A 72,089-nucleotide genomic window follows, 5' to 3' on the forward strand; every position below is an offset into this window, starting at 1 on the left:
CATAATACAAACACAAAGAATACATACTTTTCTATATGCAAGATTTGCAAAAATGAACAAGAAGTAGATCCTACCTCAAACCACCTATTAAAACTCTGGATTAAGTTGATATTTCTGAGGCAAGAGAGAAAGTAAGATAGAAGAGAGAAGTTGAATCCATGAAGAAAGATAACCAGAATTCAGTTACATACTCCAAGCAAATTTCAATGGCCTAACAATCCTAGTAGCATAAGACTCCAAGTAAAAACTCAATAGCATAACCCTTTCAAAATTATCACTCAAACTTGTCCATAATTTCTCTCCAAAATTTGCTTCCAAAATCTTCCTCCCAAAATCTTCCTTCCCTAATGACCGAAAATGGTTTTGCTTTTAGGAAAATACCTATAAAATGAAATTTCCCTTTCATTAAAATATTGACTCCACTTCAAATTAAATACTAATATTCCTAAAGTACTGATGAAATAATAATACCACTTTGCATAAAATATTATTAAAATAGAACCACTTACATTAAAATAATAATATGTACATAATAGATAAATAAAATAATAATTCTTTTTATAATGCACAATTTAATATCAATTTACTTTTCAAGGTGGAAAATTAAATATTAATTTCCTCATAATGGAGAATTAAATATTAATTCTTTCAAAGTGGAGAATTAAATATGATTTCTTTATCTAATGGCTAATAAAATATTAATTCTAATATATGAAGAATAATTTAATTAAACTTTAATTAAAATTCAACATTTATGAATAACTTATTTTCTATACAATTAACATTTCACTTTTCTCAATTTGACTTTTAATTAAATCAAATATTTGAATTCATCTTAAATTTTAATAGAACATATTTGATTTAATTTTCTACTAATAAATTTAATATTTTTCTTTAAAATAATTGACACTATTAATCACCTTATCATTTTGATATAATAATGAACTATAATCAGAATGCACAAACATACCCAACCAAATCATGCTCGAGGATAGGGTTTCTGAGTTCACATCATCTGACAACTCGAATGGGTAGTCAATAGATACTTGTCCACTACATTGGGACAAAATGAGGCTTAGTTTGGGATTTGGACTTGACAATTATCTCCCCTCTTTACCATTAAGATAATGAGGTAGGGCATGCCCATTGGCAATTCAGGAAAGTGGATGCTCGGTACCTGCAACCTGCATAAAAGCCAAGCATGTACATACATAATAAATATATCTAATCTAAAAGGGCAATGGTGGAGAGTGTTGCATCATGTAGATCCCTACTAGCAAGTGACTACACCTCCCTCTCCTAATCATATCAAGCACATTATATATAAAAATAAAGAAAACACATGCACCATACACATGCAAGTATCGATTAAGTATCCATATATCATATAAATGTCATCATGAATATAACTATAAGGATAATATCTAATCATCTAACATCATCACATGAATATCCATGAAACACAATAACAATATAAATATTCAAAGTCTCACATATCTTATTAGACGATAATAATAATCATGAACATAGTAGCAACAAGTTGGGTAACCGAGTACCCCTAGCTCAAATAGTCATAACATGAAAACTAGCCTAAAGTGTCTGGCAACATAACTGAAAGAAAAATGGGGTAGGCTCTACATCCTCCCCCTAATATTAGGCTTACTCCTGAAATCTTATAAACAAGTAGGGATAAATCACGTAATTTCACTTTATCCTCTCAAGTAGTTGATGACCCATCAATAGGGTCCCTTTGAACCCTTACCTACTATATGGCCTAATCCCTGAGGATCAACTCTTCTCATTGCAGAATGTACACTTACAAAATTTTGAGTGATCCAAAGAAATTATTCAAGAGACAAGTTGTGATGGATTTTATGGTAGTAGTGTTCTTCTGACACTTCAACACTCATAACTAAAAAATTTAGTTTGAATTGACAACACTACTTGATGTTGGATTGGATTGAGTTAACAACTATAAAGATTTTATTGGAAATTCAATGGCTAAAAGATAGAATATTAGTTAACTTTAATAGTCATATTTTTTTAATGGTAAAATGCTTTTGATATTTGTATAACATGTGTACACAAGAAAATCACTTATAAACTAAATAGATAACTTCACCTACTCGCAGTTTATTTGAGTGGGCAGTTGTAATAGGTCAAATCATAAAATGTGAGGTGACCTATAATGGTAATATTTGTCAACTATTTTTAGAAATAGGTAAGTATAATCCTCTAAACCAATTCATAATGTGTCAAGGTTATTGGTAAGTACGAGAGATTTTTTTTTGAAGGAACAGCCAATGAGAGAGTATTAGCCATGGCTAGTTCACAAGATCAAGAAAAATAAGAAACCAAAATGGTAGGTGTAGGATTTGGAGAATGCAGTGAAGACAATGGTAAAAGCTTGGCTGATGGGACATGTATGAGGCGAAAGAAAAGAGCAAAGCATAGATGACAAGAGTCGAGAGGAAATGTGTCCCACAAAAATGTGTGTCGAACTGTTTGGATGCGACTAAGAAAGACCAAGTTGATCAATCCACTACAACATTTGGGGTCAAATTGCAATGGCAATTTGTGACAACAATCTAATTTGCGGTGATTTTCATGTTTTTTTTGCAATTTTCCCCGACATCGTTGCATATTGACATAATCATTGTAATTAAGATACCTACCTAAGTATAACCCCAAAAAAAAAAACATAAATCACTCTTTTTTTTTTATTGTGGAGACTTACACACAAAATAAAGTGGAGAGCTTCGAATGAGGGTGGAGAACTCTGATTGTCATTATGCCCTTGTGCTTGGTACATTTCATTCCTATGATATATCTCTACATTTCATTGTTGTACCCTTGCTCTATGATTTCATTGTTGTGATCTCTGCATTTCGTTGCCATGTCATTGCTCTGCAATTTGGTTGTCGTGCCCTTGTAATCTATGTGTTTTTTTGTTGTGCCCTTGCTCTATGATGACTATTGATGGATCTTTGACGATAGAACTAACTAGGTATCACAAAGGATAGTTTAATAAAATAGCTAGTTTTTTGGTCACCCCCAATGAAGACAACGAGATGGTAACATTCACAGATGAAAAAGTAAGATTCAGAGATGCTAAAATGTATCAGAGATGAAAAAAACACCAAATGTTTGTAGGATTAAATCAAGTTTGTGTAACTAACTGTGTGGCAGAAATGCCAATCTGTGTAGACGTTGATCTACATAGACGAGATGACACTGTGTCCTAGCAGAGAGGACAGTGCAGAGGTTTTTGCAGAAAACTAATAGTTTTTAACAAAATTTGAAGGTGGAATAGGGATGTGGTTCCCACCGATGGTGCTAAAATGTATGCAAGAAAATTTAACCTGTCAGGAGCATGTGTAAACAAGCAAATGTTAGTTGCACATATATATCAAATATCCAAAAGAAAGCAAAACACAACTAACACTATGTTTGAGTTTTACAACTTAATACAACTAAAAAAGAAACATCCTCATGCAACCTCAAAGCATCTCAACAAGGGTGCCCATAAGAGGCCTTGTTGGTGTACTTTAGATTCGAGGGATGTGAATGTGCTCTCCCAAAACACAACTATGAATTCCAATAATTGATAAATGATATGCAATGATAATGATTCTATACTAAGATGAATGGAGAATACTTCAAGCAATGGCTATGGAAGAAACCATGCTTGAAAGCACTCAAAGGATATGGATATGGATGCAAGAAATCAAACTAAGTTAACAATGCAAATGATATGAAATCTAGCAACTACCAAAGGTTAGTATCAATGCATAAGAATACTAAAATCACTAAAAAGCTCTAACTCTAAACTAGCATGATAACAATGCAAATAAGGGAGTTGAGAAATGCTTGAGAAAAGGGCTCTATTTATAGGTTTGAGAGAGGCCTTGGGGAGGTGGAATCTATGTGGCATCCACATAGGTGCCACAAGGGAGACATATGGACTAAGGGGACAAGCCATGCAAAGGTCAACATTAGCCTTTTAGATGAAAGTGATGGTTCAATGTTTGCTCACACATGTTTGAAAAACCTTGGAGAAAGGAAAGGGAGTAAAATGTGTAAGAGGTGTAAGAGGTGTGAATAAAATAATAAAATGGAAGCTTTATTGGATCGTGAGTTTCTCACACATGTGAGAAAATACTTAGGAGCTAAAAGGTGCTTAGGATAATTAGGTGGGATTGATTAATGGATAGGCTTAGAAGGATGAGAGTGATGGGTGTAGACTAGGTTTTAGGATGGGATTAGGATTAAATTAAATAAGATTTAACTTAATTACAAGATTTAAAGAAATTGATAAAGTGGAGGGAATTAAATAAATTAGGATTTATTTAAAAGGGAATTTATGAAGCACTATGCATTAAATGAATTTAATACAAATTAAATTTAAATAAATTAGGGAAATGAACCTATTAATAAATAACCAATTATAGTGTCAAGGGAAATATTTAATCAATTAATATAGTGTTTAGGACAATTTTAAGTGTCTACAATTGTACTTCACAATCCATGATAGAGGTAGAATATGTTACAGCAGCTAACAATTGTAATCAAATTATGTGGATGAAGCAAATGTTAAAAGATATTGGTACTATATTTTTCAAAATCTGATATCATGTATTGTGATAACACAAGTGATGATGTTTTTACATCAAAGGACGAAACATGTGATTAAATTTCATTTTCAAAAAGAGAAGGCAACAAAGAAAAAGATCATATTTGAATATGTGAGTACAAAGGAACGTATTGAAGATATATTTATAAAACCATTGTCTAAGGACACCTTTCAGTATCTTAGAGGCATGTTTGGGGTAGTCTCCCCACCTAGCAAAGAATAAATGATGCAACATTACATCAATTCAGTACAATTAGAGCACTAACGATACACCAAGACGTGATGCTTGGTACTGCTTCTCATGGGTAAGGGTCGTAGTGGGTAGAATTAATACAAAGTTCTTATGGAATGATTTTTGGTATAACATCATTTGTCGGCACTTGATATATTTTTTGGTTGTGTATTGGCTTGATTCAATGCAAGTACTTTGATGAATATGTTCATCAAAGGGGGAAATTTTCAGTTGATACTTGGCACATTTAAACCTTTGTCATTGATGTCAAAAGGGGAGAGAATCAATAGAAAACCAAACTTGATTGATGAAAAAAAAAATATAAGAACCTAATGGGGATATTATTAGGAAGATTATAGTATGTTGAGGATATTCAAAAAATTGTATTCATAAGGCTTATGTTTTTGCATTAATGGTTTTTCATCATGTGTTGTCATCCATGACAAAGGGAGAGATTGTTAAGAATACAAGAATGGTTGGCACTTCGATATGTTGGCTATGTGTTATCACTGTAGAGTTTCAAGCACTTCTATGTAAGGCTTCTCCTCTCTAGGTTTCATCATTGTGACACATGCCCATCATGTGGTCATATGGTTCAAAAGTGGTAGGATTTATATCCTTTAAGGCAAGATGTTACTTTTTTGGCTAGTAGTGAACCGAAGGCAAGTTTGATCCAACTATGCAATCACCTCGATGCACAAACAATAAGGAATAAATGTAAGTGGAGTTGGGGATTTATTACCTCATGGTGGTGAGGAAGTTATAAAGAGTTATAAAGAGCATAGGTAGTCATCCAAGACAACTATTGCATCCAACATGATGAGACTTCCACATGGCATAATTACAAAACCCTTTATGGTTGCATTCTCGAGATTTATATAAGAGGATTTGTTAGTCACTGCCTTATATAAGGTAGGGAACTTATTTTTTCATTTGACCCCCCAATTACTAATTTCTCGAGACAAATGCAATGGACTAAGGTTTAGGAAGTCATATTTTATAAATTAATTATGTTTTACTATTTTCAAATTTTTGATTGATGTAGATCAAATTTGTTGGGGTTGACAACTATTTCCTTAAAAAAAAGATTCTAAAAAATATTGAATACAATGGTGGTGGTTTGCAAAATAATTGGTGCTTATTCGTTGTAAACACGCTAATTTAGTTTATTTTGAAATAACACACTTTTAGAATATATTGAACATCAATGTACATACTTCACCCTATTTCAAAAATATTAACAATCCTTAAATTATTCAAAAATAATAAATTTCTAGTTATATAGTTAGAAAATGTGTATTTTTTTTTCTTTTGATTTTCATGAGGTTATTTACGTTTTTAATTTTTAATTAAAATTTTATTGATTTTAATTTTAATTTTTTTAAATCAGAATTTAATAAATTAAATTGATTTTGAAGAAAGTTAACATCCATAATATTAAAATGAGTAATTTAATTTTAATTAAATTATAATTAAAATATATATGTGTATATATGGTTGAAAATATACTATATACTTATAAATATTGCTATTGATGTATTTTTAATTTTTGTACACTTAATATAACTACAATTATAACTATAGAGAAATTTAATTTTCTATTAAAATCAAATTAAAGCTAAATACTAAATATAGTTACAAAAATGGTTCCATTTTAACTACCACAATCTGTTTATTTTCTTTCTTTAAATCAAAGTAAATTTAATTAAATAATTAAATTCATTTTGATGGAGAAAGTTAAAATTTATTGATTTTCTTTATTTTTCAAACGTTACAATTTAGTTACTTTTGTAATTTTCTTCTTATTTTATTTTGAAAAATGAATTTAAGGTATGTCAAATGTGAAACTATAGAAATGGAAAAAAAATTTGTTTCATTTTTAAATTCAAAAATCAAAAATAACAACCAAAGACAAATATTTAGTTTGTTTTCTTCACAAATCTTTCATATTTATTGATTGATTTCTTGAATTTTTCATCATTACATCATTAAAATCAAATTAATTAATAGAGTTATTAAGTAATTTAAAGTACAATCTCAACATTGCTATATTAGATTAATTAATGAGTGTTTCTCACTAAATTTCATCAAAATTACTTAATTCTAAATTACTTATATATAAAAATCTCCTTGCACTTACATTTAATACTTTATAATAATAATAAGTCATAATAATATATTCTACTAATAACATAAGGTAGGGACTCAAGCTCTCCTCGAGCTCTCGTTCCTATAAAGACCTCTAGGCAGACTATAAACTGGAGTTCAATTAGATCTAGATTTTTAGTCTGAGTCTTTTGTTCCTGACTCAAAATAATACTTTGATTATAGTGTATTTATTTTTTCAAACCCTAGCCTTGTAATATTCTCCATAATCAATAGAGGAGATTTACAAGACTATGTCAATTTTTGTTTTTATTTGTGTTTTTTGTTATTTATAGAGACCTAAAGGTTTACTTTCAATTCTAAATGTGTATAGTTGTCATTTGTTACTTTCAAGCTCTTATAGTTCATCATATATTTACAAGTCGGCAAATCATGTCTAGTTACTCTTTCAATGCTCATGGTCTGGTGTTATAACATGTCATTTCGTTGGAATGAAATTCTCAAAGAACATCTATTTTAGTGGGATAATAGGAACATTTCTAGTATGCCTTAACAGGTGCTTCTAGTCAAAAATCCTTGTTACTAATGAGGATTCCAAAGGGGTTTCAAAATCTTTGATGCTTCTCATTGGCTTTTAATTTTCCTCCCCTTTCCCCAACCACCAAAAGAAGAGTCGACATGTATAAAACCCTAAAGGTTGCCTTCCAGGGTACACTCTTGTCCAACTCCTACAAAACTTCCAAGTTATCCTCATCTAGGTAGGAACCTAAATCTAGGAACAACATGTGTCAAAATAGTTGAAATTGGACAAGGACTACGACTCTCATTGATGTACTTATTTTCTGATCTCTTCACGTATCGGGGTGTTATCTTTTAGGTTTCTTTGTTAAGTAGACTAACCCTTAGTATAAAGTCTATATAGTGACTAATTTCTCTTATCGGAGGTAAATAGTCTAGAAGTTCATCCATAACTATAACATACCTCTTTAACATATCTTGAATTTTCTAAGGCAACTCATCACATTTTGTTGTTATCATAATAGCCTTAGTTTGACCATTATTTAAAGTCCTATATTTTTTCCCTTAATTATCTTTAAAAACTCTTTACTTGAGCCAATCTTTTAGTTTTTATCTTCCTCCTTCAAAGGTGCTAAGGTAGAAGTAACTCCATCCTTCTCTAAAAGATAGACATTCTTCCAACTATCATGCATTGTATTTCTATCCTATTGTCAAGGCCTACTAAATAGCACAACAAACATCTCTAGGGATGACATAATATAACACCTTGTCCTTATACCTTTTTATTTGAAACTCTACACAACACTTCATTAGTAATTGATGTCTCTTATTCAACCATGTAGCTTTATAAGGTGGAGGATGGGTAAATTTTTTAATTTCAATTGCTTTGCCATCTCAATTGCAATTAGATTATCAATACTACCTAAGTCTAGAACAACTTGATAACACTTGCTTAGACACTTGAAAACAATCATGAATAATGACTTCCCTTGAAATGACTCCTCCTTCATTGGAACCTTGATCGATGTCATCATCAATGATTCTCTCATCTCTGGCTTTTGGTTATGGTGAGGAGTTCAATTTTTTACTCAGACTCCTTCAGCAAAATGAGTCCTTTCATTTCTAAGGTCACTAGTGGATTACTCTACTAGACACTCCCAAGCTTGATGACCTACAAACTTGTTGCACTTGTAACATTTACCTGTAAAACCAATAATTCCTCCTCTTTGTCCACAACTTTTTCTAAGGTTAGGCCTTTCTCCTCTAAAACTTTGCCTTGAACTTAGTGCTCGATCGTGTTTGGTGTTTGACTCATATTGATTTCTTTGTGATTGTCCTCTACCAACATATGGACCTTTACCTCTTAAATTCCTTCCTCTGCCTCTGTTCATTTTTTCTTGCTTCTTAATCAACTTTTATTCAAGGCTAGTTGATAACACTCTCCTAGAGCTTATAAAGCTCAACCCATTTTGCAAGTTGTACTTCAATACATCGAAATGTCTTGCAACAATGTCATCTTCCATGTGTTTTGATATGATAATCAACTTGTAGAGCTCTTTAGTATTGTAACGCCCCGCCAAGGGATCCAAAAGAATTAACCTAAAGTTTTACTAAGTTTGCTAAAACTTTTTTTTTTGAAGTAAGAAAGTATAACATACACATCAAACACATAGTAGCGAAAGCCATAACATGTAATCATCAACAAACATACATAACAGGTTACATTCCTTAAGGATCCCAAGACGTTGAGTCACATTTAAATTTAATTAATTCTAAGTCTATCAACTACCATATCCACATGAAAGAATAATTATAAAGTCCAAATTCCATTTAACATACATTTGTTCCAAATGCCTCTTGGCAAATTAATTTGGAATGCTCATTCATCCACTATACATGTCACAAGGTATGAAAGGCTTAAAAGAATATACCTATGTAAAAATAGAAATAAATCATCCTCTTCAGATCCATGATATGAACAATAAAATAAATGAAATCATCCACCATACATGATACATCCATACATCAATAATGATAAAACATCCATCATCAAATCTAACCATCTGTCATAATGATCCATGAACAGAATGAAGGTAAATGCCAACCAAGAAAGCTCTAGCCACGGTGACCACGGATGGATCTCAAAGGTAAGAGTAAAAAGCACTACCATCCAACCACGTGGAACCTAAATGGCCCACTCCCACCGCACTGAGGAGATAGTCTCAAGTCCCAAACAAGATATCAAAACACAAAACACAAGTACTCTCTAAGTCAGGGAAATCCTAAAAGTACACTAACTCAAAGGTTGCAACATAGATCGACATCTAGACCCAAAGGCACACAAAGACATGTAGGAAACCTACTATGTAAGCGGGAAAGTGTCATCGTAAAAGTCATGTTGGAAGTTACCCAAGCAATCCCTTAAGAATCTCGGGTCCCCTGTGATCCTTCGGCCACTAGTATCCTCTTGTACTGACGAGCCATACTATGGAATGCAAGGTCGCAACGAAGCATTCTCTCTACCCCATCCTAGTATGTACTAGCACTCAAGGCATGGGAGAGAACATACAGTTATCTTATTAGGTTCATTTAAGTCATTATTTAGGTGAGATGTTTTCACTTATTAAAACAACTTACAATGGGTTTCTCCAGGCAGCCTCTAAGGGCCCCAACCCCCATTGCAAGCCACTTCTCGACACTACACATAGATAACCTACCCTAGGCTCATGAAATCACCAATCCAAGAATCATAATAAAATCACCTCATTCCTATACAAGCGATTGAAAGCATCATAAATATAATCCACAATAATCACATCAATTCTCCACGAGCAACTGAAAAGCATCCAAATATAATCATATTGATCACGACAGTTCTCTATAAGCAACTGAAGGCATTAGTGATAAATCACAATATCCAATGGTTCTCCAATGAGCAACCAACAAGTGTCCCAATAATAGATCACAATACTGATCGAAGACTCCAAAATGGTCAAGTCAAACATGTCACAAAATGACATCATCAGGAACATAGCAAACACTTTAGTCCCATCAAGGCGACTGGAAAGCAGCCCAAGTATAACTAATCGAGGACTCATAAATGGTTAAGTTAGATGTCTCATAAACATACAACTCAACTTCACACAAGAAGATTGGAAAGCTATAACAACCAGTAAATACATCCATCATAGAGCATATCAACACATCACCATGGTTGGGTTTAGAAAGATCGAGAACAAATCATCATAATATCACAATCGCATAACCCCCAAGCCTCTAGTAACAACCTAAACTGGTCAAAGCTAGATCAACCCGAAACCCCAAACATAGACATCATAAGAAACAAGATGCAAATACATGTTTTGGCTTGTTTTAAATCACATGGTTAAGTTGAATATAAGGTTTCAGTTTGCATTTCAATGATCATTTTAAGTGTATAAGGTTCTCAGTATTACCCTTATAATTTAACCCGATAATTAATTCAACCCATATATATAAAGTTACTCTCACATTTAAAAGTCAAATTTCCTAACAAAATAATCTAGGATAACCTTTTTTATTTTATTAAGTTATAAAAATAACCCTTAATGATTTTAAATAAAATAATTACAATTTTATTAAAATCCATATTTTAATCCTTAATAATAACTTCTAATCTTAACAAATATTATTTGAAACATATTTAATTTAAATTGATTAAATTTTTATTTCAATATATAATATTTATTATTAATGTATCAAATTGTAAAATATCAGAAAAATTTAATAGTAAAAATACTAATGACATAAATTAAATTTGATTAAAACTTATAAAAAAAAACTAAATGCAATTTAAATTATTAAAAAAAAACTTAAATCACAATCGAATTTGATTGTTTTGGGACGGCATGTAAAATTTTTAAATAAAATATAACTAGTGATTTTAAATCGCTATCCTGCGGCATTCGTACGTTGCACAAGGATTGTTGTTACAGTCGTCCTGCATCAGCAGGTACGACTACATACAGCAGTCACCTGCTAACAATAATAAATGGGGGCAGGGGGTGGCTAAGTCGTCCCTCCCCAATCCACATTAATTTTTTTTTTTTAAATATAAACTTTGCTTTAGTATTAATCAATTTTCCTCTTTTAAAATTTATTTAATTTATAAAATTTATGAATAAATAAATTTGTTAAATATTTATTTTATATATATATATATATATATATATATATATATATATATATATATATATAATTAATTTCATCTATACTCTGATAGAGCAAATAATATCAACCATCCAAATTTAGAATTTCATCTTTAGATTCAACCCCTTCCCGATTAAATCCTATGTTCTTTAATTTAGAAAAACAAGGGTTATTCGATTTCTTTTCTAATCACTTTGTATACAAAAGTTAATTGACCAGCATATAAAAATTCATAATATTGAAATGTTTAAACTTCCATCACAGAGAATTCAAATTTACAATCCATAGACACGAAGAAGACAAGAAGGGAAAATTGTGTAATTAATCAATAATCAAAACACAAGACCCTACCTGATCCTGATGCTAATACGAAATCCCCAAAAAACTGTGAGAGAATTCGCTCCTCTTCAATAACTTTTCCCTAAAAATCTTTCCTAGAATTCTCTTTCTAAAATTTGCCTCCAAAATTCGTCTCCAAAAATTCGTCTCCCAAAAATCGTGTCTCCAAAAATCGTGGTTCCTCAAAAATGAACCCCAAAGTTGTGATAAAGAGTTTTCTCCTCAAATCGGGGCACTAATTGTGCATTCACCCGAGAGAACTCTCCACTCACCAGACTCAACTTCAAATTAACTTTTATTATCTTTGCTTTTATCTTTTTATGCCCGTTAAATGAATTATTAAATAACTTTATTTAATTTTCCACTTGACTTCTATTTTTGATTAATTTATTACTTTTAATCCCATGTGCACTTTATGAAATTAAAATAACATTATTATTTTCACTTATTTTATCTTTTTAATTAATTTTTTTTATTTTCATCTTATACTCGCATCATGCGATCTAGAATCTTTTAATAATTTAATATGTTTTTCACTTTTAATTTTATTTTAGAAACTTAATTGATAAAATATTTATTAACTTAAATAACAATAATATTTAGCATTTATTTAAAAATGAACTCTAAATATATTATTATTAAATTAAATAAATATTATCATGTTCTAAATTTATACTTATAACTTTAATCTCCAATTTAATTCTTTTTATTTAATTAATTTCTCAATTAATTAAATATAATTAAACATTAAAATCTCATAATAATTTTTCATTAAATTAAATCATTAATTTAATCTTTTAATTAGACTTAATAAATGAAAAATCATTACGGACTCATAAACAATGTACGAAAACTCATCATAGAAGAACACATACAAAATCAAACTAAAGGGTTATAATCACGAATTAACATCATTCGATGCATTCGGAGGGTACTCAAGTCAGATACTTGTCCTAATTATCAATTAAGTCAAATGGCTAAAGGGTTTAGGATTTGGACTTTAAGATTTATCTCCCCTCTCTTACCATTGAGATAATGCGATAGGGTACACTCATCCTGGCAATTCAGGGAAGTCGATACTCGGTACCTGCAACCTGCATAAAATTCACGCATGTACAAACACAATATTCTAAGCTAAACAAGCAACAATATTCTAAGCTAAACAAGCAATGGCAAGAAGTGGTGCATTGTGTAGATTCTGACTAGCAGGTGACTACAACTCCCTTCCTTAACCACATCAGAAACACCATACATAAAGAAAACAAACACGCACACCATAAACATGCAGTATGGGGTAAGTATCCATAAGAAAACACGTGATAATAAACCATCTAACTAATCATCATCGATAACTAAAAACACTGAATAATCATCATACATACATGAAATATAGAGTACCAAGTAATCTCATCATATAATCAACTAAATCTGAAACAATATCTGAAAATATGAAAGTAATGCTACTAAACATCAAGTATAAAACTGGCCTAAAAGAGTTTGGCAATGATAACTGAAATGCGACTTAGGGGCAGGCACTACAAGTATACTCTTTCATGCCCAAATCATTTTGCTTCAACATTTGCACCCTTCCTATACTACTAAGTTGTATAATCACTAGGCAAGAGTTTCCCCTTCAACTTGGCAACCATACTATTCCAAGAAGTAATCTTTGTGTTGCTTTTCTTCCTTCTCTTAGTCTTTTCTTCTTGAACATAATCCCAACCATACAGATGTATTACCTCTCAAGTTTGTCTTGGCCAACTTTATTGTTGCTCTTTAGATACCCCCTCAAACACAAAAGTACTTGTCCAACACTTCTATTCAAACAAGGAGTTCTCCATTCAAGCTACCTACAAATATTGGAAGTTCCATTTTACCTTGGTTCTATCACCCTTGAGTTCCTTCAACAATCTATTTCTTCTTGGCTAGTCATATCCCACACAACAACTCTTCTTCTTTGATTAGCTTTCACTACAATAAGTCCTACATCCACGCTAATTCTCATTTTCCTCCTAGCTCCACATAACTTTCACAAATGGCTGAATTAAGACTTTTCCTTTGGCAAGCACCTAGGCAACAACCTACTAAAAGATTTCATCAAGTTTTACGATTTTTCAATGGTGCAATTAAAAGTTATGATATTATTTCTCACTGGGAACCCTTGCCTCATGACAAGGCAATCAATGGTACTTTTTTCATAACTTGAACAAAACATAATGGAATCACTTGAAACCAATTGAATTTGATTCTCACAACATAACACTAAGTCGGTTGTACAAAGTAAAACTAATATCTCAAAAATATCTCCCAAAAAATGTCAAAACAAGGGTTTTCTATCAAAAACTCCCTCCTAGCTTCTTGGAGCATGTGTATTCATTCATTCGTGTGAAAAAACATCCAAAAATAGTTAGCTTAATACTTGCATAACTTTGCCCTTGAACCTTGCCTGGGACTTAAAACAAACATTGCAAAGAGACCCTGTATGGCTTCACATTTTCTTCGAAGACTTTACTTGCATAAAAATGCTTAAATTTAAGGAACAAACCCCAACTCTCCCACAAGCCAAAATTAACTAGGAAAATCAAATTTGCATTTTGGTATAATAATCCCAATTTTGACATCCTAGGCATATTTATACAACCTAAACCATTGCAAATCCCCTAAAACCAAACTAACCTAAACAAACTCAAGGAAACTCCTAATGTCAAAATGAGCATAAATTCACCATTAAAGTGATGCTCTTGCTTTCAATTTTTCAACTTACAATTGACTTGAACAAGGGTTGATCTTAATTTATTAAAACATTGAGTTATCATTGTGTAGACCCAATCTCACAATGAATCTAACATGGATTTAGAGTTATGACATTATCCTCCACAGTTGGGTTCTAGTGTGGAGGTGATATCTAAATAAATGAATTTCTATGTTGCAACTCTTGGTCCTCTATTGGTGACTCCTCGTGGGGTTATTTAAAAGGAACTATAATTGATCTCATTTTTTAAGTTAAGTAAAACAAATTTTGAAGGGGCCTTGAAACCCAACACAAAGAAAGTTTTAAACAAGGCGACATGAAGCCCAAACCAAAAGATATACAATGAGCTCCACATAGAGAAACAAAACAAAGACAAAACAAGACTTTGACAAAGAAGGGGACATCACAACTCGCAACCTCCACAGACACAAAATAGAAGTCACGAAAATAATGCACTCAAACATCAGATCATCCAAGGAGGCCAAAAAAAGAACCAAACGCAGATTTAAGATTTCTCCTTAATTCCCAAATTATGTGAATTAGGAGAATAATCAGATGGATGAGAGGGAAATTTCTTTGCATATTTTTCTTTAACCGTAGTCCATCTCTCTTCAAATTTGGCATGTGAATCAACAAGGTAACCAGAGCCAGAAAAACCAACACCATTATGGCCAACAATTGAACCAAGGGAGGCAAAGCCAACAGATCCTCCCTTCTGAAAACCATTTTGGGCGAGGCTAGCATCAATAATCCTTCCCATAGGAGCCTTATTGCTTTTACATTGATCACTAACAACCAAAACAAACTCAATAATACTATGTTGGGTTGAACAAGCAACACTAATCTTTATCTAATCAACAATGGCAACTAAATTAACACCAAATAATCCATGAACAGAGCTAGCCATAGGAGAGACCACAATAGCAACATCCTTTTAATCAGAACCACATCCAACAAATGATCAGAATAAAGGACAATATAACCTTACTGTAGGACAATATAACCTTATCGTTGATCAGCATCAATAGCATCTGAGGGAGCTTCCACAATAAGTGCAAATTTTTTACCGTCGTATAGTGTTGCCACAAAGCCCCTTCCCGCCATGTGGAGGGAATCTTAGATTTGATTTTTCCAAACTCACTTTGCCGCAACATGCACAATTTTTAAGCACTTTCTACATCAAATTGGAAGACCTTCATAATCTAAAAACTAAGCCCAAGAGCCAATAGGACTGCAAAATTTAATCTTCATTGAAAGCCTTTTAAAGCATATATATCAACAAGAATTTGTGCATAGGTAGAATGCATTATATCAAAGGAATCTAAATCCACCATTAAAAAGTCACCTAAAGCCTCTCCAACTTCAAGAACAAGATCATGCCAAGGATGAAGAGGGAGATTTAGGAAGTCATTTCCAGAGTAGGGATTTTGCTAAGAGATTCAATGGCAAAATTAAAATCCTTATGCAAAGGTTTAACCATTAGAGGGAAATGGTTTTCCCATGTGAAGAAATGATCACATGGAATGGTTATCCTGTCCTCCACATTGTTGAATATGGCAATAAAAAACCTTGAGCCAGAGTAAACATTTGGACAAAACTAGTAAGATATGGATCACAATGCTCATATATCCAAGCATGGAGCCCATTTAGGGAGGGCTAAAAGCCCATACATCAATAAATAATTGTATCCACCTCAAGGGCCTCAATCTATTGCTCAATCTTTAAAATTGTATCATTATCCAAGTTGACTAAAATGGGGTTGCAAGTAGGAAAGGGTTCATAAATTGGTGCCTTACTGACAGTTCCCAAACCCCCGACATTACAAATAGATTGTGCATAGAGGGCCTTTTCAAACCACCCAAGCCCCCAATACCAGACCGCATCGAAGAATAGGACCCTCCTAACAAAACCACCAAAGACTAGCCATGCACAAGAACATCGACACCCTTACCACAAGCAGCCTCAAACCCCATAATAACCACCTTCCACGCCACAACTTCCTGCAAAATGAGAAAGCGAAAACAATTTGCCCTTCCCAACACAAATAGAATAGGGATTGATAGACTGGCACCATCAATATCTACCGAACCCTTGACACCTACAGTAGCACTTGTTGGTACACCTAAGACAGACCTATCAATCACCACAGACAAACTAACCACATGACCAGGGCCATTAGACAAGGCCAAAATCATCTAGGGAGCGAAAGTGACTAGCACAGCGCAAGGAAGCGTTCACTTGTGCAAGAGATTTCAAAATTGCTATAATTGGGCTTGTATTGACACTTGTATTAAAAAAATATTTGTAAACTATTATTACTATAAAAATACATATATTTGACCTAAAACCCACTTTATTTAAATCCTTGAAAACCCTACTTTCATGTCTCTTGTTCATATTCTTCCTCCCTATGCATCAAACTCTTCAAGATGTGATAGCAAATTTTCCTATCTTCATTGTTTCCTTCCTTTCCCAATGATTGAAAATGGAAGAAATCACCCAAGGTTGAACCTCATCTTTGATTTTCATCTCGCATTCATCTTAGAATTCATTGGCATTCCAAATCCTCTCCTATACTCCCAAAGGTCTTCCATTTCAAAAACTTGCCCCAAATACTCAAACTCGTTCTTCTTGTTCTTTCGTAGACGTTGCTTGGTGTCCTGTTGGTTGCTTTCTTGGTTGTAAGTTTTTAGTCCCATAGATCGCCCAAGGTTGAACCTCATCTTTGATTTTCATCTCGCATTCATCTTAGAATTCATTGGCATTCCAAACCCTCTCCTATACTCCCAAAGGTCTTCCATTTCAAAAACTTGCCCCAAATACTCAAACTCGTTCTTGTTCTTTCGTAGACATTGTTTGGTGTCCTGTTGGTTGCTTTCTTGGTTGTAAGTTTTTCGATCCCATAGATTTGTGTTGGTTTGTTGTTGGACATTAATAGATTTATCTTCTCTTCTCTCCTAATGTCTACTCCAATTAGAAATCCTCCTAGGATTAGGTCTTCCATTTAGAAACTTACCAAAAATACTCAATTCCTTGTTCTCCCTATGTCCACTCCAATTAGAAATCCTCGTAGGATTATTACATAGCTGCCAAATCTTCCACACCATAGACATCCACTTAGGGCCCACAAATACTCAACTACTTGTTCTCCCCATGTCCACTCCAATTAATATCCTCCTAGGATTATTACATAGCTGCCAAATCTTCCACACACCATAGACATCCACTTAGGGCTCGTCTCGCTGTAGGCATTAGGGTTGCATTTTTCTTATATCTCAAATTTGTCAGATGTTGGATCTGTTAATTCAGAATAGAGTTTTGTTGAGCAGGAAAAGTTAAAAAATCACATTTGATTTTCTAATTCCAATTCCAATTCCAATTCTAAGTGGGAAAAATAAAAAATCAAATTTGATTCAATTCCAATTCCACCTCTTGAGTTGGAATTAACAAATCCTCATTTTGGACCAAAATAAGAACTCGAAACTCATATTCCAATTCCACTTTGACACATCCAAAGATTAATTTTTTTTTAACAATTTGTTCCTACCAATTCTGGTTCAATTCCAGCAAACAAACAGGCCCTAGAGATCAACAAATATTCCAATTTCTCTGTTTTGTTGTGGAGGTTAAACGTATTGAACAGAAGACTAACTAAAGCAAATTGCCAATAGCAAAAACCAAGTTTCCATTTCCCCATTCCATTCATGCATCTAAATAAGAAAGCTAGCAAGACAATTATAGAAAAATCAATATGCATTCTGAATCCATTGCAGATAGAAAAACTAAATGAACAATATTTTTTTTTAATGTACTTGAATGTGTAAACTAATATCATATACCTGCATACAATGATTGACGAGATGGCATTTCAGTGGCTGCCTAAATTATAATGGTTGAACCAACCCACTGCCCTCATATTAGACAATATCATAAAAGTCAAAAACAACTTTCCATTAGTCCAAAACACCCAGCCATGCTATCAAAAAGATTATTTATTGGAGAAAGTACTTATTACGTCTAAAGCAAATGTTTTATTTACTTTTGGAGTCCGAGCTATAAGTTTCAAAATCTCTGTCAATAGACTTTCAACAAACAATTAGTTTCTTGCAAATTACTCCAGAATGATATATATTGAAATGTATGAAGGTTGAAGAGGCTTGGCAAACTTCCAATTAAAATTCCACTTCACATCTTTTTTAGGGACTGTTTTGAAATAATTAACTACGTTGTTCAATGTATGAGCCAGAAATTCCAGAGGTTCCAATAAGTGTAACCTGTCAACCAAAAATTGGCAACTTCAGTTAATAAAACAGCATAGACTAGAACGAATAAGCAGTGAAATTCAGCAAATAACAGCGACTAGTTTAACTTTGACAACTCAATGCATCATCAAAACATAAAATTTGGCATCTCATATCAGTTCCAACTACTAAATGATACAACTCAATAAAATGCCAGACTACTAAAAAAACTATTTGGTAAATTCTATTCACCTTTCCCCACTCAGAATCAAGCCCAGCACATCGCATCTTTATTTGAATCATACTTGTGCCAAGCTCATTTTCAACTTTCTTTCTCAAGTAGGTTTCTTCAGAACCAAAGGCATCCAAGTAATTGCTGTAGCGTTTATATGCGGCCTGTAAAGCACCTTGAAGTTCATCTGGTAAGGGTCTCACATTCTGCACATGAAGCTCCCTTCTGGTAAGAAATATGATAACATGCTTTCATGTTGGATATGAAACAACCCCAAACAAGGACACAAACTTGTCACATTGCAAGACACAGTATATTTATTCTGACAAACTTTGACAACCATAAAGTTCAATTGAAAAACGTGCACATATTTTACAAAAAAGAATACACATCATATACAAGTTTTGTTTTATTCCAAATGCATGTTTATATCATGGACAAAGACATTCAAATTTTAATTTCAATGATGAGACCTACATAACAAGTGCAGAAAGATGATACAAACCTCGCCTGTAGACCCACTTATTTCGTCTATTTCCATTCTCAAGGATTCTAAAACTCCTGAGAAGTGCTCCACTGCCTCTGCCGCACGCCATGCATTGGCCAAAGCTTCTTTCCCAGACTTATCATCTGTTTCTTTTGACAAAGCATCCATAACAGTTGACCTGAGAGATTCGTCAAGCTCATCCCAATTCGCAGCCAATACATCCTTGAGTGCCCTCTTAACATCAGGATCTGTTACTGGGGGAAACAAGCTAATGTCGGAACTAAATGCTCGTGTAGGAGCCCAAATAGGAATCTTGAGTGAAACTGGAAACCTGCATTTAATATCTGCATAGGATTATTAGTTCCTTCAATATAGTTTAAAGAGACGGTCTGCTACATACCATGTCATACAACAAATTATGATCTCTCTGATTGTAACCAACAGTCTGGATCATTTGAGCTCCTGACTATCATGTGACATAAGCAATAACCATTTATGAAAAATAAGTGTGCATTCTAATCAAACTTAAGTAAACAAACTACAAACGGTTTGCCTCTTTGCTTCTTCAGTGAAGCTGAAGCACTAGACAATACGCTCATAGTATGTTTTGTAAGCGCTGTCAAGCTGTCAAATAACTCATAATCTTGTTGATATTGGGCCTATAAAGGCTTCGACTCTGCGAGAGTATTGTAAAATTGATTACTAAATAATAAATTGAGTTGCTTTGGAGGATGCAGTGATTCTTCTAAAAGAGTTCTCCCCATACAGGTCACTGTGTTATGGTATATTGTTTTAAATTTTTTGAGCTTATATCCTTGTAACTATGAGACTAGTTAACTTTTATATGTATAAGCTCTCATAAATTAATGTAAAAAGCATAATCCACACCTCTACTTCCTTTCATTTGATATCTGGGCCTGATCCCATCAGTTTTTAGGTCTTCGGCATAATGATATTTCCTTCCAGTCTTCAATTGGCTGGAAGCTCACACAGAAAAAGATCTTGCTACAGAATAACTGACAAGAACATGAAAAATAGTTACGGAAAAATTCTCCAACAGACTTTGAACTCTAGATGCTCAAGATGGAGGATATGGTTGTGATTAAAGATCTATGTGCTGTTATGGTATATTGTTTTAAATTTGAACTTTTTGTGTTTATATCCTTGTAACTATAAGATTAGTTAATTTTTATATGTATAACCTCTCATAAATTAATGTAAAAAGCATATTCCACACCTCTCCTTCCTTTCATTTGATATCTGGACCTGACCACATCAATTTTTAAGTCTTAGGCACAATGATGTTTTCTTCTAGTCTTCAATTGGCTGGGAGCTCACACAGAAAAAGATCTTGCTACAGAATAAATAATAAGAACATGAAAAATAGTGATGGAAAAATCCTCCAACACAGACTTTGAACAGTAGACACTCAAAATGGTGGATATGCTTGTCAGCAAAGATCTATGGGCTGCAATATCTGGAATTAAACCTACCATAATGAAATGAGGTGACCACGACATTTTGGACTGAAAAGCAAAGAGTCTGTATTGCTGAACGTGCATGAAGAGGCCATCCCAGGGAACATCTGGAAGAAACAGGGTGAAATTCATCAAACAATACAACTGATAAATAAGTTTTCCCTAAGAAATTGTACAATTTAGGGATGGAGGATCGTGGTTCTACAGCAACGTCTAAAAGCTTTCAATATGATCATGACATAGATTTATTTCCTCAGAAGCAAATCTAAAATCTTTAGTCATTTAAAAGAATTTAGGGTTCTTGTGGAAAATCAAATAACAGAAAAAGTAATATTTTCAGAATTTATAATAGTAGTGAGTTTTGATCAATAAATATCAAAAGATCCTATAAAGATTACAGAAAAAAGAGAGAGATAAATCAACTACATAAACACCTCAACGAAGTGAAGTAGCGGAAAGAATGAGCAAGACATTGACGAAGAGGGCTAGGAGTATGTTTACTCTCTCCAGTTAGAACAGAAGTGTTGGCAGAAGCTGTTACTATGGTTTGTTGCTTGGTTATCAGATCCCCTACATCAGCTCTTCTGAGAAGACACATATATAGGTGAGATAAAGCACAAAAACTTCAATGCAACATGTTTCAATCTTGGGTTGCAAGCTAAGATACCGGTTCAAGTTCAGTTCTAAGTTCGAAGTTCAAGAACCAGTTCACAAGGTTGTCAGAATTTTGGAAAGGGTTTGGGTTCGCTAGTACAAAAACATGTAAAAATTATATATATACATATTTATGAAGCATGGGTTACAATTAGAATGGAGCATAGTAGCATAAACACATTTAAACAACAAAAACACCATAAACTAGTAATCATAGTGACCATACAATCATATAATTCAACATCAAAGATTAAAAACATTAAAACTAAATCATAGGATCAAGTGCAAGTATCATTGTTTCACGTTCATTGTTCAACTAATGGAATTAAAATCTATTAATATTCTAAGTACTTCAATCTTCATCTTTTTTTTCATATCCATCGTCTTCTTCTCTAGCATTAGTTTACTCGGCAATAGAGGTAAGGCCAATGGGATCAGCAGCAGCAACAATGGTATTGGCATCAAATTCATCAAAAAATGATAATGACAATGAGAGGCCACAAAATATGACAATGAGAAGCCACCAAAAGCATTTCATAACAAGCTTTTTAGGATTGTAGATGCCAAAAACTTATTAAATTTTGCAAAAAAATGCTTTATTTCCATCCGCGAGGCCCAGAAAGCAAATGGTCTGAACTATGTTCAAACTTGGTTCAATTTTTTTGGCCTGGTCCACCCGGGTTCGAACCAGATCGAACCAGCAGGCAAAAATTGGAACCCTTAACAAACTGGACTGCGAACTGGACCCGAACTTCAAACCAATTCGAACTTCTGTAGGTCCAAGGGGTCCAAGGACGAATCATGGTAACTTAGGTTGCAAGGCATATGCAAATGTGCCGAAAAGAGAGGCAAGCTAAATTGGAGAACAAGCTATAAATTTATAAAATATATCTTCATTGGTCAGGCATCGATGTCGAAGGGTATTGTTACTGTGAGTTTTATGCCATCACAACATGCATAATAAAACATTTAGTAATCCGAAATGAAACACCAAATCTCCAACTCTCTCTTGAATAAGGATGCTAATATGCTAAAGAATGTACATGGATTGTGTGTTCAAATGAGAAAAATATGTTCCTTCTAATTGTGGATTTAACTCAAGTTTGTGATGTGATATGTTAGAGTATCACAAAGGGACTCAAGCTATTAATTCAATGGATAACAAATGCTTCAACTTCCTCTAATCAAACAAACTACAAAGAGATAATGGTTCAGGTGTAATGTCCCCGTTTTGGTTGACATCGTTTTGCGTGCCGAATCAGTCTATCACGGACTCTCGTAGACTGGTGGTTGTGATAAGAGGGTCATTCTGGCATTTATTTGAGGATTGGATGGCTTATTATGCTCTTGGAGATATTATTTTATCATTACTTTTTTATACGCGGCCTACATGTTATAATTTTAAGTTGAGTTGCATTTTTTATTTTATAAAGTTATTTAATTATAAAAGTGCATTATAATGAGTTTTTATAATGGATGCTTCGAGAAGTTCTTAGTAACTTCTTAGAAAAGTGAATAAATAGAGGGCTTGACCTCTCATTTGCATGGACGGGATTTGATAATTCAACTACATTCTCTTTGAGCATTTGTGGCGCCATCCAAATCTACAAATATTCAGCATAATCCTTGAGAACGATACCTCTCAAGAGATTGCATAATTGAGGAAGTGAAAGACCTTCTGAAGGGTTGCACTTTGGAAGTGGTATTCAGCCATTTCAAGTTGAGCTTAATTTGTATACTCAAACTACCTGAGGGTTTGATTTCTTCGAAAAAAGCAGAACCGAAAAAAAAAAGCAAGCTGAAAAAGCAAATCCAAAAAAAAAAAGCAAGTAGAAAAGCGCAGAATTGGAAAAGCAATCCAAAAAAGCAGGTCCGAAAAAACAGCTCGAAAAAGCAGATATGAAAAAGCAATTTGAAAAAGCATTTCAAGTTGAGCTTCATTGAGTTTTCAGACTAGGGTTGAAAGTGAACATCTCTGGAGTCATTTTGGTGAAAAGATTGCATCATATTTGTTAGAAGGGTTTTGTAAAGTTTGGGACAATATTTATGCACAAATCTGATGCAGAACTGGTCATTTTCAAATATCAGAGTGGGAGCATATTTGGAGTCATAAATTCATCATACCTGGTTTGAAATTCAAGTTGCCAATTTCTTTGCATTCCTAAGACCTGGGCGATTCAGACTATGCTTGATTTAGCACCATTTGGAGAAGGAAACAATTTATACTAAAATCAAACAGGGCCGTACACGTATGGCTGTACTTGCAGACCGTACAGTTGCTGGATTTGGGACAGATTAAGGTTGTAGCCTGATCACTGTATCTTCAGCATATAGACAACATTGTTGCATCATTCTCAGATTCTTCTTTTAATTACAATTATCTGAATATATGTTGTTTATGAGAGTTTAATAGATAAAGTCACTGCTGTATATGCGAGATACATTTCTAAATGTCAATTGTTGTTCATGTGACAAGAAAGACTATGAATTTTGTCTCTGTTTGTACCCAGCTGCATAGGACATTGGTATATCTTGGATAGTGACACAAAAAGCATGTTTAATCCTTTGTAATCAGTCATGACAGTGTACTGTTAATTTAGTAGAAGACCATAAATTATTGGTAATCTGAAGTTGTAATTGATTGTAAGAGCAGCAACATCTTAATTGAATGTGTGTGTATATATATATATATATATTGGCACTGTTTGGGTATCATGGAGTAGGGTGGAATTATAATTTAACAAATATTTCTTTCAGCATTTTATATCTCAGCAGTGTAGTTGATTGCTTGCCAAGTGTTTGATGAAATTGCTTAGCACATATTCAGTATGTTACATTGCACAGTTCAGACTACATGCCAAGTGTTTGACGCAATTGAATAGTTCAGTGTTAGTAGTTTTTAGTGACCTTTGAGTAAGGGTCATTACATCAGGAAGCTATTCTACTCCTAGAATGCAAAAAACTGTGAATGTCTTTGAGACTCCACTAGACTTAGTTTAGCCATCAACATCAACCAAACAAGTACGATCTCCTAAGGTAAATTTGAGATGTTCAAACTATTAACATTCCATTAATACCATCCATCGAAGCATATCAAAGTGCAAGCAATAATCAAACTTAAACTCATAAGTATGTCATTTGACCATGCAAGGCAAACTTACAATCAGCAAGCAACTAGTAATTTGGTCTAAGCAAGTTCAGCAAAAATGCATCCAAAACATCTTCCAGGCAATTAAACACAGCTTCGAACCAACATGAAATAAAATCCACTCTACATGAAGAAATGTAGAAACAATGCAATACTTCAAAGCAAGTAATCCACCATAAAGACCAACAAAGAATTAGCAATACTTTGATAGCATTATGGCAACAATTTCACCAAGTCTCCCCTTTTGTAAGCGAACAGAATAGTTTATATAGGAGCCCCAATTACAATGAGTGGGTAGGATCAATTTGAAACCAGTGGCCCAGATTAACTCATATAAAATCATTATTAGGTTTGTTACAAACATTAAATGTTCATACAATGATAATTTGGCACCACCTTTTGGGCCAATGAAAAAAATCAAAAGTACAACCAATAGGAGACGCTTAGTCATCCAAGAACTCATTCTTATGAAGATGTACATGTATGCCTCTTTCTCTTGCAATCTTTATTTTAATTTCACTTCGTTATCCTTAGGAATTCTTCATTGATCTTGGAATTTATTCTCTTGGATGTCTTGACTTTGTATAACTTGAATCTTTGTATTTCCACATTCATTGTTTGTAATTCTTTGCCTTCTTCATCTTCAAACTTTGATCCTTGGGCCGATCCCTTGACCATATTGACATCTTCCTTGGTATATTTAACATTTGATAATATGCCTATTCCTCTTGCAATCCTTATTTTAATTCCACTTCATTATCCTTAGAAATTCTTCATTGTTCTTGGAATTATTTCTCTTGGATGTCTTGACTTTGTATTACTTGAAACCTTTGTATTTCCACCTTTATTGTTTGGAATTCTTTGTCTTCTTCACCTTTGAACTTTGATCCTTGGGCAATCCCTTGAACATGTTGACATCTTACTTGATCTATCGAATCTTCCTCAATCCATTTCCTTGCATGGTTTGACTTTGACCTTCATCAAGAGCACTCTCTCTATCGGAATCTTATCCTTAAATTATTTCTTGCTCTCGACCTTAGATTTGTCCTTATATCATTGTTCACATTCCTATACTAACTTTGGTGTTGGAATAATCCTTGGATATGGAAAAACTTAACCGTGAACATCTCCTAGTGTATTTGTTTGACCATCATCATGCTGTCCTTGTATTGCAGAAGTCTTGGACCCTTTGTACTTTGCATCTCCAATTCCAACTTTCACTTGAGTTTACTTATCCGTGTATCTTCGATTTCCTTGGCTCAATTAGTTTCTCCATATGAATCATAGACTTGTAAATTTACATGTCCTTAGATGTTTGATGATAAAAACTTCTCATTTGTACACCTTTTGTCCTTGTATAATTTGATCATCCTCATTTGGCGAGGTCTTCCTCTATCATTGTTTGGGGCATCCTCAATACCTTAATTTGTTACCTCCTTGGTTCATAATCGTTTAGCCTTGATCCCTTAATGGAACAAATTGGAGTCCCTAAGAAATTGTCCTTGAATTGAATCATGTTTGATACTTATAGAAAATTGGTGTAAATAAGGACAACTTTACCTCCTTATAAGTCAATCCTTATCCTTCAAGCATTTAATCAAGTGGAAAGTTGACTTGCATAGACACATGAAGGTCCTTGTAGCCTAGTCCCTATTTCACACACCTTAGTCTATGACTGGAAGACTCATATATTGACTTCATAATTTACTCATGATTCTCTTGATTGTTTTATCCTTGTCCCCCTTGCTTTTCTATGTCTCATGCAATCTCCCCTGCAAAAATGAAGATGGCATGAAGTTAATGATCTTTTATGGAAATCTAATTTTAAGAATGAAATCTGGCCTTACTACTCCTGGTTTTGTCACTAATCTGGAGCTTTATAACATTAAAATCCAAGATTGTAGGCTGCAAATGAAGTTTGGTTCCAAATACAAGAAATTGCAATTCTAAGGACAAGTCTAAAAATCAAGTCTGAGGACTTGTCTGAAGACAGGCCAATTTGAGAGCACAAAATAATCCCTTTGCTGCTACAAACTTAGGATCAGAGTTTTAAAATTATGTATATTGATAGCTTTCTGAGGACACAGCTGAAGACATGGTCTGCAAATAGAGTGCAATCAAAAAGTTAGGATGTCAAAATCGTGATTAAATTGACTCATTTTAACTCCCAGTTCTAAAATGCAAGGACCAAACCCACTTACTGACACACAAACTATGATTTTCTCTGAGGACAGACCTGCAACATATCCAAAAACTAAGAAATCAGTGCTCCACTTTGCTAAATCTCACCCCAAACATGCATTGTGAAGTCTGGTAATGGGGACTGTGGTCCAGGATCAGACTGGTTTTTGAGACATATTATAAGAATAAGTCCAAGCACATTCCCTGATTCTCAGAACCAATGACTTCTTCACCAAATCATATCATCAAATAACAAAAGCACATTCAAATGAAAGTTTAAGGGTTTAGAAATGGAAAAGAAAAAAAACCTTAGTCATAAGTGACAAATCTAATTTTCTGAGGACATGGTGTGAAACATGCCTTCTCTTGGCCACACTCTATCTGAGCCCTTTGCTCACACTCTATTCAACCCTTGGTCTCAGATTTTACCTTCCTAACTGACTGCAATGAATGCTAATTTGGATTAGTGGCCTGGGAATTCTGACTGCAATGAATGCTAATTTGGATTAGTGGCCTGGGAATTAACTCTTTGACTTTTCTAAATAAAATTGAACCCTTCTTGGAGTTTCAGACATAAGGTCTGAAAATCACCTCTTACAGCTCTTTGTAATCATTTTGTAATGTCCCCATCTTTTAGCAACTAAGTGGAGTTCTTAGACTTCACGTCCTCCAAAGGCTAAGTGGAGCATAAGAGGAAATTAAATTAATTTTTTATAAAGTAATTAAATAAATTAAAAATTAAAAGGTGACTTTATATTTAATTAATTTAATTAATTATTGTATTACAAGGGAGAAGCTTCTAGAGTGTGTATTAATTATTGGAAAGGGAGAAGCCTCTAGTAATTTAATTTTCTAGAAGCACAATTAATTATTGTATTGCAAGGGAGGAGTTTCTAGAGAGTGCATTAATTATTGGAAGAGGGAAGCTTCTAGCAGTTGCAATTAGTTAATATTTGGTTTCCTTCTAGAAGGGGGTAGGGAAAGTATAAATAGAGGTGGGAACCTCATTGTTTAGCATCGGATGATTGTAAAATGCATTTGATAAAAGCTTGGAGGTGTGAGTTAGAGATTTGGTCTCGCCATTAGAGGACGTTCATCCTCTCTTGTAACATTCTGGACGTCATTCCCTTGGGGTTTGGCCTTTGGAATACATTACTGTGTATTTGATTTTATCATTTTAAGAACTAATATTATCTCAGCAGCTGTTCAATGTTCAATTTGCATAAATTCCTTCTTGCTCATGTTATGTGGATTGAAACCTATGCAAAGACATTAAAATTACTTTCAGCAGTTGGTTCAATTTTTTTTGGGCATTTCCAGGCGCCCATTACAGTGGTATCAAAGCTATAAGTCCTGCCATCCTGTGCAGCTCTTCGGCATCTATGTTTGAGCATGCGACAAGGGCTTTATAATTTTCGCAATACCAAAGCAAGACAAAGTAGGAGTTCAAACTTGCAAAACGAACAAGGTAGTTCATCCGTGCAGAGGGACATACAATCCAATCATACAAATACAGAGGAGATATTCTCTGAACAAGACAACAATCTGGGTGACCGAGATGATAGGAATACCGGTCCAGATCAGGAAAATGTAATGTTCAAGTTACTGGATACATTTTAGGAGCAGAATAGGCGAATGGATATGATGTTGCAGCTAATGGCTAGACAGATGGGCATCAAAATTGAAGATTTGTATGTTACTCCAGTGCAGGAGGTAGTTGATTCCTACAAAAGGTAGATGTGATTCAAGTACATCCAAAGACTAAGAAAGTTGAAGTAAGAACCCACAAAGAACCCTCAAATTATTCAAGTTGTTCTAAAGAGATGGTAGAACCTCCACCTCAGTCGTTAATGAGGTCCACTCAGCAAAGACAGCAACTGAACAGATTTAACTATACTTCTAATTATTAAAGATATATTTTTCCTTGACTACTAACATCAATGAGCCCAGGAGTACGAAGCAAGCTATGGTAATAGATAATGCAACTCTACAAAGTGGGCATGGATGAGAAAATGACCACAATGAAGAATGGATGCAAAAGCAACTTTCCTTCATGGTGATTTGAAGGAAGAAATTTATGATATGGCCAAAGCACTACATTGAAAGAAATAAGCCATAGTTACCCAACTCGTCGAGGACAGTGAGACGGGGAGCAAAGGGTCTCAATTTGTGGGCATTGAGGGTACGGGAGCATGTGGTGCTATATATACTATACATATAGAACTTAAAAGGCTGGTTATGAAAAGATGTAAAAGGCTATTAAGAAGCAAAATAGCAAAACTGCAAATGCCAAATACTAAATACTGCAACCATTGAATATCAAAATACTAATGAGAAATTAGAATACTAAAATAGAACTTTCAATTTGACAAATGAAATTGCCAAATTGGCAAACGGAGGACTTCTATGCTATCAAAAACATCATAAAGATGATTACAATGAGTTACAAGATATCGAAACAAGTACAAACTGTCCTTCAATAAGCTTATCATTTAAATGTCATCTTAGGTTTGCAAATGATCTAAAAATAATCTTCAATCAGTCAGAAATATATGTATATATTTGATTTGCTTGCAAATATATTATTTGTAAAAAAACTTTTAAAAATTACACTTTTTTGATGTCTAGGGACTGTAGACTTCCAAAAGTCCCCAAGACTCTCAAGGGACTCCTAGGGGTCCTCGAGACACTTAGGGGACTCGTAGGCCTCCCCGTGTTACAGTGACAGTTACGTGGTGATTGAGTCGAGGTTGAGCGACAATGGGCATATGGGGCGATGCGGTCTCCCTGCCCCAGGAACGTGGGAGTCAATGGGTGGGATCACATCCCCATGTTACACTTGAGACAAACAAAATAATATTTAAGACTTGAAATCATTAAATGCTATTAACCAATCACCTAGGTCGTGGCAACAAATCTTGGATAAGATGGTAATGGGATTAGGATTTAAGATCCAAATCAAAACGTTACATATATGGGCAATGATTGTGTAATGTGTCAAATTAGGATCACTCTAAGTTGTGCTATAATTCGCAAATAATGTGGAATATATTCCACATTATGACACATAATATGGAATATAGAGGATAACTCAAGTTGTTCTATGTTTGGAAGTCTATATTCAAGATAAGTTTTTTGACCTTTTTGACGAACTCTTGATTTAGAGCTTGTAACGAGGTTAGTCATTTTTATAAAAGACAAACAAATATAAATAACTCTACAATGTTATAAAACGAATCCTAAACATCACTATAATTAATATAATATACAAGTAAGACTCTCTTAAGATCTTCCCCAAAAACCCAGCCGCATCATGAAGTACCTGGGGGAATCACACAAGGTGCCTTGAGCTTGTCCATCAAGCCTAGAAGCACAAAATGACACCTGTCGTTCAGCCTCACAATCCTACTAAGGTCACCACTACTTGAATGGACCTTATGTTATTTGCATTCCTTGCATGTACCATATTGCCTCTCCATAATGGGATGGTTTAATGTGCTAATGTTCTCATAGCTGCAGCAGAGATCATTCTTACCTGTGTTGATCCTTTAAGTTTTCTCAGAGTTTATCTGCTATGCTGCACTGTGGTTTGGTCACTTATGTGGATATTTATCTTCATTTCCTGTCTCTCTGTGATGTATTATTGGGAGCTGGTTCACGTCTTCAGCAGAGACACTGTCGGGATTATGTTGCTGTCCATTGTTCATCCTTTAAGGCTTTGTATTCGAGGGAAGGTGAAATCACATCTTTCTTAAATGGCACTGCCCAGTTGTATGTAACAGCTTAAATGTTATCGACCTGGAATTTCAATCTGTGATCACTGTGTATTTGCCTTCTAGCCTTCTTCCATTTCACTAACGGAATAGGATGACATGACATCATGGATACAAATGAGGATTATTTGTCAATGGTTCGCGGTTACTGCTAGCGAACGGTTTGTAATGGTGGTGTTTGTAATGGTGATATTTCTGCATTTGGTAAAAGTCTCTTCAATTTATTGTAAGGAATCAATTGTATGTGCCTGTGTGAGGTTTTGACAATATATCATGTGTTATTCTACAGATTGTAGGAGTAGACAATACCATGCATAGAGCTGTGTTGTTACTGTGTGTGACACATGACATAGAGCTGTGTTGTTATTGGGAGACACATGAGATAGAGCTGTGTTGCTTTTGTGTGTTCAATCAATGTATGATTTATTTTATGATTGTAAGAAATACTCTTTGTGAAAAGTATCTGTGAGATACATATAGTTTTGCATATTCTGCATAAAGTTTTTCGACTGATTGTTATGTGTCATCAAGCATAAGCATGAGTACACTCTATTCATTTTTTAGCTCACAATAAAGGATCAATTTGTGTGGGGCTGGGTTTTTCACCCTCAAGTGGAGGCTTTTCCGAGAATAAGTTATTGTGCCCTCTGTTCTTTTTGCCTTATTGAGTTTCAGAAAATTAACATGATGGGAGTGGGTCTGAAAGGAATCTTTATCATCATTATACATGCCTACTTCATTACTAATAATGCATATATTAAAGGCAAAGGAATATCTGCATATATCAAATGAAGCACGTAGCAAATAAGTTATAACCAATTCATTATGTACTGTACTATAATTCATACTAAAATATCACATAAATATAAACTGCTGGTTGTTGTTTATATATGCTGAGTTGCAGTTTGTGTTGAGATGGAATGCTGATCGATCTTTATACTTTTCATCAATGCCCTTGAAATTAACCTTGACCAGCTATATATATCATAGTTACATCCCTCTCCATGTTTGTCAACCTTAACCAGCACTGTGTCTCTGCCAACATTCCTGTGCCTTTGCCACGGCTCATTAGTAATTAATTATTCTTTAAATCTCCAATCAGATGGGAAACAATGGATCAAATGGGTACAGGATATTCTTTATAGTTTTTTTGCAATATTTAGAGGGTGTCTTTGGTTACCAGTTGAATGCACGTAGGTCTTTGATCTGAAAATTGTTAAGATTCATTGAATAAGAAAACTTTCTTTATTAAAAGAGTGAATATGATCGTGACATAGTCTGAGTCATGACAGTCCACTCTTCCCAAGATTTCTGGTCCTCAAGCAAGGTTGGTTTTCATTGATTCTTTTTTCACTAGCCAGATCTTCCTCAACCTTTGGAGTTTATTATGCAGTTAGCTTTTGAGGGTGACTCTAATTAAAACTTAGTTGCAAATTTGTGAATTCGGATATGTTTTTGTCAATTACTCTCCATCAGCATATTTCAAGACTTGGGAGATGGCAAGGTTTGTAACTTAGAATAGGTTCCCTCTCAGACTTAGAGAGGGAGGACAAAAGTCATCAATCTGGAATTCTCTTTTGACATCATTTGTATTGAAAATAATTGATTTGGTTGACCATATGCTTGTTCATTGGATGTCTTTGACAGTCAATGAGGGGGTGATTGTTTCCACCTATTACAATTTAGTATGACACACATCTATATAATGTTTACTGAAGAGATTTTCCATCTACTTGACAAGGAAACATTAGGGTCTACATATTACAAATTTTATTGTGGAGATGGGTTGGGTAATCTAGACCTTGAGAATGCAAGGGCGTTGTCTTCTTTTTGTTGAATGTTTTAAAATCGTCTTCATTATGCTTATTCTATTGCCCGTATTTAGAATCACCTTGATTCCCCTGCAATTCAGGCTCGGCTACACCTAGGCAGGTAGACCACCTCCTCGAACCTGATCACTTGGTTCAAAGTATTTCTAAAGCCAATGAAAGCTTTGGAGATCTTCGGTTGGCAAAGTCCTTCAATTCCATTAAAATGAAACTGAATGTTGCGTGTTTGAATTGAATGTTTTGTATAAGGTTATGTTAATAATGGATTTGAGGTTCGCAAGAAGGAAGATATAGATTTTCTGACTTCAATGATATAAAGACTAGTGCCTCTACTCATTTGGGCAATAGAGTCAACTTCAATGAAGATTTTCACGTAAAACTTTATAATGTTCTACGCACTTATACTGCCAACAATTAAATAATCAAGATGAGACAGATAAAATATATACGCAATCTTAAATTAGTCCAAATTGAATTTTAACTCCTCTGGTAGGGAGACAAACTGGACATAAGATACAGAAACAATTTAATAATTCACAATATATGCGATGATCTTATTCAAGATGCTAAATGGTCGTGTCCACTTATCTGAAATTTAAATTGTATACAGAATCCAAAATAAAATTACAAAGGATAAATCATCTGCAATTTAAATCTCCATGCCATTTAGAAATAAACAAAGGACATTATATTTTATTATTAAAATAAAAAAAATGAGTTTATATTACAAATCATATATTAGCCCTTATTCCTCCTCCGTATAAATAAATATAAAATGCTTCTTCTTGAGTATAGATGTTCGGATATGTCTTGTTTTATTTTTCTCTCCTTAAATCTATTATAAATATAGTGAATAAGAGTTGTGTTTTTATGAAATCAGATATCCCTTATTAACTAAGGCTCTCTTAATTAAAATTTTAATTATATATTGATACTTTTATAATGGACGCACGCTTCAAAAATAAATTCATCTCCTCTTAATCATTTTTTAACCCTGACAAATATCAAACCTTTGGTGAAGATACACTACTCTGTGTGTCAAAGTGTAGCCCGTATGCAATTTCAAAAGTCAGATGTCTCGCAACCTTCCATCGTGAGTGTAGGTGTTAATACCACAGAGTTGGTCAGGTAATTGCTAAACCAAATAAAAAGGTACAAAGAGCCGGCAAGCAATTGATAAAGCTCTCTACTCTTCAATGTACACTTTGTAGGCAACACATATGTAAAATATACAAACACCTCAAGTCTCTTGCAACTGTTCCTAAGGAAGTGTGCACAAGAGGATAAAATCATTCATTGAAAGATCAAGCATAACTAAAACATTCCATTCAATCACAAAAAAACTCGTAGATGCAGTGTTTTCTGAGTCCTAAAAATAGTTGGGCTTGCGTTGCTTTTCAATATGCCTACCTTGCTACATCTACTAACCCCTTATAATAAGGCTCCGACAACCTAGCACTCATAATCGCCTTTTGTATAAGCATCAGTTACTATGAAACTTTCAATAAAAAATTTCTTTAATTTGCCACCAATAAGTGTACAAAGGGGGATGTACAAAAGCAATATGCTTATTTCATGAAGCCTTGTATATAAGAAGTCTACAATACTCAGATGAATCTGGAAACTCTCCAATGTTTGTGCTTATTGTTGGATGACAGGGAACCACTTCTAGTTTGTTTGATGCATATTATTTAAATATAATATAAGTAGTGGGTAAGATCTAAAGATTTTCTCTTTAGCATGATATTTGGGACTCTAAATTTTTTTAAAATTTAGAGTTCCATTAGTGGCTCTTTCTGGGGACGTATGCTCCTTGTGAGCATAGTGAGATCTCAGCTATCTCTAGAAGAACAAACCGAGCATCCTTGTTCAACATGATGCAAGGTGAAATTGGGTGGCTCCGGATCCCCCAAAAAATGTACATTGTGGCTTTCCTCTATTGAATACCCGATTCTAATCATGCAACATCTTCTTCCTTCTATCATGGTATGTTGCCTTGTTTTTGCTTCATCAATGTTGGCTTTGGCATCCAACTTTTGTTTAGCCTTCAAGAAATCATCAGGTGCTTTTAGTCTTTGCTGAATGGAAAATCTTTATGCACAAAATCTGACCCATTTTCACAAAAAGAATTCGAAGATAACTCACATTTAGGAACTATTACTTTTCCTTTATCAAAAATTCGATCAAGTGGGATGCTTGTAAGATTTTCAGAACTATCCTTCAACATATTCTCACCATTACACCTAGTTGATTTCGTATCTTCTTCATATGTTTTAAACAACTACTCATTAATGCATGTCTCGTCTTTTGAATGCTAAACTTCACAATTAGGACTATCTTCATCATGATGCTGATGCGTTTGATTACAAATAAAATCCTCTTCAAACAATGGATTTGAGAACATAGTGAACTCAGACATACCTGATTCCGCTTGCTCTTCAAGCAACGGGTTTAGGAACATAGAGAATTCAGGCATGGCTTCATGAGAATTGTTGTCTAAAATTTCATCCTCTTCATGTCATATATTGTTCTATTTCATCTTCACTATATGTATTCTAAGAATCATTATCTCCTTCCTCTAGTACCTCACGAGAATCCGTTGATCCATCAACCTGCTCACCATGGTGAATTGAGAAAAAATTTGGACCATTTATTTCAACATGTTTCTGATATTCCAGATCTAACAAGACTGAAATCTCCTCCACACTAAGACAATCCTCTTCCTCATTTTCACATTCATTGTCATCTGTAGGCATGTAAGTATCATCATGGGCTGATCCTCCTTCAAATATTCAAAATTTTCATCTCCATTTAAATCTGAAACTTCACTTGATGAGAGGCCTCGCCCCTATCCATCATATCACATCTGATACATCATATTTTGACACATTATGACTTGATATGTTGAAACATTATTTGATGGACTAAACATTATCTATATCATTATGTCGTGTGATGTTTTATTTTAAAAATGCTTAATCATGTTATTGATGTTTTATAAGCATTGATTATGATGGTGTATTTCAGTAAATAATTCAGAATTATGAATATGTTAAATACTTTAATTATGTGATTAGTGATGATTAAATGTGTGCAGAAATAAGAAAGGTTATTTAAATGAAAGTTTAAATGTTCTGAACACTGTGATTATGCAAATTTAGTTTAAATAAATGAATGCAATGTTATCGAATTACTGATATTCGAATTGAGTGTGCAGGATTATTAACCATGGAATTAATTGGAGAAGCAATAATTGACCCTATGTGCAAACTATAAGACTAAGGTTGAATCCAATAAAGCAATTCCAACCTCGTTGTCAAGTGTTTAATTTGTATCGTAATCTAAATGTGTATCATTCTGTATTTTGTGACATGTCGAGCATTATGTAAAAGTAAATCTTACGGTATCACTTGACACTCGTTATATGCATATGTGTGTCGACATGTCAATTTAAGGTTAGAAGAGTAACCCGTTACTCTAAGATTGATTAGTTAGTAACCCTAAATTAGTTCCCCTTAATTAGGGTTTAGTGCAAAGGTTACATAAGGTTTTTGAAGATTAAATATTTCAAGCCACTTGTATAGGTCCTAAAATGATCCTAGAGGCCAAATTTAATGTAATTCAAGTGCCCAAGTGGTATTTATATGGGTTAGGAACCTTTTCCATCCTTCTTGAACTTCCTAGCAACATTTATGACCCCTAAAATATCTCGTTTTCCCTTTTGTGCGAAAATGATCATCTCCATGAGGTTACCCAAGTTTCCACTCCTCTAAAAGGTTGTCTTTATGATAGGGGCAAGTGGGAAGAGCATAGAAGGCTTAGAGTCAAGATTTAGAGTTATTGTTATTTTAGGTAGATAAGTTTGGAGGCTATTTAGAGTCCCTTTGAAGAGTTGAATGTTGTTCACTCGTTCTCTACATTTAGAGAAGTCAAGTTTGGAGTTGCAAAAAAGAGAGGATTTAGCTCATCTCAAATTCCATTGCCATAACCTTTGTGAAGGTAGGTTCTCCATTGTCATTGTTATGTTCCTTGTTTCATTGCTTGTATGTGTCAAATTCTTGCATATTGTAGTATGTGTGTTTGTATCATGTGAGGGGGGAGTATTGTGGATTTTATTTGCTTTATTTGCATGTTTCTTTTCCTTGTTTTGTTGGGGAAATTATGGAGTGTCGGCATTACTCACACTCAGATAAAGCAGAAGTGGCCATGTACGGGAGAAGGGTTGTAGTTAGACTCCAGGTCAGTGCAAAGTCTCTTCTCATGTTGAGAAGAGGGAGAAAGTAAGGTGTTATATATAGGCTCTTACTTGTCAACGCAAAACTAAAATTGTTTTGGGATAACAAGGAGAGAAAGAAATGGAAGTTTATGTGATTCGGTAGCCTTGAAAGAGGCATATGATTTGTGTTCTTGATTGGCATCTCCTGCCTAGAAAAATCCACCTTCTCTCTAGTCATAGGTTCATTATGAAACTTGTTGTGAATACCTTGGATGGGAATTATATGTTGAGTTGTGTCATTGTGATTGTTTTCTTAATGTCACCCGGTTGATTACTAGTTCTCCTAGCTCGGGTTGTGGCCTCCTTGAGGCCTAGGTTGGGAGGTGAGCTCTCCATGGTTGTTCTTCGTGTTTTGCAGATTGTCGAGATAGGTTCTCATGATGGAGCAATCTCAGTTTCTTGGAGCACTAATGGTGTTCTTGATGTCATGTTATTGGAGGTTTCTACATTGTTATACCAATGTTGTATTGTTTCTACATGGTCTAAATGTTGTAATTTCAATATTGATAAATCAAACATTCAATTATTGTCTGAAATAAGCAAGTAATGCGATCAAGTGTTATTAAATTGCATATCAAACCTTACTTTCAATTATATTGCTTTGCAAAAAGATCGAGTTGAAACTCTCTACCTTTCTCCATGAAATCTTCGTTATTTATTCATTGTATTCGGATGCTCTTATTATAAAATATGGATAAATGAGTTATTTAATTGATAGATGCTATAATTCATCCTTAAAAATGTTGTGAAAAAATCAAGATTCGATCCAGATACGATCATCTTACTTGCATCCAAATACCTTCGCTTGTATAAAGTTTATTAAATCAACAAATTTAACCTTATATTGCAACGTATGTAGAACATCTAAAAACCACTTCAAATTTGGATATAACATTTATGTCAATATTGTAAATTCAATATACTCAATGAAATACCTAAAGAAATAAATTCCTAGGAAAGAAATATCTTGTTAAAAAAATTGGACCAAATAACGAAACAAACAATCACATTTATTTGAGAGCCAAATGCTCTCTAGAAAATGTATGAGGAGATTTTAAATCCTCTTTTAGTAACAGAGAATATTCTTTGAAAGATTCCCCTTAAAACCATTTCTAACACCTTTTTTAAATAATAAATATACATTTATATTTTTTTTTAAATCAAAGGAAAAACCTATTTCTATCCTACCCTTACCTTATCCTCAATATCACCAATAAAACTTTAGCTCATAACTTCCTCCCTTTCCCATGTGTTCATGGTGCTGACATTACCCCACTTGACTCTCAATCCCAATGCAATTCTTCCATCTTCCTTTACCTTGGGAGTTGCGCACTACTCCACATGCAAATCGTTTGTGCTAGTACATTGACTTGGAGTTGGGTGTAAGAGGGTGGAATGTTTGAAATGATAATTTGAAACCCACCTTTTTAAGCCCTCCCCTTTCCATGCATACCCATCTTAGGGAGACCAATGCTGACAAGTTGGGCAACATGACAACTACATAGGGCAGCATAATCCCCATTTGGGAAGCGCTCATGTGACTTGGGAGAAGTGGTGGTAAGTGGGCCACTTGGGTTAGGTGATAGGGATGGTTTAGGGTTAGATAAGGTTAGTAATTAAGTGTTAGGGATTAGGTGATAGTTAGGATTAAGTTAGTTAATATTATTTTTGGATTAGTAGTTAAGTAAGGTTAGTAGTATTAATAAAGTTAGGATTGGATGTCATGTTTAGGATTTAATTATTAAATGTTAGTATTAAATTAGTAAGTTAGTTTAAAAAGGTTATTAAGGATAAAGCTTTATAGGATTATTTTAGATGTTAGATTTATTTTCTTATGTTAGATTTTTAAAGATAAAGCTTTATAGGATTATTTTAGATGTTAGATTTATTTTCTTATGTTAGATTATTAGGTAAGACATTTTATCTAGGAAGGTCTATTATGTTAATTAGGGATTTATTTTAGTATATTATTGTGTTTAATATTTTATGTTGTTTTATTATGGTTCCTCAACTTGAATTGTTAAGATCATAGGAATCAAAGGCAATAAAGGGGTCTTAGGTAGGTGACCTGATAGTGAAATAGGAAGATGTTGTAGAGATGAAATGAATGTCGAAAGTAATTAAATAATGATTTAATTAGTTAAATTAAAGTATGAATCTAAACGAGATCAAGTATTAAAGCTTTGGATCACCTCCTAAGAGATGCAGAATAAGATCAACTAAGGAAATTATCTGACATAATGAAATGAACATTTATAGTCATATCAAACCCAATGTGTATTATGTAATTAGTCGAACATATTAATTCAACTTTAAGGAACCATGGAACCCTAATGCTTTCTCGAATATGACGTTCCACTTTAACGAGAGTTTTATCAAACTGAATTGTGTAACCTAAATTAGAGGTTTCTATAGCACCAAAACCTTAAGTTTCATCATGGTGTAGTAGGGTTGGGATGTTGACTCTACATGTTTATGAATTACAATTAAAACTCACTTCTATCCCATTTAGACTTTATGTAACTTATTCAATTTAGTATGTGTTAAACATGGTGTTATTTAACTTCTAAAAAAAATTGTTTGTGTGTTTTTGCCCCGATATTTTTGGGCATGACACTTGACTCATATATTACTTTAGTCTCACCTTCATTTTCCCATACAACTAGTTCATTATCCATAACTTTGAGAAAGTTAAGAAATTGATGATCATATAAGAGACCTAATTCCTACATCCTGTTGAGAAGATCAGATAATGGAGGTTTGTATTCTGAAGGTATTTCTTGATAGGCATTAAACATCCTCGTAAAGAACTGCACTACAGATTCCTCTTCTTGCTCTTCTAAGTTCAAAAATGCATCCAAAGGAGATATATAACTAGAACTTTCATCCAATATTTGGAAGAGAAGCTTCAAATCTAGGTCACTTGATGGGATTCCCAACTCACATTATTTTCTTATCAATTCTTTGCATGGAGGCATGATGTCTGAAGGTACCTCTAGAAAAATATTCACCATCTATATAAACAAATGTGTTGATGCCTCATCTTCATATCTTTCCAGATTGAAAAACACATCCAGGGGGTATATGTCTACTTCCTCCATGATCCACTTCCTGATCATAGTACATGTTCTCCATGTTGGGTGATCAAATCATTTCCTTCTGAGTCTTCTCCCTCGGTAGAGCTACCAATTGAAAATTGTATTGAATCGAGTTGAGAAATGTATTAATTTGTGATCTTCCGAGTTCTCAATTCTAGCAGAATGTGCTTCCGAACAAATTGACAGAACTTGCTTTCTGATTCTGGTCTTACGAAATCTAAAACTCTAGGTAACTGCACAACACTTGTTGCGAGCAACTCTCCCTAGTAGAGTCACCAATCTAGTTGGTTCCCAAAACCGCATATTGGAAATCTAAGAGCTTGTCACTTCTCCGATAAGATTTCACAATCAATTCTGGCCAATGAACAAGAATCACCTTGATTCCCCTGTACTTCAATCTCTACTACACCTAAGCAGGTAGACTACCTCCTCGAACCTGATCACTTGGTTCAGAGCTTTTCTAAGTGAATTTGAGCTTTGGAGTTCTTCGGTTGGCAAAGTCCTTGAGCTCTATTAAAATGAAACTTAATGTTGAGTGTCTGAATTAAATGTTTTGTATAAGGTTTTGTTAATAATGGATTTGAGGTTCGTAACAAGGAAGAAATAGATTTTTTGATTTTAATAATAAAAAGACCAGTGCCTCTCCTTATTCAAGCAATAGAGTCAACTTCAGTGAAAATTTTCACGTACAACTTTATAACGTTCTACACACTTATACTGTCAACAATTAAATAATCAAGATGCAACAGATCAAATATATACGCAATCTTAAATTAGTCCAAATTGAATTTTAACTCCATTGGTAGGGAGACAAACTGGACACAGATACGAAAACAATTTGATATTTCACAACATCCGTGATGATCGTATTCAAGATGCTAAATGACCGTGTCCACTTATCTGACACTAAAATTGTATACAAAATTCAAAAAATAATTACAAGGACAAATCCTCTGCAGTTTAAATCTCCATGCCATTTAGAAATAAACAATGGATATTTTATTTTATTATTAAAATAAAATAAACGAATTTATATTACAAGTCATATCTTAGCCCCTTATTCCTCCTTCGTACAAATAAATATAAAATGCTTCTTGTTGAATATAGATGTTCGGATATGTCTTGTTTTATTTTTCTCTCCTTGAATCTATTATAAATATAGTGAATAAGAGTTGTGTCTTTATGAAAAAAGATATCCCTTATTAACTAAGGCTCACTTCATTAAAATTTTAATTATATATTGATACTTTTATAATGGATGCACGCTTCAGAAATAAATCCATCTCTCCTTAATCATTTGTTACACCATTGTAAACTTTGCTATTTTATCCTTCAATCGTAATTATTTTAACCATATCCTTAATTGATGACCTCTGATGGCACCATCATATCTAACTAGATTCATTGTTTTGAGTCTTCAATTTATTTGCTAAATGCCATACTATATTCTTGCGAGGGTATATATGATAGGTTTTTTATTTTAATTTGGGTATAAATAGTCTCTGCAACATCAATGTTTTATCTAATCTAATCGTCGTCTTTGTTAATCAAATATACTTCCATTACTTTGTATATGTCATTGCGAAGGAGATATACTTTATCATTTGTCGTTGATGAAGTTGTTCTATTATCGATGTCTTCTAAGTTTCTCAATATGATTCTTGACACCATGGTTTTGACTTTCACATCACATTTATTGGGCATCATCCTGAAGATGTCATTGCCGCACATCCTGATGTATCCCTAACAAATATCATACCTTTGGTGAAAATACCCTACTCTACGTGTCGAAGTGTAGCCCATATGCAATTTCAAAAGTTTGAGGTCTCGCAACCTTCTATCGTGAGTGTAGGTGTTAATACCACAGAGTTGGTCATGCAATTGCTAAACTGAATAAAAAGGTACATAGAGCCGGTGGGCAATTGATAAAGCTCTCTACTCTTGAATGTATACTCTGTAAGCAGCACATATGTAAATTATACAAACACCTCAAGTCTATTGTAACTGTTCTAAGGAAGTGTGCACAGGAGGGTAAAATCATTCGTTGAAAGATCGAGCACAACTAAAACATTCCATTCAATCACGGGAAAACTCGTAGCTGCAGTATTTTTTGAGTCCTAAACATAGTTGGGATTGCATTGCCTTTCAATATGTCTACCTCGCTACATCTACTAACCCCTTATAATAAGGCTCCCACAACCTGGCACTCATTATTGCCTTTTCTATAAGAATTTGTTACTATGACACTCTCAATAACATCTTTCTTTAATTTGCCACCAAAAAGTGTATAAAGGGCGATGTACAAAAGCAATATGCTTATTTCATGAAGCCTTGTATATAAGAAGTTTGCAATAGTGAGATGAATCTGGAAGCTCTCCAATGTCTGTCCTTACTGTTGGATGACAGGAAACCACTTCTAGTTTGTTTGATGCATATTATTTGAATATAATATAAGTAGTGGGTAAGATTTAAAGATTTTCTCTTTAGTATGATATTTGGGACTATATAAAAAATTTAGAGTTCCATCACTTTGTACATGTGATGTCTATAGTAAGTACTTTTTTAATTGAATCCTTAAATGATTGAAACATTGAGGGCACTTCCCAAGCCTCAAATAGAGACTTTAGTACTTGGAAAGAAGTAGACTAATTGTCTGTGTGATACTTCTAGTGCCATCATAAAAAGCTTTTGGAACTTAGCAGCATACACTTCTACAACTCCTTGTTACCTTAATAGTGTAAGTTCCCTAAAGTACCCGTTGAGGTGTTTTTGATCAAATATTTGGAGGAGGTCTTGGGTGAATTCATCATAAGTTGTTAACCTTTGGTGGTCTTGAGTAATAAGGTCATGATGTCACCAATCCTCTCTTTTAAGCATTTGTCATGTTGTCCTCTTCTCTTATTTGGGGCAATTCATGTTGTAACATCACAATAATCTATAGGAGACATTTTTCTTTATTTCAAGATCTAATTTTGAGCATGCTTCCACAAGTTCTTCCACACTATCCATGGCTTGATTGCTTTCTTCTTCCCCCCTTGTAAGGGAGTCTTATTGGTCTAGGGGTTGATACTTGTTGTGAGGTTTCACAACATCGCCCCATTGCAAACAGGGACACCTTCTTTTTGCTTCTCGTTGGTAGGTTTAGGTAGTAGAGTAGGTTGGCAACAATTCAAGAGCCTCTCAGAAATGAAATGTTAAAAAAAAAATTTAAAAGGCAAAAAAATGGCATGTAAGAGCTAAAGGTTAAGTGTCACAAGTTGAGCTGAACTAGCCAATGGCCTAGAAGAAAGAGCAAGTCTTTGTTTAAAATCACTATGTTAGATAGAAAGGTAGCTCCACCTTGCCAGATAAGAAGGCGAAATCCACTTCCTTAAATCGCAACTTGACAAAAAAGGTGGAATTCACTTCCTTCAACTTGACAAATAAAAAGGTAGAATCCAATACTTTTTATTGGCAACATGACAGATAAAAAGGTGTAATCCACTTCCAAGTGGCAAATTGTCAAATAAAAAGGTGTGACCCACTTCCTTAAGTGACAACTTGACAAATAAAAAGGTGAAATCCACTTCCTTAAGTGGCACCTTGACAAATAAAAAAGTGGAATTCACTTCCTTAAGTGGCAATGAGATGAATTACATTAATTGAACAATGGGGCCAAAGAGATCAAATTAAGTGGGGGACTTTGAACTAATGAGATGGGCAGCAATTAGAAATGAGAGCATGAACTCAATCTCATAGGGAATCCAAACCAAATGAGACCTTTAAAAAGATCAAATGCCTTGGGATCCAATAATAAGTCCTTTCGACTGAAGAAGGAAAGCCTTACCTCAATCATACAGGGACCTACAGCAGTCAATGTGTGGCCTAAATTCAAGGATAGCACCTTACAACCAAATGTATGACTTAAATGCCAATCAGCAGACCTAAATATGGGCATAGGTCCAATAAGCCAACCCTTTTTCCTAGAGTATGTACCTACAATCAATAACATGAGTGAGATCCAATTGACGAGGCCTAAATCTGCTAAATCAGGCCTTAGATCAGTGGCGTAGGACCTCACATCCAATCAAGTTGGGCTTTGAATTCAAATAGGTCTGGCCCAATCCAAATGCGGTGGCTTATTCTAGCTCGCAGTCCTATACTCTAAGCATGTAGCCAGATAAAGGTAATGTGTGGGCTTACATCTGTCATACATGAAACCTGAATTCGAATAGGATAAGGCCTATGATGAAGCATATGAACTTAAATAGGGCCTAGAATCCAAACATACAAGGTCAATGCAGCCCTTAATTGCTTAATGCATGGCCTAAAAATAAATAATGCTACAAATAATGGTTCAAAATTCTAAGCACAGGCCCTAAAATATAGACGCAAAAGCATCACGATCAGAGGTATGGGCCCTCAAAATCCAATGTGCAGGTTTGAAATTCGACGAAATAGGCATTAATGTGTAAGTATGTCCTCATATTCAATTACTATGTCCTTAATTTTAATAAGACAGGCCCTAAATCTGATCACATGGACTTTGACTTCCAAATCAGTGGGCTTTAATACCAAAGATATGGCCCTATTTCAATAATCATGGCCCCAAATCTGGCATTAGGCTCTAATTTCCAATGAGCAGACCTAAATCTGGCCTTCACCTTGGTCACCTATATCAGAATGGACAGATGTCTTTGATTTCACCGCAAATGCAAAACAAATAGAACCTATCATTTGCAGGGCAGATCAAATTTCCAGGAGCAGAGATTACTCCTTAAAAAGTCAGATTTGGAGTCTGATCTGAAAATTCAACATGTCTGGATTCAATTGATGGTACTGAGAGCAGACTTAATAGATACACCAGACTTCCTTACTTGCAGGTTTGGTTGCATGCCTGGCAATTCTATTTGATAACAGCAGATTGATTGGGAAGAAAATTTCAACAAAGATTGATGAAGTCTGCTAAAATTTGGGCTTGAAAGAAGATAAGAACTGCAGCTGTGGGCATCTGTAACCCAGAATTCTCATTTTCCACCAGAGAAATGGGAATATTCCCAAAAAGCTCCAAATTCAAAGTGCAATCAGGTCTATAAATCATAGTCACTAGTTCAACTTTTGCACTAAGAGAATTCATTTGTAGTCAATTAAAAACGAAAAGGAATGATGAAAATCAGTGTTGGGACATGAAGTAATGAAATCAACTTTCAATTAACTAATCATATTACATCATAAAAAGTTAAAGAAGTGTGTAGTTCTCAAATTCAAATTGGAAATATAATTCAGAAGATAGATAATTGAAAATCAGTTTGACTTTTTAGATTGCAAAGTATGAAGTGATATATGTACAAAACAACTTTTTGTTTTCCAAGGTAAACACAGGAGGATGAAAGCAAGGTGGAAGCCTGGAATTAAAGTACAAGCATGAGATTACAAGTGGGCCTGGTCGTCAAGAATGTGAACCTGATTTCAAACAGGTGCAAAGCCAAGACTTCAAGAATCAACAAGAGCCAAGCCATTTGTCAAGGTGCAAATCTAAGTCCAAGGGATTCGTGGTGGGTTCAAAGTGCAAGAACAAGCCAAGGCAATAAGAAGATTTCCAAGACTAGAAGTTTATGAAGAGGACAAGGAGTATTTTTCAAGTCTATGAGATGAACATGCTGAGGTGGCACACATTCACCTTTAACCAATTCAAATGCACCACAAGTACCATATTATGTCCAAATTCACTAAATTAGCCAAAAGAGGAAAAGTTGAAGGAAACTACTCCTAAAAGAAAACTTGTTGTAAGCTCATGTGGAATTTTATCATTGGCCCATTGATGGGTGTCTTCTCTTGTAAGCTTCTACCTAATGATAATCTATGTTCTTATTGGCCCATGAAAGCAATGTAATTTTCTAATTGCCCACATGTTGGTGCCCTAAATGTAATAGGGTGTGCATTTAATAAGTAGAGATTATGAAACCCTAATTAGGGTTGTGTTGGATTAATCTTGACCCTTGATCTTGAATCAATCTTGACCACTCATTGCAGTAGGACTATTATAAAAGGCCCTGCCTTCTCACTTGTAACTTATTAGATTAGATTAACATAAGGTAGAATAGAGAGAGACTTGGAGAAATTGTTGCCATAATGCTATCAAAGTAATTATTAATTCATTGTTGGTCTTTGCACTGGATTTCTTGTGTTTCTTTAGAGTATTCCATGGTTTCTTCACTTCCTCCTTTAGATTTTATTTCATGTTGAGTAGAGGTAGAAGTAGATGAATGGAAGATATTGTTGAATGGTGATTACTAATGGAACTAGTGCCCATACCTTTTGGTACTTGTTAGTTGCAAATAACAGTGTACTGTTAGCCAAGGCCCAAATTGCAAGTGCTTAACTTCTAGTGGAAATGTTCATTTGTGTCGTGCGTATTGATAATGTGAAATTCTGCATCTTTAGAAGATGGCACCCTTTTATGCCTAGTTGAAACGGCGAAGCAAGCACTGGTTAGAGGCTCACCACATCATCAGCATTGTCTTACATTCTGAGATTTAGAATAGCATTCTCAGCCCTTATCCTTTGTAGTTTGTTTAGTTGGAAGAAGTCAAAGTCAAGTAGGTATCCATGGAGTGAAGAACATAAGCCCCTTTGTGATAATCAGCACAACACATCATAAAACTGAGTGAAAGTCCACAATAAGTAGGAACCTTAAGGTTGTCTCATTTGAACACACAATTCTTATACATGATTAGCATATGAGCATCCTTATTCAAGAGAGAGTTAAAGGTTTGGTAGTCCATCTAGAATAATAAGTATTCAGTTTTGCATGTTGTAGTGGAATAAAACCCACATCAACAATACCCCTATTGGTTGTTGCTTTCAAAATGGTTGGAGTGGAAAGTCAAGTTGGTATCCATGGAGTGAAGAACATAAGTTCTTTTGTGATAATCAGCATAACACGTTGCAAAACTGAGTGAAAGTCCACAATAAGAAGGAACCTTGAGGATTGTCTCATTTGAACACACAATTCTTATACAATGATTAGCATATGATAATCCTTATTCAAGAGAGAATTGAATGTTTGGTAGTCCATTTGGAATATTAAGTATTCAGTTTTGCATGTTGTAGTGGAATAAAACTCACATCAACAATACCCCTGTTGGTTGTTGCTTTCAAAATGGTTGGAGTAGATATCCCTCCTATTGTAATGGATGGGCCTTGACATAGAGTTATTCATGTTTTAGATTGCTTGGAGTGAAAGTTGGTCATTCTCTTGTTCTACTCCATGAGAGATTCAGTGAGGATCCTCAATGTTGATTTATCAGGAGGAACGCTGCAAATGTACTAAGCACTGCCAAATTGGTTTGTGTTTTCCAAAATGCAGCTCTCGCTTATAGCATAATCCACAAAGGGATATGTCCCTTCAAGAGACATAACCATTTGTTAATCAGATAATTAATATAATAATTAATTATTTAAACACACACACATACATTTATATTTATTTATTACATATAAAATGTATATAACTCCAATTTAGTCTCTTGAGTTTATCCACCTGAAGCTACCAAACATTAACACTCCCTTTTAGCTAGGGAGGATAAACACATGACCATATATTACCTCAATGTAATATAAGAATATCTTTGCTCAAAAGATAATTGAGTATTGGCCTCCATAATATCAACATATGAAATTCACCAACAATCTAAGTAATGGTCTCTAGAATATCAATACTTGATATCCACCATATACTCAATCAGGCAATGGTCTGCAGAATATCAACATATGATATTCACCCTTTTGACATGACATTTGAGTATTGGTCTCCATAATAACAAAATATGATATTCACCTAATACTCTAAGTGATGGCCTTCATAATATTGAGATGCAAGATATTCACCAAGTACTATGAGTATGGTCTCCTGAACAGAAAGTTGCATGATATTCACCAAGTACTCTATGTACTCAAAAAAGTTTATAAGGTATGTGCACAAACATTCTCATAATGCTTACCATATAAATATCCAACATGCAAAGTATAATTTATCAAGATTTGCATAAATATCGTAACATATCCATCATAATAGAAAATTAAGTTGTTGTAAGTTCGTCACCTTTCAAGAACTTCTGCAAATACAAGTGACATCATTTCGAAGTTGCCGCTTCCTCATGATGTACACAGGGGGTAGGCCCATTAAAATCACATAGTCACAAGGTATATTCATGAATCGCAATCCTCTTGACTGCTACAGTTTATTGATCATTGAAGAATCCATCACAACATGGTTTACTCCCTCTAAATCAAGATGACCGAGATCACCAAAGGTTGACCAAATCATATCCTTTATCTACTCCCTCTCTTTCAAGGTTGCCTCTAATGAAATGTCAGGCTCCCTCTGAGTCTCAATCTCCCTTGTCCTGCAATAACATTCTCAGAGAAGATCCAGGCAAATAACTCATATACATAAACACATAATGAATAGACAAATGTAATGCTCTGTAATACTAATTACTTATCTCATGTAGACAAAGAATGACGCCATAATGATGAATCCTCATAGGATTTGGGAAAGTTTTTAGTGTAAGAGAGTTCCTCCTCAGCAAGACTCTACTTCACATACTCTCATTTTCTCACTTCTTTTTTATTCACTTATTATTTTATATCTTTATTCAACTTTTCATATTATGGTGATAGCTTTTCAAAAATCATGCCTCTTTATTATATCAATAGTAAACATTATTTATATAACTTATCTATTTCAAATTTCATTAGTCGTCATCTGCAAATAAGAGGTCTTTGTCTTTTATTGATTGTTGGCTTCACATTTTATTTTTTATCTGCCATCCATTCATTTTCCCACTCTAATATTAGGGGCTTCCTATTATCCCCTTTCGAATGCTCAAGTATATATCAAAATCAATATACGTCGATAAAGGCTACGCACTTCAATGTCTACCCCTATATCATTTGATGTCTTCAACAATAGCGATTCTGAATAAAAAATTGCACCCCTTGTGAATCCTTGCTGAGTCGAAAATGGGCAATATTAAGATTGGAAGCCCCTTCCTTCCATCACAGCCCTTGCTACATATCACCCTCCTCCGATAGTTCAATGGTGCCTCCATTTTGTACCTAAGCAATGACACTACTCATATGTCACTTTTGTAAATAGGAATGTTGGGCAGGTTCCATATCTCAACTTTTCCTAGATTATGCAAGGTGACAGATCTTATTCCTACCAATATTTTATCGTCACTTTTTATTCATTTTCTAGGGTGATAAGTTATTTTTGGCACTTCTACTGTTATTATATGGATTTTTAGATACATCCAATGAGGGCCTTTTATGTATTATTGACATCTAAAAACTCACTCTTCCAATTACTTCTTTTAATGCAAAAGGAATATTAACAGAGAATTATGTATTCAACTCTATATTTTAAGTTTAAACCATCCAATCAACCACCTCATATTTGCTCCTATTCTTAGTCTAGGATCGACATGTTCCACTAATGGACCCTTTCAAATATAGAATTACAGTATTGAGCAACATGGTTGGGATGCATATTTTGTAAATATTTCCTTTTCTGATGTAGCATCAAAGCTTTCGCTCTCTTTGCCTACATTTGGAAATACACTTATGATCAATCATTATTTTATTTTTCTTGTTCTATTTGATTTATCAAGCCCAGTGTAGTTCCCATACTGGATCCAAATCTAAATGTGGTATGGGAAGTAGTGGCAACTTCCAGTCTCTTAGAATATTATAATGTTTCTTTAATGATCATCTTAGTTAAGTATTTAGTTTATTAAATAGTTTATATTTTTGTATTTAGTTCACAATTGTTTTTATTAGAAACATCGTCATTGTAAATCTATATAAGGAGATGATTGTAAATCTATATAAGGAGATGATTGTTCATCTCCTTTGTTGACTACAACTACAACAACATTGGTTTACCATAACATGGTATCAGAGCAGGTCGATGGGATTTCATAAAATTTGGGGGATTTTTTAAGGAAAATCCGAGCTTCTTTTGATTTGGAATTTTTTCCAAAAATTTGCTTTTCGATTTTTAGAAATAAATATCATTAGAGATATTTTATGAAATGTTTGTGGTTCCTCTTCAAGGATTTTTGCTGAAAATTGCAAGCCTGGTTAAGGGTTTTGATCCCACGATTTCTTGGTTGCCGCGAAAGTCTAATTTTTTTGGGTTGCATGTGTGTTGCATGTACTTGCATGTTTGTTGCATGTGCTGGTTTACCATGCGAAGTTTCGTGTTTGCCACCCTTGAAAATTTCTAATGGGTTTTCATTATTTTCCCCTCATAAAAATTACTCATGGGTTTCTATAATTTTTCCCTTAAAATTTTCTGATGTAATTCGTGAAGTTGCATGGGATTCCTTAGTGGCTTTATAATTTTTTCCTCAAAAATTATCTGTATTTTACTGTTTTTCCTCAAAAATAAAGCTTTGTATTCTTTGGTTTTGACTAATTTTTCACCTCAAAAATTGTGTTGGGATTTTTTTATTTTTCTCCTAAAAAAACATGGCTTTTTGCAATTTTTTTTGGGGCATCGTGCTCATCTGCAAAGTTTGGAGGGTTTGCCGATTTTTCCTGCACATTGTGTTAGTTGTTCTCAGTATTTGTCTCTGTCTTGAGAGAAGAGCAGCTTCATTATCCAACATTAGGTTGGATATTTTATGATGATTTATGATTAGATGTTTTGTTGATTCTGGGAGGGTTAGCGGCAGATTCATCTCAATGGCAAAGTCAGTGGTTGGCTCTTGTCTCTTGTTGCAAAGCATTCTACGAAGGGGGCACCCTTCTCTGTTCTTTTATGGAGGAATTTTGGCTTCTTGGTCATTAACATTTTTGCAGATCCAAGGAGGGTCTCAGCAGCAGCAAAATGTTTTGAAAAATTTATGATCAAAAGACATCAGTTAGACAATGACCATTAAGGGAGGGTATTAGAATATTATAATGTTTCTTTAATGGTCATCTTAATTAAGTCTTTAGTTTATTAAGTAGTTTCTATTTATGTCTTTAGTTCACCATTGTTTCTTTTAGAAACGTCGTCATTGTAAATCTATATAAGGAGCTTTCATCTCCTTTGTTTAATACAACTACAACAACATCGATTTACCATAACATACTTATCCTTTAGGTTATATTTTGCATTAAGAAGTTGCTCTTCATGTGTTGTACGCTTCCTTCAGCAACAACAGGTAATCAATAATGCATTCAATGTTGTGTCAATCTAGCCCATCTATAGTGAACCACTAAGGACCATCCATCTAAATGCAAATGTTTTCCCATTATCAAGTAGAGTCTTTATTTTCTACATTTGCAGCATGGCTCTGATACCATGTTGGTTTATTAGGAAGATCGCTATAAATGTACTAAGCACTGTCATATTGGTTTGTGTTTTCCAAAATGCAGCTCTCTCTTGTAGCATAATCCATGAAGGGATATGTCCCTTCAAGGGATATATCCATTTGTTAATCAGATAATTAATATAATAATTTACTATTTAAATGCACACGTGCACGCACACACATATATATTCATTATATATAACTCCAGTTTAGTCTCTTTGGCTTATCGAACTAAAGCTACCAAACATTACAACTCAATTCATTACCAAATTGTTTACTTGTGTTGTTGTTGGGTGTAAGATTATTAGTAGATGTAAGTTTCCTTCTTTCTCTTTCTGAGGCCCTCTGGCTAGGTTGCATAAATGATCTTTCATGGGAGGGCAAGAAGGATGCTCTAATACCAATTGTAATGTCGCTTACTAGATCTTCGCCTTAACTAACCCTAGAATTCCCAAATAAGGTATGGAAAATACATACAAATGTAAATTGTCCACTTTGTATCTATTATTAATCTGCCTCAAATCTGCAGCATTATATCTTCACTAAAAGAAGTTTGAAATATCGCCAATCTCTGTTTAAGGGCTTTCATCCACTATTTATCGCTGAAAATTAGAAGGGTTTTGTCCTCTAATTTCTAACCTAGCGAGGTCTTTTTCATCAAGTTGTTTGAACCACTGTCCACACTCTACAAGTAGTGATGAACAGGTGTAAAATGTATTTACAATGATACATCTACTCAGTCATCCTCCAACAGTCATGACTTCAAATACCCCTTGATTGGTAAAATCTACTAATTTTATTTTATAATATCAATTAATACATGATTTTTGGTGCTACCTCCTTCATGGTGTATCACTGTGTTTTGTCTTTTACTTGCAACAAATTGTTATTGGGGATCTATAGTGCAAATCAGTCTTTTTTCCACACAGTAAAACAACTCTGTAGCAGATATTATACAAACACTATACATCATCTAAGAATCTTTCGCCAAAACAGGTGTTCCTAGACATCAATATCCAAATCTCCAACAGTCCTACAAAATCTATATCCTATCAATCAAATTACTTAAATGGTAGAATTAAAATAAAGCTTGCAATTATTATTTTTCTAATTACATTGATTTGTCCATTGAAAATATCAAATTTCTTATAGTAATTTCGCAAAATTTATTTACAAAATGAGTATGTGTTTGATAGAAAATATATATCTGTTCTGTTTAGCTTTAATCAGACTATTTAACAGCATTTCCAAAAAACTGGACAAATGAAACCTTTAATAGGACTGAAAGAATGTATTAGACCGCAAAGACGATTAGGATGAGCTCGACTATCAAAAACAAACGGGATTCGACAGAAGGCCACCGGGTTGAAACCATGAGACATTACGAATTCTTGAAAGTGGATAATATATTGCACCCAAATTTCTAAATGGGATAAATTTATGTGGCAAAAAATAAAACATTAGGCTCAGTGTGAATCCGCGAGCGCAAATCCCACGGAAAAGAGCCCCCAAAGCATTGAAATTGATTATAATATAGCACACGTTTTACAAACCCCCAGCAAATAGAAATGGACAGAAAATCCAATGTTGTTCTGAGGGACAAATTTAGTTATAATAAACCTAAAAACACCCTCAAATGAGTAATCTATAACAGAATGCTAACTGACAAAGGGAAATTATCAAATCAAAGAAAATGGAGCCGATGTGAAATATTTATACAACCCTCTGTAGCAATTAAATCGGAGATAACCCAAAAATAGGGTATCCATTAGATCAACAGTAATGAAAAAGGAGATATGATCTACTAACCGCGTGAAAGAAAGCAAGATTTCCAGGAGGCATTAAATCGATTAGTGTTTCTTTCCTCCTTTGATCCGATATCAACATTGCCTAGCAGGGCCGGTGGCGAACACGGTAACGTCGATTTAAAGCGGCCGTGTGAGATTAACTTCCGTCCCGCTCCTCGCAGCATCCTTTAGTCGATCCTGTCACTGTCGCAAATTAACAGAAAAGCCCAGCTAAATCAACACAAAATACCCTCGTTTGCGCTGTATTAAATCGTTCAAAACATTAACCGGTAAAAAAATATGATACAAACGCAAAAAGAAAGAACCTAACGCTGAAAAAGATGAAAAACAAATGCCGTGGCTCCTTGCTTCCTTGCAAGGCTCTCGAATGAGGAGGGTGGTTAAAGGGCAAGTCGCTGTTTAATCTTCGCCATGCAAACTTCACTACTTCTGATTTTTTCTTTTTATTTACTTAAATTTAATTCAACAAAAATGTTTAAGACTTTTTCAGATTGTTTAGAAAATCTTTTTTTACAAGTTTATAAAAATCTAACTTTGTTCTTTTATACTTTCATTTCCAATATTTCTTTTCTTAAAAGATCTCTAATTTTTTTGGGTTCTTATATTTTTATTTTGTGAGGTTTATAATTAACATTAGAATATTGCATTCATGATGGGTATGAAAATGATTTTTAGTCCCTGTTTTTGAAATAAAAAGTGACCAAAAATAAGGGGGTCAGTCCTTACAACCAAAATGCTGGTAACCAGCACATCACCAGCACAAACCAACAAAGAACATTACTGAAGCAAAAACATACTAAAAAGCAACTTAACCACTATATTTCTATGCAAGCTACTAACCAGCATACTACTATGAACAGAAACATCTAAACTATAGTAGAAGTCTATAATGTTTACCATACTACTTAAGTTCATCATAAAAATTGTTGGCACAACCAGACCAACCCAAGTCTAAGCAACAGTTCGATACCAGCATACCAAGTAACAACATAATAACATATAGATCCAATGATCTCTTAAAACTATAAACTTATTACTCAATTTTTTCCTTTCCCTTCTCAGCTAGTAAAAGTCAAGCCCAGTCATCAGCAAGGAACTTAAAGAGGAGCTTATGATCCTCCATGTCCATCCATGTTTCTTCTTTCTCTTGTGCCAACAATTGGAGGGTGGTGGCAACAGCATGAGTGACCTTTAGGACAAATTTAGAGAAGGTGAAGAACCCTTCCTCTAAAGTTTTAACCCTTTGATCCAGTTTGGCATACACCTCCAATTGCTCCTCGATCTTCCCCTTATTTTCAGTTCTTTCCTTTTTAACTTCCTCTTTAGCTTTTTCTGCCTGGTTATCATCTTGCAAAACCCTTGAGTTAGTAAAAACCTTAAATTTTTCTTTGACCGAGGAGGAAATGGAAATGGGGGAGGTGTCCACTTTACTACTGTCTTCACAGAAAGTAATGGGTTGTAGGGTGAAGCTAGCCGAAACATGGGTAGTCTCCGTAGTAATAGCATTTCCAGCCGACACCTGTGTATTTTTGGCAAACATCTGGGCATTATCAACAGAATTGTCAGTAGAATTTTCACTTTTTTCTACCTCCTCCTTCCCTTTTTCTCTCTTGGAGTCAAAGTTATTCTCCTCCTCCCTCTCCCTTTCATTATTTTCAAAGCTCTCCTCCTCCACCTCTTCAACCCTGAATCTAATAGATTTTTGCTTGTACCTTGCCTAGGATCGGGCAAATCTTCCTAATCTTCTCCTACCCTTTTTGCCTGCCTCCTCCTCCAAATCCTCCTCTTCCACCTCCACTAGTTTTTCTACTTTAATCTGTTTACTGCCCTTTTGTTCCACGGCCACTTCAGGTTTCTTCTTTTTCTTATTTTCATGGCTAGGGGAAGGTCGCGGGGTATGAATTCTAATACTAGTGTTGGTACTCGGGGGGGAATTCTATCGATGGTGCTGGTTATCAACCACCACCACCCTTGGGGGGCAAAGGGCAAGATGGAATTGGTACAAGCAAAAGATTAGGCCTTGGTGGATAATGGTGAAGTTATGCCCCTTGTTCCTCTTCTTCCTAACATAACTGACCATATCCTCTAGAGAATGTAGTAGAAAAACAGGATAGAAATAAAAACCCTATTTTTAAAACGATTCATTAGGGGAAAGTAGTAGTAGTAGTAAACACCAAACCTGCCCTCCAGCGTAAGGTATTTCATGAGCACCAGGCAAACATTGTCCCATGAGGTTGGCAGCCTATCCCTCTTAAATCCTCCTTTGTAGCGCATTGGTTCTTCATCCTCCATAAAAAAATTGCTCATACTAGCCTCGTCAGCAATTTTTGTGACCTTTCTCCATTTTTCCCCTTCATAGACAGTCAAGTAGCCATGTCATTCACTTGAAATGTGATGCCATTAATGGTTACCTTGCGGTTGTTCCACCCATTGACGAACTAGAGGGCACAATTCTGGTCATACCCCACCATCGCCTACATGTAAGGTAGAAAACCCCCCTCCTTTAACAGGAACCAGGTAGCCATCATGTCTTTGAAATTCTCTATTTTTGTGGGCTCCAACCTATTCAAATCTCCACCCATATCTTCCCCACCTATTTTCGGTTCCCCCACCTCGGTGATGCGCATCTAAACCTCCTTGTCTTCAAAATCATTGCAAGTACTATTAGCCCTAAGTGTCTCTGCAATGAATGAAATAGTTTTACAAGTCCATTTTTGATATACTTCAAAATCCCATGTGAATTCATTATGGGAACGTGCTTCTTTGACATCATAATTTTTACACCCCAAAAATCTCTAATAATCTAAATAATGATATTATTCGTACTTTCAAAGGGGAAGTAATTTGAATTCCGCAATATGTTACCATAAATTTTTAGTCCCTATTGTAAGGCAGGAGACTAAAGTTTTCAATCATTTCTAACTTATTAGTTGGTGTATAAAAAACTGTGTGCTTTTACATAATACCATTGTAACGCCCCGCTCGAGAACCCAAGAGAATTAAAACTAATATGTGACAAAGTTTACTGAACTATTTTTTTTTTTTTTGAAGTTTAAAAGTTTAAACAACATCCAGATAACATTAATGCGGAAGCAATATGAACATACACATCAAATCAATTACAGATATAGTTTCCATTCCTCAAAGGTTCCTTTACATTGAGTCACATTTAATGATTTTAAATTAATTAGTTTAAGTTCCAAGTACAATGTCTCAAGATCATAAAGAAATAACAGATACATAATTGCATAAGCAAATGCATAAGTATAACCAATACAATGAAAGTACATCCACTAAATAACATCCACTGCACATGTCGCAGGGTATGTGAGAAAAGATACAATACATCAGAATACATGATAACATATATACATCATCTGAAAAGAAGTTCTCTGAGATAATAAATAAGAATGATAAAGGTACATCTTCTGCAACGAACATCCAATAGCTGGCAATGTGAAGGGAACCCAAATGGTAAGAAGGCACTACCTCCCGACCACGTGGTTACCTGATCAGGCTTCCACTCTCACCGTGCAGGGAAGATAATGAACGATCCACATACGGCTATCAAACATAAAACATTCCTAGGCAAGGTACCCCTAATAGCCAAAACTACCTCAAAGGAAACACATACTACTCAAGAAGATAAAATAATCCAAAAGTAAGAACACTCAATCCAATATCGACACCACATAACAAAACATCATACACGAACCAAATATAAACCAAATACCAAGATCATAAGATAAAATCAGCAAAAGATAATCACCTCAAGTCAAAACCACATATCAAGAGTACATCATCCATGAATCACCAATCATCCTCAATGAAAGTAATAACCACAATAAACACAATCAATAATAAATACACCACCAGAGATACACAAATCTACAGAGGAGACTTAGGCTACATACTAGGGAGTGTCATCACATGGCTGCTTGAGTTACCCTGGACTGATCTCTTAATAGAACTCAGACCCTCAAGCGTTGAGTTACCCTGGACTGGTTACTCTGAACCCTGGACCCTCAACATCACACATATGGAAACCAGAAAGCCCTCTCAAGAAGAGGAGACACTCATCTCATTCCCATCCTTAGTCTATACAAGCACTCAAGGCATAGGTGGATCAAATATCTCTAACTTATCTTTTTAATGTGTTTTCCCCCCAAAGATTTTTCATTACTAGATTATCACTTATTACACAACTTGCATAGGTTACCCTGGTACTGACCACTTTGGGTCCCGGACCCCTACTGCAAGCCACTCCCAAGTCATGTACCTAGACAACCTTTCCTAAGCACATAAAAACACAGTTGTGTCCCATACCACAACACCCATAAAGATCAAACTCGGTTCCTTAATAGGCAACCTGATAATAAGATGGTTCTCCCACCCAAGTACACATAAATGCTTCATAAAGTAAACCTCCTAAATATAATCTCCAATATGAATCACAAGACACATCACAACATCTAGTCACATCAATAGTATAAAATAAATCCCACAAAACCTCTGGTGTACTCCCTAGACTGGTCGACATCTAAACACCACCAAAATCCCAAAGCATAGACAGTATAAGCAACACAGTATAGTTTCATAGTTTGCGTTTGATTTACAATAATACACAATAAGGTAAAAAGTAAAGTTTCAGTTTTGTGTTCAATGTACATTTCAAGTAATAGGTTTTGCAATTACCCTTACAAGTTAACCCACTCTTAGTCTAAATTTACTCTTATCGATTTAAGTCAATATCCTAAAAACAATCCAAGAGTAATTTATTTAAATTATTAAAAGAATATTTGTTGTTTCTCTCAAAGATATAATCTATGACTCTCTTTTTCTTTATTATAATCAATATTATAATAATTAAATAAATCTAAAACTTAATTGGACAAATTCCATTATTAATTAATTCTAATTAAATTTATATCTAATTAAATTAATTAATATTCGTAATAATTCACAATCTATAATTCTAAATTTTCTTTTAATAATAACTTAATTAACATTAATAATTAAGCATTATTGAATCACATACTAATTGTTTATTTTAAAAACCATTTATATTGTCATTAATTAATTATCAATTTTAATAATAATTTATTAACATTTTATAATTTAAAATTTATATATATATATATATATATATAATTTCATTTGATATATAACATAACCATTAATAAAAATTAATATAATTAATAAATTTTATATCAACTAAATTCAAAATAAATAAATAAAAACAAATTTTAAAACACATTGTGCATGCGTTTAAAGCCCGCGCGGCTTTCAACACCGACCACAACCTTAACTCTGCGGCAGCTTCTGCCGTAGCAGGCTGCTGCAGTCAGAGGTAAGGCTGGGTTGCGATTGGTTTAACCGCCCCTCCCCAATTTAAATTTTATAATTTTTTTTTTAAATTTTATTAACAATTTATGAAATACATTACAATAACCTCATATATATATATATATATATATATATATATATATATATATATATATATATATATATATATATATATATATATATATATATATATATATATATATATATATATATATATATATATATATATATATATAACATTTACATTATTATTCTGACAAGAGAACTAAGTTTAACCTTTCAAATTTCTAATTCACAATTTTCTTTTTTTATTTCAAACTAGTCCTCAAATTAATTTTCGTTCTTAAGATCTATTGGAAAAGGACAGCGTGTATCTTTTAAAACTCAAGCTTGATTTCAATGTCCAATAGATTCTCGTATTTAACTAATTTCTTATTCAAATACAATCCTCTAAAATAAATTCAACGAAGTGTCCATCTAAGCCATGTACAGATATTTCTCAAACAAGAACAATATTGCATACCTGAAAAACAACACGTGTAAAAGACACGGAGCAACCAGAAACTTGAAGAGTGAAAAACTACTATACAATTAAACCACGAGATCCTACCTGGATCTGATGCTAAACAGTGGCAGCTAGATAAAGATTCCTGCTGCAAGTGAAACCCTTCAAGCTACGAAAAACTTCCCTTCTTTTCCAAACCCTCTAATTTTCTCTTCAAACCCGTGTGTGTCCTCAAATCTGTGTCTGAAAACTTGTGTCCCCAATAATGACCCGAAAAACCTCTAATATAGAATCTAATTACAACTTTAGGGTTTCTGTCACCACCACTTCTAAATTAGAATTATTTTATTTTATTAATTCTTTCTTGCACAATTAATTCGCTTTTAATTAAAATATTATTTTATTTTTCCTTCATGCACTTTAAGTGAATCATTAAATTACTTTATTTAACTTCCACTCAACTTCTATTTTAATCAATTTATAACTTATAGATCTCATGCGCACTTAATGCGATTAAATATCTTTATTAATTTCACATGTTTAATCTTTTCAATTAATTTCTTTTATTTTCAACTCATGCATAAATCATGCGAACTATAATCTTTATGATAAATATCTTTTCACTTTTAATTTCTTTTTGAACGTTTAAATTTGATAAATATTTATTAACTTAAATAACAATAATATTTAGCATTTATTTAAAAATGAACTCTAAATATATTATTATTAAATTAAATAAATATTATCACGTTCTAAATTTAATCTTAAAACTTTTATCTTCAATTTAATTCTTTATATTTAATTAATTTCTCAATTAATTAAATATAATTAAATATTCATAATATCATAATAATTTTCCATTAAATTAAATCATTAATTTAATCTATTAATTAGACTTAATTAATAGAGAATTCATCAAAGACTCACAAAACAACATACACACAAAATACTCACGGGTTTAAAAAAGGTAGAGAGTCTGTTACGAGTCCTCCTTGCAGGACAAGTATTATAGGCTATGGCTTGGATTGGACCTGATCATTATCTTCCCATTCTCACCATTTGAGTATATGTAATAGGGCACGCTCATCCTGGCAATTCAGGGAAGTCGATGCCCGGTACCTGCATCCTGCAATAAAGACGAGCATGTACATGTATATAATATATCTAAACTAAATAGGCAATGGCAGGGAGTGGTGCATCGTGTAGATCCCGACTAGCAAGTGACTACGACTCCCTCCCTTAACCACATCAAACACTTCAGACAGAAAGATAAAATAAACACGCGCACCATACACATGCAAGTATGGGGTAAGTATCGTAGAAATCTAAGATCAAATGCGTGCATACAATAATGCATCTCTATCAATACAACATAATCATCATTAAAGACATCCTGTTAACATTTTTATAAAAGAAATCACATTTACTAACTAGGATCATTAAAATATCATTAACAACACATGAATGAAATCAACTAAGCAATAATAACTGATACATTTGTAATTCAAGACATGAAATAATATCATAATATTACAAATCTAGTATCTCTAAAACTAATCAATGCATAAAATCAGCCTAAGGAATTTGACAATGATAACAGAAATGCGAACTAGGGGCAGGCACTACAACCATTTTATACTATAGTTAGTACAGGAAATTTATTTTTTTATTTTTTTTGCGTCATATATGTGAACAAGTTTTTTCCTATTGGCTCTTATTGTTTTTTCAGGCAATTTTTTCTTATTCCTACACACATATTATCTCAAATATTTGAGAACGACAATTGTCATTCTTTTAGAAAGGTTAGGTGTTTGTTGTTGCTGTAGAGGGGCAAAACTTATAGGGCAAATATTATCTGCATGTCATGAGGTGTACGTTGTTTGAAGAGTTTGGTACATTAATTCCTATGATAAAGAAAAGCTATAATGTAGACAAATTGCACTTTCTGTTGTATTAGATTGTTTGATTTCAATAAGAATAGTTTCTTTCACTAATTTTTACTGTTGAGATACTAAGAATTTAAAAAAATCAGGTCAAGAATTTTTTTGAGCTACTGTATCCTTGTAGATACAACCTTTTACCGTTGAGCAAATTATTCCCATAAGTAAGTATTTGATGAATCATTGAGCTCTGGAATCACTTGTATCATTTTGTTAACTTTGAATGGTTTCTAAAACTAGTATTGTGTAAAATCTGGTGGGTTTCCTTCCCCTCTTTTCTCCTGAATAGGCAATAATATAGGAAATTTTGACCAAATTTTACTGCTAGGGAAGTTTTCCTTTTGAGCCTTCCATTTCCTCGATTTTGTCACCTTCATCTCTTCATATTGTTTATATTTCTATCCACTAGTTTGATTGTCATGTATTTGTCACAATAAAATTGTATTATGTAATTTTCCTATCATGGGTTTCCAATATGATTGAGGTTATTTATAAGCATTCTGTGAGCCAAGAATTTCCTTCAAAATCTCAACTTGGGTGCCCAGTTTTAGAAATCCATATGTTTAAAAAAACCCACTTCGTACTATGGCAAAATTTATATCTTTAGATGCACTTTTATGATTGGTATTCTTTAGAAGAATCACTACATAAATTATTGTATTTTCCTTTTGTTCATGCTAAAGTGTTCAAGCTTGCATTTAGGCAGGTAGCCATGCATAATACATAAATCATTCTATATCGAAGAAGAACATGCTTGGGTGGCTATTTCCTCCATCTTTTAATTTGGCAAGCCAAATTTATTCTTAGACAAGTGGTTTCTTCCTTCAAATAGAACATTGTATGCATTGTTCCAACAGTTTGCCAACATTTATGTCTTTAAAAGCCGCAAAATAGTCATTTTTGAATTTAGGCGTCATCTGTTGGAATTCAATGTTGATCAAATACATGGGCACACTATCAACTATAACATTATCTTTTTAGGTCTAGTTATTCTCAATAGACTGCAACAAATGACCCACTTCTACCATGACATGCATTTGTTCATGTTTGTTTATCTTCCTTGTTATTGTTTTGACCTATGAGAACTTATTTTTATTTTATTAATACCCCATGAGACTCATTTTCAGTGGAAATCAAATATTTGATTAAGTCCTGTTCAAATCAAATGTAGCTTGAATTTGAAGAGCTAGAATTAAAGTGTATGTGCATGTAGATTCAAGAGATTAACCATAAACAACTTCAATGTTGTGAGAATATATAATAGCAATAGCAGCTTGTATAGCAATCTTGGTAATTATTAGTCCTCATTAGGCAAGAGACTTAAGTTTTCACCAAGCATATTGGCATTAATTCATTTTGGGATGATGTGCAATCTTCATAAAACAAAGGTTTTGAACAATATTTTCATTTAATCAAAAATATTCAAAGATAATTACTACTTTATCATTGGTTACTTCAATTTTTCGGGGGTAGTCTTTTTAATTTTAGCTATAGAAAATTGTCGATTATATGTGTTATGTTCAAGGTATCCACATGTTTTTTGCATGTGTTGGTTACCAGGAAACTCCACAAGAGGGCAGATGTGGCAACTATTTCATGATCGATGTGTTGTTATTAACGATTTCATGTTTGGCTTCCATTTCTTCTTGTAGATTTCATAGCAATCTCCACTGTTGTTTTTTTTTCCCATATCATGGTCTCCTTTCAAATCATAATCTATAATTATCAATCTTCTCATATTTTCAATCTTCTAAGATTTTCATTCTAAGCTGGATGATTTATATTATAGGCTCTCCACTAGATTTATTTCCAAAACTACTACATGGCAAGAGGAAATTATTTTGGTTGAATTGTTTGAGGGAGCCATGAGAGCTAAACTAGGGTTTGTATGTTTAGAGTTGTGTTATGTTATTTTCTTGCACTTTTTCCCTACTTTCACTTGTGTCCATTACTATACTTCAGATCAATTCATCCTTTGTATTGTTCTATGTGTTTTGTTTTTGGTATCATTTTAATTTCTAGGGTGACCAATAATATTTTTTGCATGCTTTGGCATCATAAATCACATTTTTAATTGAGTGTCATTGATTCCAAAAACAAGGATTTCTAAGGTATAAGGGTGGTTAGTTAAACAATTTTACAGATACCATTAGCTACAATTTGTAAATTTGTCATGGTTCATCTTACAATTTTATTTAATATTAGTGACTAATAGTTTTCTTTATCAAATTGTGATTCAAATAGTAATCATATGTAAAAATAGTTATCTTTAATATTTATTGATTCTTTATTTACTTTGTTGTAATCCCTTAATTCTTTGTGTTTTGTAAACAAATTAAAATTCTACTAAGCAGATATATTCAACATTCATGATTTCTTTATTTACATTATTTACTTTGTTGTGATCTTAAGTTTCTTTATGATCTCTTCGTAGAATAATAATTTTCATTTCTATCAAAAAGCGCATGTAACCATTGGTTAGCCTTCTTTAGATTTCTTTTATTTGAAGATTTTTTCAAAAACCTTTTTTTTTAATCAGCTACAAACTTCCAGTCATAAAGGTGGTTTTTATAAATTATTATTTCTTACAATTTAATATGCTAATATGAATTCTAAATTAAATGTTTATGTTAGCATGTGTAATTTTAAAAATGATGTCTTTATAATTTGATATAACATTTCTACTTCAATTTTAACTAACCGTTTACAAATCTTGTGCTGATTTGACCAATAGAAGACCAAGAGTCATAACTTAGAATTGCACAAAGATGTCCCTCTTCGGATTTCAAGTAGGGTCTCCACAATGATAACTCATCACTTAAACCAATTAAGCTAAACCCCGTAGACACAACTTTTATTTATAAAACTTCATTAATTTATATCCCCCAAAATGTTGGCAAATATCACCTAAACATTATTTAGGTAGGTAGTTGAGCTCCTCGCGGAGCCCTTGTTTCTAATAAAGTCGATAAGCTTATATGCAAGAGCTTTTCTCCCAAATTTTACAATTTTTTTGTCGGTAAATTGTCACCCCTGTCAGTTTTTGAAATTTACAATGGATTTTTAGATACACAATAATTTTTAGAAATTTCTAAGAAAATAATGTTTATCCTTGTCATAGAAACATTCTAATTGTTTCATTTATATGTTTTTATGGATTTGCATAAATGATTAACCATAGTTTTTAAAAAATTCATTGAATGGTCTAAGTGAAATCCCTCTTCAGATTTCAAGCAGGGTCTCCACAATGATAACTCATTGCTTAAACCAGTTAAGCTAAACCCCTTAGACACAATTTTTATTTATAAAACTCCATCAATTTATATCCCCCAAAATGTTGGCAAATATCACCTACACATTATTCAGGTAGGGACTTGAGCTCCTTGTAGAGCCCTTGTTTCTAATGAAGTCGATGGGCTTATATGTGGGAGCTTTTCTCCTAATTTTTACAAATTTTTGCTGGTAAATTGTCACCCCTGCCAGTTTTTGAATTTTACAATGTATTTTCAGATACACAATAATTTTTAGAAATTTCTAAGAAAATAAATTTTATCCTTGTCATAAAAACTTTCTAATTTTTTTGTTTATATGTTTTTATGGATTTGCATAAATGATTAACCATAGTTTTTAAAAAAATCATTGAATGGTCTAAGTGAAATCCCTCTTCAGATTTCAAGCAGGGTCTCCACAATGATAACTCATTGCTTAAACCAATTAAGCTAAACCCCTTAGACACAACTTTTATTTATAAAACTCCATCAATTTATATCCCCCAAAATGTTGGCAAATATCATCTACACATTATTTAGGTAGGGACTTGAGATCCTCGTGGAGCCCTTGTTTCTAATGAATTCGATAGGCTTATATATGGGAGCTTTTCTCCCGATTTTTACAAATTTTTGCTAGTAAATTGTCACCCCTGCTAGTTTTTATAATGGATTTTCAAATACATAATAATTTTTAGAAATTTCTAAGAAAATAATGTTTATCCTTGTCATAGAAACTTTCTAATTTTTTCATTTATATGTTTTTATGGATTTGCATAAATGATTAACCATAGTTTTTAAAAAATTCATTGAATGGTCTAAGTGAAATCACAACTTTTTTTTAAGGGCTTAATGTGTTTTGAGTTGAAGTGTCGATTGCTCGGATTTTAGCAAAAGGTGAATCACTTCTTCTTTTTTTTGAAATTTCCAATTAGCAATTGGATTTTAATCATTCTTTTGGATGTTGTTGTTTTTGTAATAGGTATTTCAATATTCATTTCGTCATAGTGTCTATCTGCAATAACATATAAGGGATGTTCCCTTTAAATTCACTTCTATTCCACTTTTTTTTAATGAAGTTTCACATTATGGACTCATTGATGGGTGATGCCCTTTAACATGCAATAGACGTTGTCCATTGGGCTATTGATGATTTGTTATAAGTGAAGGTTAATGATTTGTTATAAGTACAGGTTAAACATGAATGGATTTTCCTGTCATAACTCTTATTCAAAATTGTTGATGTGAAACACAAATAGTATGTTATTTTACAAAAGGAATGAATTTATTTTCTAAATTAATACGTATTCAAATATTTTTAGTATGTACTGGGTGTTGTGCATGTATGTGGTTGATCCTAACATGGATCACAGGTGTTGGGAGATACCATAAAACATGCACACTTCTTGGACTATGTATAGAGTCAACAATGAACACCTAGGCTTATGGTTACTGAAAGGAGGATAAAATCACCATTACTTGTACTTTGTGGCGGTATTGTATTTGATTTCTTTCATTAGTTGGATTTTTTTTTTTGGAAAAGTTATTGTTTTGATCATTGGAAATTTGGTACCTTTGTCATGTGTCTGATTTCACACATAAGGATCTTACAATGACACTCTCTTGTCTAAAGTTTGCACACTCTATTGCTCCTACTCTTTGAGTAAGAATCAATATAGAAAAATCTAATTCGGTCATTTTAAAATGAGAGCAACCTTTAGAAAAGATTAGGACAATGAATATGCATGCTAGAATTAAACTTGATTATATATATTGATGTTTCTTACATAATTTTTAGTAGAGTTTATAATAGTGTAATGTATTATAAGAATTAAATATCAACAAAAAAAATTCAAAAAATTAGTCATTATATAAAATAAAATTGTGATTTGATTTATTTATAAAAATAAAAATGAAATTAAATCTAACTCGTGATAGAAAACAAAAATTAAATTGATTTGTTACTAACAATAAAAAAATAAAATTTATTTATTTCCATTTATATTAATCATCAATAAAATAAGAAAACATAGTCATTATTTAAACAAAATTATGATTTGATTTATTTTTCAGAAAAATATGAAATTGAATTTAACTCATGAAATGGAAACTAAATTGATAAGATTTGATTTGTTTCCATTTATGAAAAATAAGATTTGATTTCTTTCCATTTATGTTAATCATCAACAAAAACAAAAAACCATAATCATTATATAAAATAAAAATATGATTTGATTTATTTTTATAAAATACAAAATATATTGAATTTAACTCATGATATAAAACATAATTAAATTGATTTGTTACTAAAAGTGGAAAAAAAATCGATTAGATTTCTTTTCATTTACGTTAATCATGAGAAAAAACAAAAAAAAATGGCCATTATATAAATAAAATTATGATTTGATTTATTTTTTTAAAATAAAAATTAAATTAAATTAAACTAATGATATAAAATAAAACTGAAATAATTTATTACTAAAATGTAAAAAATAGATTTGATTTCTTTATATTCATGTTAAAGCGTAGTCATTATATAAAATAAAATTATGATTTGATTTACGTTTGAAAAATAATAATTAAATTAAATTTAACTAATGATATAAAAGAAAACTAAATTGATTTATTACAAAAAAAATATACAAAAAATTGATTTGATTTGATTTATTTTTTAAAAGTAAAAATGAAATTAAATTTATCTAATGATATAAAACTAAACTAAATGATTTATTACTAAAAAGTAGAAAAGAAATTGATTTCTTTCTGTTTTGTTAAAGTATAGTTATTATATAAAACAAAATTATTCTTTAATTTATTTAAAAAAAATAAAAATTGAATTGAATATAACTCATGGTATACAACAAAAACTAAATTGATTTGTTACTAAAGCAAAAAATAGATTTGATTTCTTTCCATTTATATTAATCATTGCCACTTTTTACATTCCAAGCGACTAACATTCATACAATATTTGGTGGTACGATGAATTATTACAAGCAGCAGCTTGGTTGCAAAAGTCAATGGAAAATCCATTTTATATAAACTACATTGAAGCTAATGAGCCCAATTTGGGATCTTACGACAGGGATAACATATTCAACTAGGATTTAAAGCATGTTGGAGCAAGAGATCTTTTAGCCAAGCTTAAAAACTAAACAACAACAAAATCAACTCAATGTCTTATACTATAATGCCTAGTATGAACTACTGATATAATACAATTTTGTTTGGCAGGAACTTCTTGTAAAAAATGTGATTACAAGGGCCACACCGATACCTTAGTTAATTGGTCTCTTCTATCAAAAACTTCGTTTTCATAATACATCAGGTTTCATTAACAAATCAATTTCCAGCGACTAAATAATGGATATTATATATTTTTTAAAAAGAATAAATTTAAATTTAAAAAAAATGTTAATCTTTTTTTTAATGGCAAATGGCCAAAGCCTTATATTATATTAGATTATAAAATCAAGTTTACAAGATTCTTTGTTCTGATGGGCACTAGTAGGAAAGAACGGAGAAAAAACACCTCTAGTTTAGCTCGGGACTAGTGTCCTTTATTATATATAAAATAAAAGGGGCATACCCCAGTGAGAAGATATGAAAAGAACCTTTTGATGATTAATTACACAGCTATACAACAATAAAATAAGGAGGGGACCAAAAGAGCTCAAGGGACACTTCCTTCGAGATGTAATAGAGTACTTGAAAAAAATGAGGGGCCAACACAAACTAACCACCAACTAGAGTTAAGCGTTAGGAATAAAAATAAAACCACCTTTATTTTGTGGAATAATTGAGAGATCAGTAGGAGAAACCAAAAGCAAAATAGCTCGCAATCATCCTTCCATGTATATGATATTTTCTTAATGATGGTTGAAATGAGACAAATTGTTATACTAGTTTAATGCGCATTCTTATTATTAACAATTTTGATAATCATTGCTCAGTAATAATGTTATTAACGGTTTCCTATATCCTTTGTATTCTTTAAGATTTATAGATAACTTGGAAGCTGTAGTTCGTACTCGTTTTTAGTAGCTGCAATTTTGAAATTGAAATTATTATGTAAGTGCGAATTATAGATTAAATGTTGAAAATCACTAAAAAAATTATGAGTTAAAGATCCAAATCTGTCATCAAAACCAAAGCCATCCAACACCCATTCTAGATCGATTAATATTTGAAATATTATAGTCTAAATAAGGATAATATATTGATCTATTCAGAATTTACAAAAGGAGTTAATCGGCCTCTGTTGAATACTAGGAGGGCTCTGTATAATATATAATAGTTTAGTTGATTTTGAAAATGTAGCAAGTCTACATTTATCTTAAACTTTTCCTATAGGTTGCTTAGGGAAAATGCAACAAATCTAGACCTATAATTTTTGACCTAAATACAATAAAACCATCCGGTAACTAAAAAGGAGTCGAGAAAAGACTAAACCAAAAAATAAGAGACAACCCGAGGTCCTAGCTAAGTATCTTGATTCTACTATTTGTAAACCATGATGATCTCTAAAGCTTCATAGAGGTTTTTGGCCTTGGAGCTTAGCGAAAATCATAGGCGGTCCTTGACTGTAGATATGTCATAGTTTGGGAGACAAAACTCCACCACTTCCAGGTCCGAGAGATCTGCCTTCGGGTGGATATATGCATCAAACACCTACAAATAATTCATTAGTCATTCTCTACCTGGGTCCTCTATAATTCCTCTCCACCTCAGCAAGAATTGAATGCTTGCTTCCATCCTCAACCATTCTCTATAGAAGAGACTTTTGTCTCTAATTACCAAGCACAAATGTCTAGGGCGTTTGGCGAGTTCAGGACTGCCTAATGCATGTTCCATGTAGGCTTCAAGGAGTGGTATTTCAAGTTTTGCATTGATGTTGGAACGACTACCTCTAAACCTATTAGCTAGCATGGGTCGAAAAGATTGTTGTTTAGTCTGATAATGTCCCACTTTTCTACTCTGGCCCTAGCTAGACATCCTATCCATAGCCCTAGGATGTTGTTGTTAGTTCGCCATGAATAGTCAAATTTAAAAACTCCTTCCCCCAAAACCCTACTAACTACAACTTTGCTTGTATCATATATCAACCTACATATCTTGTTCCATCTTTCAGGTTTAACTGGACCACATAATGCCATAGTGTGATTTTCATAGGCATGATACAAGCTAATATTGGTATCCATAGGGAGAGTCAATGCTAAGGTGAATTCGAGTTACAAGGCAGAATGAGAAAACCAAAGCCTGATTTGCATTAATATAGAAATCGAGGGGAAGGGTCTAGAACAGTGTACGAAGACGCCATCTCCATATATTCACTTGATTTCCCCACTTGAAATCATAATTAATGTGATACTTGTGATCTATGAAATAAATTATAATCATATGTAGATATGTGAGCCAGATTTTGCATTAGTTAGGAAAATCATGACTCCATGTGTCTAATAGGATGGGAATAAATGATATAAACTAAGAATAATAATCTTTGAGCTAGCTTTGCTTAAATGATAAAAAAATTTCTCCATATGCACCTTTGTTTGCTAAACTATTTGTTTCCGAATCGCCTTCTCTGAATATATGCAAAAATCTAACTTCTTCAAATTCTTCTAGTAGTTTTAAAGTTGCTTCTAATCTGAAGTTTAAAATCTAATTTGGTGTTTTCCCTTTCTTGAGTGCATTTAGAACTATTTGTGAGTCTTCTTTGATTATAATTTTCTTGATTCTTAGATTAGTATAGATCTTTAGTCCTTCTTCTACTGCTTCTAGTTCACCCATGTTATTCAAAGTTGGTCCCAGAGGTTTTGCTCTTTTTACTAACCAGTTTCTTGTTTCTTCCCTAACTATGTGCCCTATTCCTTCCTTTCTAGGGTTTCCTTTAGAAGCCTCGTCGAAATTCAATTTCTTCCATCCTATCGGTGGTGGTTCCCATTTGCATTCTTTTTTGGCTACATTATTTTTTCTTATATATGTGAGAGGCGGATTGATGAGATGTTCCCATTGTTTTTAATCTCTGCATCCCATTCTATGAATGAACCTTCTTCTTTCGAGTTTTTCCTTAAGTCACTATTTATAACTTCCATTATGTTGGCCTCAATTTTTTTATAAAGAGATAGTGAGATAAGTTCTTTATCTTGAAACATTCATCTATATCTTTCTTTCCATATCTCCCAAGCTAAGATTACTAGAGCGATACTCCAACATTTTCCATAAACTTTCTTGTTTGCATTTGTTGGCCATCCTATCAAGTGTTCATGTCATTTTTCTAGTAGAGGGGCTATCTAATTAAGTTTGGATTTGAGCCACATCCAACAGTCCTATGCATATTTGCGTTGGTATAGAAGGTTCTCTGTTGTTTCTAAATCTTCTTTACAGAGTGTGCATCTTGATGGGCCTTCAAATCCTATTTTTTTAATTCTATTTGCAGTTCAGATTCTCTTTTGGATGGCTACCCATACAAAGATGCATGCTTTAGGAAGCCCTGCTACGTCCCAACAGAGGTTCATTGGGATGTTTATTGCTTCCCACCTCTGAGAGCTAATAATTTGTTTATAACCTTCTTTTACTTTATAAAATTTTTCCTTCAAAGTCGGCCAAATAAGTCTATCCTCGCTATTTTTAATTGTGATCGAACGATCTTTAAGAATATTTTCTAAAATGTCTTGGTTTCCTGATTGAGACCACAATTGGCAAAGTATTTCCATTCCAAGTAGGTTTCTTCTTTGGATTGGATTACTTGTATATAGTCTTCCACTTTAGAACCCCATATTATCTTTAAATGTATTTTGGCATAAGGGTTACCTTAGTAAGATCAAGGTGGGGTACCCATTCTACGAGTCTTCCCAGAACAATGCTTTGTCACCTTTACCTATATCCCATGTCAAGAATTTGGTTATTAGACGCTGACATTTCATTAGGAAATTCCAAGCTGCTGAACCCTTAAGAGGCTTCCTAGTTCTAAATAGTGAGGTACAGTCATATGCATTAAGATATTTGTTATATAGGATTCTAGCTCATTTGTTGTCTTGTTCTTGATAAATTCTCCATACTTGTTTAGCTCCTAAAGCTTCATTTTGTCATTCTAGGTTTTAATTCCTAGTCCTCCCGCTTCTTTAGGCCTACATATTTTTTCCCATCTTATTAAAGATGCCTTTTTTTAATCTTCTATGTCGTTCCAAAGGAAATCTCATAATTTCTTTTCAATTTTTTGGTTTATATTCTTTGGTAGTTGTAAGCACGAGAGTTGATAGGTAGGTATAGTTGATAATACAACTTTGATTTTTGTTGCTCTCCCAGCCTTAGTCAGCCATTTGCCTTTCCAAGCCTTAATCTAATTGTCAATTTTCCCTTAGGTTTGATCCCATCCTAGGCTGATCTTATTTCCTTTATCCAAGTATATTCCTAGATATTTAAATGGAAGGGTGCCCTTTTAAAATCCTAGTTTGTTGCATATATAGTCTTCTTTGTCAGTTGTCGTGTTTAAGAAGAAAATTTTAGATTTTTCTACATTGATTATTTGGCCAAGGCTTTCATATAAGTGTTCAAAATTGTTTGTATGCAATCTACCTCTTTCTTACTGCTTACTCTGGCTAATATTGTATCATCAGCAAATTGCTGATGGGTTGTGTTTTTCCACATTCTTGGTGACCTTTATTCCTTTGATTTTGTTTTGAAGTTCCGTTGTTTTGATTGTTCTTC

General features: G+C 33.4%; 1 protein-coding gene across 4 annotated transcripts; it reads right to left on the minus strand.

Annotated features, from left to right (window-relative positions):
• Nucleotides 1–18,743: 18,743 nt before the first annotated feature.
• LOC149577671 (succinate dehydrogenase subunit 5, mitochondrial-like) lies at nucleotides 18,744–53,676 on the minus strand. 4 transcript variants are annotated; one of them, XM_089824976.1, is made up of 5 exons: nucleotides 53,633–53,676; nucleotides 53,324–53,505; nucleotides 19,748–20,073; nucleotides 19,263–19,448; nucleotides 18,744–19,043 (listed from the first exon to the last, which is right to left on the minus strand). In XM_089824976.1, the coding sequence occupies exons 2-5, from the start codon at nucleotides 53,484–53,486 to the stop codon at nucleotides 18,987–18,989; spliced, it is 732 nt and encodes a 243-aa protein (XP_089681102.1). In that variant the 5' UTR covers nucleotides 53,487–53,505; nucleotides 53,633–53,676; the 3' UTR covers nucleotides 18,744–18,986. The 4 variants fall into 4 exon arrangements, with proteins under 4 accessions (XP_089681102.1, XP_089681105.1, XP_089681119.1 ...); XM_089824979.1 differs by having other exon boundaries at nucleotides 53,628–53,676; XM_089824993.1 differs by having other exon boundaries at nucleotides 53,613–53,676.
• Between the last annotated feature and the right edge of the window lie 18,413 nt (nucleotides 53,677–72,089).

This window comes from Cupressus sempervirens, chromosome 1 (assembly GCF_028749045.1).
Source record: "Cupressus sempervirens isolate cs-2001-9-10 chromosome 1, ASM2874904v1, whole genome shotgun sequence".
Lineage (NCBI taxonomy): Eukaryota > Viridiplantae > Streptophyta > Pinopsida > Cupressales > Cupressaceae > Cupressus > Cupressus sempervirens.

Bases quoted from the DNA above. Each gene is read 5' to 3' on its own strand.
- LOC149577671 (XM_089824976.1), bottom strand. From the start codon at position 53,486: ATGCTGCGAGGAGCGGGACGGAAGTTAATCTCACACGGCCGCTTTAAA. The intron at 19,449-19,747 runs GTTTGTATCATC...CTTCATGTGCAG, and splicing joins TAAGTGGGTCTACAGGCGAG to AATGTGAGACCCTTACCAGA. The intron at 19,044-19,262 runs GTGAATAGAATT...TTTGGTTGACAG, and splicing joins TTGATTCTGAGTGGGGAAAG to GTTACACTTATTGGAACCTC.